Source organism: Eupeodes corollae, chromosome 1 (assembly GCF_945859685.1).
Source record: "Eupeodes corollae chromosome 1, idEupCoro1.1, whole genome shotgun sequence".
Lineage (NCBI taxonomy): Eukaryota > Metazoa > Arthropoda > Insecta > Diptera > Syrphidae > Eupeodes > Eupeodes corollae.
The window spans coordinates 22,799,381-22,871,469 of NC_079147.1; the positions used below are offsets into that span (position 1 = coordinate 22,799,381).

The 72,089-nt window shown below is 36.7% G+C and overlaps 3 protein-coding genes across 3 annotated transcripts; 2 read left to right on the forward strand and 1 right to left on the reverse strand.

Annotated features, from left to right (window-relative positions):
• Positions 1 to 14,950: 14,950 nt before the first annotated feature.
• LOC129952391 (uncharacterized) lies at positions 14,951 to 36,829 on the forward strand. Its single transcript, XM_056064985.1, has 5 exons — positions 14,951 to 15,136; positions 22,280 to 22,467; positions 25,401 to 25,583; positions 30,766 to 31,113; positions 31,156 to 36,829. The coding sequence occupies exons 1-5, from the start codon at positions 14,951 to 14,953 to the stop codon at positions 36,827 to 36,829; spliced, it is 6,579 nt and encodes a 2,192-aa protein (XP_055920960.1).
• A 2,407-nt stretch (positions 36,830 to 39,236) lies between these two features.
• On the reverse strand, positions 39,237 to 48,965 carry LOC129952471 (probable cytochrome P450 12d1 proximal, mitochondrial). The gene is made up of 6 exons (XM_056065099.1): positions 48,957 to 48,965; positions 40,880 to 40,997; positions 40,573 to 40,819; positions 40,391 to 40,507; positions 39,888 to 40,335; positions 39,237 to 39,830 (listed from the first exon to the last, which is right to left on the reverse strand). Exons 1-6 carry the CDS (start codon positions 48,963 to 48,965, stop codon positions 39,237 to 39,239), a joined length of 1,533 nt encoding a protein of 510 aa, XP_055921074.1.
• A 16,412-nt stretch (positions 48,966 to 65,377) lies between these two features.
• LOC129954177 (cytochrome P450 CYP12A2-like) lies at positions 65,378 to 67,387 on the forward strand. Its single transcript, XM_056067909.1, has 6 exons — positions 65,378 to 65,493; positions 65,572 to 65,695; positions 65,769 to 66,015; positions 66,084 to 66,200; positions 66,270 to 66,714; positions 66,769 to 67,387. Exons 1-6 carry the CDS (start codon positions 65,395 to 65,397, stop codon positions 67,360 to 67,362), a joined length of 1,626 nt encoding a protein of 541 aa, XP_055923884.1. The 5' UTR covers positions 65,378 to 65,394; the 3' UTR covers positions 67,363 to 67,387.
• The last annotated feature ends 4,702 nt before the right edge of the window (positions 67,388 to 72,089 follow it).

The window sequence follows — 72,089 nt, forward strand, 5'->3', positions numbered from 1 at the left end:
GGGAATATTTGAGTGACATGAAATGTTTTGATTTTGATACCTTAGCCTAAAATACCAATAAGAGGTTTTATTGTGAAAGCCTTCTATATGGTTGTCATTGTTGAAGTTTTTTTGATATTTGACCGTTTTTATAAAAGTATTGCCGGTCATTCACAAGTTTAAGGAGACATTTTTACTTAAGGTGGTACTACAGTCCTGTGTGAACTAGGGTCTCACCCAGCAAACTTCTCTTGCTCGGTCTTTAGCTTCGAGCTCCAAGTTGAGTGAGGTCACTTTCCACCTGCGCGTGCCACCTTATCCGCGGTCTTCCTCTACTGCGTTGTCCTGTGGGTGTGGATTCGAAGACTTTCTGGGCCGGAGCATTGGTTTCCATACGCTCTACGTGACCCAGCCATCTAAGTCGTTGGACTTTTACCCTTCTGGCTAAGTCTACTTCGCTTTACAGCTAGTCGTAAAATCTTCTACTTCAATCTCACACTAAGAACTTTCACTCGCTTTTGTCATAGTCCATGCTTCTGCACCGTATAGCATAACGGGGATGCTGAGGGTCTTTTATAGCGACACCAACCACAGCATGTACTTTGATTTGCCTTCATTAACCGTTAAACATATTTTTTCCGCCTGTGCCTCAGCACTCACAAAAGGCCCATTGACATCACGCTGAGTTCTTACGATTATGTCAATGTAATAAGCATATCCCAGTAGTTCGACATGACTTTTGAAAGATAGTGCCTCCGGTGTTGACGTGGGAGCTCTGGAATATTCTTTAAAAGATCAGTTTAGTTCTTTCCAACGTTTATGGAGCAAAATCTCCATGGTCTTCCTTCAAAAACGGACGACATTGACATGACTCTATACAGCTCGTCCCTGTAGATGATGTCATTGCTGTTACATGAGGCCTTGAAATCGATGAGAAGATGGTGGTTATCGATTTCATGTTCTTTGTTTTTTTTCCAGGATCTGCCGTAATGTGAATATTCGATCGACTGTAGACTTTCCTGGTCTGAAACCACACTGATAAGGACCTATCAGGTTGTTGACAATGGGTTTTAAACGTTCACAAATTACGCCAGAGAAGATCTTTTAAGCGATGTTAAGTAGACTAATTCCTCTTTAGTTGGTGCAGTTTAAACGGTCTCCTTATTTCTTAAGCTGATAATTAATCAGCGTTTCTATGGTGCTAAAAAGAAGGAACCTTCGTGGTATCGGTCGATAATGTAAAGGAAGATAGAAAAGCAGGGGTTTCGCTGAAGGACGTTGGGGGAGGTGGGGTTTGATACTACCGACAAAGGTTGAATTGGCGTTAAAGTGCCTTGCAAAAGGCTTGTCGTTGATAGTAAACTTAAATACCAAAGAACTGGAAGAATTATTCAAGTTTATTACGAAAAACCATAAACTCTTTCTGTCTATAGGCTAAAATGAAATAAATTATGTTGCGCTACAGTCTGTTTAGAACTAGGGCCTAGTGACTTACAACTCTTAACCATTCCTTTGTGAAAGTAATGTTGTTGCCGTGAAAAGAACTTATAGTTTTAAGCCCAATCAGAACGACTTATTAGAGAAAGCACTTTCCTGACAAAAATTACTCTTGGAGGATTTGTCAATTGTAGTACCCGTGGCATGATGGATGGCCCCTACCTACGACACCTTAAGTTTTTTTTCATGGGTACTGACTCTTGCGAGTAATTGACAAATTCTCCAAGAGTAATTCTTGTCATGAAAAGTGCTTTCTCAAACTTGCCGTTCGGATTCGGCTTAAAACTGTAGCTCCCCAATTTATTTCTATTTAGGCAGGGATTGAACCTAGCATGAAAGTGCTACGCAATTACCATCAAGCTAAGGGTAAATCACTATCTTTGGGATACTGCAATATTTTGTGACCTAATATAAGATCGTGCAAAAATTTGGTCCTTCAATTGTGGGATTTGCAGGTTTTTCTGTTTCATTATATTCTGGTTTTCCTGAGTTGGGCTGTCTCTTAAATATTCTTTTTCTAACTGGATTTATTTCACACAAGAAGCTAACAGATTGAGGCAAATGGCGCTTTTTGCTTTTAGTCGGCGATTTAGAAGTAGTCTTTAAGACGTCCGCAACAGAAATGGTGCATCCACAAAATAGGAATGCCTCAAATCACCATTCAATGGCTGCTGATCATAAGAATTCAAAAAGGAGAAATAATTAAACACTCGAATGCCCAAGGCCAATACAGATAGACTTGAAGATTCTTCAGTTAGCTATAACTTAAAGATCAACTTTCACATGAATAAACGAAATCAGAAGAATTGAGAAAACTTTTTGTTTTTAAAAATGCTTGCAAGGAAAAAGTATTGCTTGGCTTTTTAATAAAATTTTGGGTGAAGAACATAACAACTAAAAGCGCGAATCATAACAGGGAGAAACGAGGTAGAGTCTATAGCACCGTAGCATGTGGCATAATAAGTGTAACTACATCAGCGCAATGCCTACAGAAGCAGAAAAACTAACGAGGAAAGAAAAAGCTATACAGAATAACTAGAGAGCTTACAGGTGTCCAGAACTCTAAACAACACATTGTAAGCGACACAAACGGATAACTATTTACTAGTTTTGGTTGCGGACCTTCTTAGAAGATGGAAGGAACACTTTATTGCGATGAAATAAACCCTATTTTCGATAAATATTCCAGAGTAACAATCTCCCGACTACGGACCCTATCCCTATAGTAAATAAAAAATAATGACCGCCATCAAAGTACCGAAGAGCTATTAAGCAATTGGACTTAATAGTATTAACGCAGAGCTATTACTCAGTCATTAAGAGAGCTCTGGAAACAAAGCTTCAATGAAGACTGGAAAAAAGGTATGATTATAAAGCTCCCAAAAAAAAAATCTGGAAAGTACCGGCCTAGAAGTTCTTGGCAATTAACGGTTGAATATGAATCTGCAGGTAAAAGTTAGAAAAAGCTGAGTTATACCTCCAGAAATTGTAAACGAGGGAGCTTAGAAGTAGTGGATGCCTTTTACCTACTCAATAAGGGGAACTTCCTGCAGTATGCTAGATAACATAGTACAAACATAGTACTGGAGCAAATAAAAGACCACCTCGAAGACAAACTTGAAGCTCATAAAGCAGGATTCCACACTAGATCTTACTGTGTGGACTACATCTTTACTACCTTGTGGAATATCATCGAAGAATTGCCCTCGATTTCGAGAATTAGTTAGACAGTGTCAATAGAAAATGTATTTGGCTTCTTTTTCGCCATTCCGGATAAACTCAATTCTTTTATTAAGGCATCCAAATATCACGTTCTGTATAAGGAAAGGTTGTCAGAAAGATTTTGTAATTTTAAATGGAAACTGGGTTCTTTCGCCAATACTGTTCCTGCTTGTGATATTGATACACCAAGCTTTCTTAAATAGAAATGAGATAATTCAATGGACTCCGCAATCGCACCTCACACATCTAGACCACGTCACTGATGTAGGCTTGATCTCTCATAGAATGATGCATCTCCATCAAACGTCAACGAGGATGGAGAAAGAAGCAGATATAATAGGAATCTATCAACTCGACAAAAACTAAAGGTTTGAGCCCTCGACATTTTTCAGTAAGAGTTAAAATTTATGGATTACCGTCAGAGATGGTAGAAGATTTCCAATATCATGAAAGCATTGTCTTAAAAATCGGTCTTAAAAAAAGAAAAAAAGATTGGAATTTTGGCTTAAGGATCAAGCTACGACTAATCCGCTTCGATGTTGAATCCCTGTTGCTTTCTGGATGTAGCTTTTGAAAAGTTACAGACACAATCACAAGAAAGCTTCAAAAGTTTTTATTAGTTGTCTTAGTAACATCTTAAAAAGTATTTGGTCAACCGAATCTCCAATGTGGAGCTTCATACAATAACGTAAGACGAAAGTGGAGATAGGCTTCAAAAAGGACAGGCGGTGCATTGCGGGCCAAGATGCAAGGAACCCCTCACAGGAGTGCAGAGCACTTGCTTTCAGCCAAGAAATACTTAGTGAAGCACTGTCGAGTAGGAATATGTATGATACGCTATATTTTTTAAAGGTTCTTTTGCTTTTAGCATCATGTTTCAAAATTGTTTTCCGAACTTGGACCCTTAACTTTCTCTTCATTTGACGCTATAAACTTCAAATTTCAAAACAGCCGTTTTACGAAACTGTATTAATGGACTTATTGGTTCTTAAGCAACATGACACTTAAATCTTCTATAAGTCCAATCTTTTAATTACATTTGTGTGAATTTTTAAAATGTATCCTTAAGAATTTTATAAATGATTTTAATTTGTTTTCCATTTTAACCAAAAACTACAACATCGCCATGCTTATCCTTCCCTGTTTTTTGATATAGGAATAGCAACAACACCACAAGAGAGTGCAAAATACCCTATTGATGCGGTTACTTTTCAAAAGTTGATACAACAACGCGCAGCATTTGGTGCAAAGTTCTGTGGTTTTCATTGATCGTCGAACTGAGCTGTTGGCTATAGGTATGTATTATGAAGCTCTAGAACAGTATGGGGGTACCCCAATTTGAAAAAGTGGGGATATGTTGTTTCGATGTGCGTCTAGGGTTTCACCACCACCGCATAGAAATTCAGCACCAACCAATATTCAGGCAGCTGCTGCAGCTGGTTCTCTGTTCTGGCTCTGGAGCTGTTCTCTGTGTGTATACTTCATGTCGCTATTGCTGCCGAAGGCGTTATCCACAAATGGATAATGCCAGCATCTGTGGCAGAAGCTAAAGCTGAAGCTGAAGCCGAAGCGGTAGCTGGAACAGGAGCAGTAGCAGTAGTAAGAGCAACAGCAATGGCCAATCTTTCGAAATAGCAAACAATTCCTTTTTCATTTTTGAGGGCATGGGCGAAGGATGCTAGAGTAGATACTGAGGTATGGGTATCGGTAAACCCTTCTCAATTTGTTCCAACGGACGAACAACAACGACGAGCGACGATTACGATAGGACGAGGACGACGATGGTCGGGTGGCAAAAGTGTGCTGTGTCCTGTGTGTACAGCATCAGTGGTTGTGTAAATGTTTTCAAGCCATTAATCACCCCATTTCAGGAATACATCAGAGCCCGAAAAAGATATACAGTCTTCTATGGCCCGTCGTCATCGCCTCAGTTTCAGTATCGTTTTTAAGGGGAGCTCTCTGTATACACATCCAATCCATATATAGGTTGTGTGCGGGTGAGACAGTGCATTAATGACTTGCAACCCCTTTCATTTACGACGACGACGATACGACTTCGACGACGATACCATTCACAGGATGAGATATACTCAGGGAGGTTCACAAAATTCGGATCGGTTTCAAAATCGCCCTAAGCCATATTTGGATTCCTATCCATCCCAGCCCGGGCGCCATTGCTATATCCAATCCAAATTGTTGCGATATTGTTTGGCTTTCGGTTTTTGGGTTTGAGTTTGAATTAGAATTCAAGTTTGGGTTTGGGTTTTTGTCTCTCAGGGTTGGTTGAGTCGACTTTATTCTACTACTGCCGTTATGCAATACCGAGATACTGGGATCCAGTTTGCTTCTTTTGTTCCGATGTGAAAACTGAAAAGCCTTGGATTCATATCGTCGGTGGATGATTATTTTTAACTGGTTAAATGAGCGTAGTGTTTTTTTTTTGTTCTTTGGGTTTTGCTGTTGCGAAGATATCCTCAGCCATTATCCTTCCATTAAGGATTGTGATGTGCGTCTGTTGCTTAGGTATACACACAGACATACTCTCAAAAATATACTTCGAAATGCCTTCCTTGAATACGGAACTGATATTTTCTGTTTATGAATTGACTTTGGGGGTTTTCCCTGAGCTGAGTCGAAGATAAGGATTTTATGCACACACGCGTTATTCGATGTCAGATTATTATAATGACAAATTACTGGAAATTATTCATTGGCTTCTGACGTTAAAGATTTGGCGTCATATACATGTGATGAGAACGAAATAACTTTATTTCATTGGAAAAGTGTTTTAGAATAGGTATTTGATCCAATGAGTTAGTATTTGGTATAGATATGAGATATATAGCTTATAGAGCTGAAACAATGGTGTTTATTAAGTTCAGTAAAAATGTGAACGTTAAGAACATTGTAGTGGTTGAAATATGTAGAGATATATAATTCAGTCGAATTAGTAGCTCAAAGAAGCAAATTTGTTTGAACTAGTTTTAATACAAAGAGTGGTATAAAGCGTGGATTCACAAGAGCTGTCAACATATTGGGCATACTCTAATGTTGGCAACACAACACAGCTGCTGACGTAATTTAACGTTTGCATTATACTTCACTTTTGACGATTAAGTATAGGATTTCCGTTCGACAATTTTTTAACAATTTTTTAACAATTTTTCTTTTTATTTGTTTTTCTTATTGAACTTATAATAGAGCACTGAGCAAAGTCTGAGCAGAGCACGCCGAGTTTAATCAGAACTCTTCAATTTATTTATGAAACACAATTGAAACCTGAACTGTAAAAATGTTCGAATTTGCCACCTAGTACTGTCTTTTTTATACCACACTATACAAAGCGAGTTCAGCCATGATCAGCTATAGCTGAGCTGAAAATAAAAACACAACTAGAGCGTTCTGATATTTCTGATCTAAAAAAAGATTTGGGGAACTGCACCTTTTTAGTTTGTGTTAATATTTCTATTAGGTTTGACCAGTAGCAATAATTTTTAAGCAACTTCTTCGGTGTCTGGAACAGGCGCATTAGGTAAATCATTATTATATTGAAATTAGAAAATAAAACAAGGAAACCGATCATCTATCATAAAAGTTTATTTCTTTGTTACCATTGTGGTTCCATCGGAAATATTAGCCAATTGCCCTACTGGGATATTATTGTCACCGGCATATCAACAAGTTTTGTTTCTTTATTGATTTTCTTTTCTAAAGCATTTTCTTTTCACAGTAAAATACAAAGTTCTTAGATAGGAATGGGTTTAAGAACCCATTTTTAGTGCACTAAAACTTTCATAAAAATGTATTCCTTAAATTGATAAATAATTAGCATTTTTGCTAAAAGAGGTTCAAGAAAACTATTTTCAAAAATTCTTGAATTATGAACTGACCCTGGTCATTCGCAATTAACACTTGAAACCATTCTCTGGCATTACATGTCGCTTAAATATTGATGGAGGAATATCCTTTACGGTTAATATACTCCTCTGAGTGTAAGTGAGCTTCTTTTTTTCGACATGGGTATGTAGTCTAACGCTCAGTCATACATGATGGAAGGTCAATCCTTTTTAGCATCTAATTGGTGGGGGTAATCCGAATGATACTTAATACAATGAAAAGATGTATCAACTTTATGTTTTGCTACTTAGTGTAGAGTTTACCAAACAGTACTCTGGTGAAGACACGGGCGTCTACCCCATCGCCACCTTGAAAGTCTGGATCTCCAACATATCTCAAGAAAATTCTTATCTTTTCTTCAGCGGACGGTGCTCCTCTCCTTCCTTCAGATTGAGAACCTTTAAATTTATTATTGTGAAAGGGATACATAAATTAATTAGCTTCAATTAAAATATCTTACCCATAAAATATTCGCTTATCCACTCAACGTTATCTTATTATTATTATTACCGGGCGTTCTTTGCTCTTTATAACTTTTTATGATCTAGCATTGAAAAAAGTTGACATATTTATACTCGTAATAAATGCTCTGCAAAACCGATTGTTTTGAAAGGAAAGTTACATCTGTTGATATTGACATATAACATGAGAAAGTTTTACTAGTAAATCTTCAAGTGGGTATTTAGAAACTTGAGAAATGTTCTCTTATTGTATCTTTTTCTTTTAGTAAATTTACTAGTAAAAGCATTTCCTACCGTTTATGTATACGGCTCGATGGGTTGTGCTGCTACACGGCAAATGAACGGTTTAAAAAAAGTTTAAATATTGACTCTCTGCCTTAGAAGCCTGGATTCACTGTGAGGAAATGATCTTGCACATTTCATACAACCTGCCTTTACAAACAGGATCAACCTCAAGTCAAAAAATAAGCGGTTCAACCTAGAGAAAAAAACATTGACTCAAAAAGTCTTTTGGGAACAGCTTGGATTAATTATTTATAGACAAACATAGACAAATAAGTAGTAATACCAATGATGGTATTTCTGAAAGATACCAATGATGGTATTCCTTAAAAAGAGTTTTTTTAAAACTATTGGATTAATTGATTTCCCGACTTTTCAAGGTCCCTAGAGTCGAAATAAGAGATTTTTAGGAAGATGTCTGTGCGTTTGTACGTACTTTCGTACGTCCGTACGTTCGCGACGTTTTTAGAAGAGATATCGACTTGAATTAATTTTGTTGTGCAGTTAAGAATGCAGAAAGATGCAGAAAGGGCTCTGAAGAAAATAGTGTGGGTGTTTTTTTTTATAAAGTAGTTTAAAAAAAATCAAAATTTTTGTTAACCCTAAACATCTCACGAACCAATAACGCTCAAGACTTGAATTAAATTTTATATTATATATTGTATTGTTATACAAAACAAATATAGTTTTAGTGAAAAATCCAATTAACATTTTTTTATAAAACAAAAAAAAATGAAAAAAATATTTGTCACCTTGAAAATTTTACGAATAAAAAATGCTTTTATCTCCAAAACGATTTTGTGCAACGAAATATAACGTCTTCAACATTTGGTAAAATTTTTAGAAAAATCGAATTGACAGTTTATTTATAAAAAAGTAAGAACTTAAAAAAACAGTACTCAAAGTTGGTAAAAATTTAATTTCGACTCAAATATCTTTCCAAAAACTTGAGATATTGGGTTCAAATTATTTTTTTTTCTGTAAAAATATTGTTTTCAACATTCAGTCAAATTTTGAGAACAAATCGAATTGACAGTTTAAAAAAAAAAAAACCTAAATGAAAACCTTGGTAAACATTTTTTTTCGACTTAAATGTCTTTTCAAAAATTTAATATATTTGCTTCAAACTAATTTTATTTCACAGAAAATATTGTTTTCGATATTCAGTTTTACGAAAATCCAACATGAACGACTCGTAATTTTCTGTCCCGAAATGTTATATTCTATGCTCTAGTTTATTGCGTCATAACCCTCTTCTGAGGGCGTTTCGGACATAGCTTGTCTTCGCTAGAAAAACACCGATTATCTCCTGACTTGTTGTCAGCCCTTAGCCCTTTATTATCTTAGTTATGGGAATCTAACGATAACGATTTCAAGAAAATAAAATTGTACACAAATCAAATTTTGAAAACTATGAACTCAATAGTTGTGTTTTTTTTGGGGTGAACCCTGGATATGCAGACAAGTCTACCTTAGACCCGTAAAAAGAAGCATCACACCATTAACCTCCATTTCCTCAAGTTTTAAAAACACATTGGTTACTAAACAAAACTAAAACAAACTACTTTCTACAAAATGCAAATAAAATTATTCAAGAGAAAAATTAAGAGGCCGAACTGGATTAGGCAGGGTTTTTTTTAACTAGGAAGCTCTTTTGACATTTCTCTTCAGTAAGGTTTGCCATTTCATGATGGAAAGAAAGAAAGTACGAGCCAACAACAAATCGAAATTATTAAAATTTACTACCGAAATTAGGAGTCAGTGGCCTTAATGTCAAGAGCGCTACATCCAAGCAGATCAACAATTAAGCTTTGAGCGTCTAGTAAAAAAGAAATTAGAATCCTCTCCTCATGCACAGTACAAAATGTTTCTGTACCAGTGAGACAAAGAAGTGTCCGTAGTGTCGATATAATTGCATGCCGCTGAGGCTTCAGCTGCAGAAAGCACAAATGTGTCTCTTACACGTCGTTCTCAAGTGTTGGGCATCTCTGTGACGTCGTTGTGGAGAGTTTTGCGAAAAGATGTTGGCTTTTATCCTTACAAGATAAAACTGATGCAAGAACTGAAGTCGCTTGAGCGTCGTATGGTCGTGAAATAAGCTGAGCAACAACTTGAAAATGATTCGGATTTTCATCGAAAAATCATCTTCAGCAATAAGGCTCATTTCTGGCTGAATGGCTTCGTCGATAAACAAAATATGCGGTATTGGTCAGGCAGTAATCCACACGTACTCCATCAGTCATAATTGCATCTCAAAAAATTAAGGTTAGTGTGGTTTGTGGGCGGCCGTCATTGGGCCGTACTTCTTCCCTGATGATCAAGACCGGCACGTTACTGTGAAAGGGGATTGCTATCGAACGTGAAATTGCAGCGGTATCAGCCGATTTATTTTTAAAAAGTGTCGATAATTAGGTTCAGCGTCTGCAATTCAGCAATCATGCCCGTAATAGCCATGCAAAAGAAATCGAACTCCATACATGTTGGCATCGACCGAACTTTCACAGTAATAAAGAATTTCAATGATATCCAAAACCGTTTTTGTTTTATTAAAAAAAAAAAACAACTTTTGAGCGCTCTAATTGAATAGCCCGATATATGAAAATAGAAATTAGAGGTATTTCCAAGAAAAGACAAATATTTCTCGATGTTTACAATGCCTAGACGAGACTAGCTTTAGTCTTATCTTGCGACAAGCCACAATTATTATCATCAAAAAGATCAAAAAGAAGTCAATCTGCTTTAAACTACAGAAACTAGTTAACTTATATAATTGCATAGATTTTGAGTTGGACTTAAAATAAATTAAATTGCTTTTGAGACTTAAACCTCGATCCTCGATCATGGTATTGAATTTCTATATTTTCTCTAAGAGAATGGACTTTGGTAACTCAGCTCACTAAAACTATGTTCAACAATTATTCCAACCTTCCGCAGCGCTCAATTTGTTGAAACACTAACATTTTCAATTTCAAAAACCGATGTACACAAAGAAAAACACATAAAAACATTAAAATGCCATTCTAAATATATATTCGCCCTTCAAACTCTCGACAATCTTGAACAATCACCCTAACTGACATACTCCATTTTCTAAATTTTATGTCGCCCGCCGTGCGTCGTCGCGTCGGTCGCTCTAAAAATATGGAAAACTATAATGTAGAAACACCAAACTCAAACTTGAATACAAAACCCAAACCATATCCTGCTTTATACTCTCTCTACAACCAAAACAAACCATAAAGGACCCTGAGCTGTGTTCGTTAAGAGCCATATAGTTGGGTTGGTTTTGGTTGGGGTTGGCATAGTAGAAGAACCAGCACATTCAATTACACTGTAATTTACTTTATGGACTTATCTCCTGAAAACAGCAATTTCGGCAACATTAAGCATAATTTTATGACATCACTTTTTGTTTGATGGCTCCTTCGGTCTGTTATACTTTTGCTCTGCTTTGCCCTACCCTACCAAAGCCAAAGCTAAAGCCGATGGCGAGCCCGTTCAGTGATGTTCAGGCAGGGGTTGTTTTAATATTTACCATAACCACTCACCCTGCCTTATGCGACTATCTTAACCATAACATCGCACTATACTTCTATATATCTGTTACTTCAGACTCCAGGCAGGACCAGGACCAAGACCAGGAGCGCGTATCCTGACAGTTAAACACCCAACCACTATACAACTGGTGTATCTGTCAATGTCTCAACCCCAATCAGCAGCGAGGATAAAGACGAACAGGCAAGAAAAGTACAGCACAAAAAAAAGGAAACAAACAAAAATAAGGACCAAGTATAGTGATAGCATCCCTTTTTTTTGCACCACTAAAAATCATCACACAAGATGCTCTTCTGTGGTTGTCACTAAAAGGAGATACAAAAGTGTACAGCTTCGACCTTTTTATGCTCCTTAGAAGCTCAAAACGGCATCATCATCAGAGTCAGGACCCAACTAAGAAGAAAACCAGGATGGTTGTGAATTTTAATGGACACTTTTGGAGTCGCGTGGGGTTTTTCTTATATAAAAATTATTTTATTTTGTTTCATTCTTTCTTTCTTACCTCCCTCTCTTTCCTTTGGTTAACTATATCGTGTCGCTATATAAAGTGATGGTCGGTCTTGCGGTTTAATAGTTTGGGTCTGCCAGACGAATTTTATGGCTTCCGACAAAAGATTTAATTTGATTTAATCTTCGAAAATTGTTTTAGACGTCTGTGTTGGTTCCGTTCGAGTTTTGAATGGCAACGGAAAGGTGAGGTACCTTTAAATTTTGTTTTAAAGTGAGAAGTAAAGTTGCAAGAAAACTGCCAATAGTTGAAAAATGGGGCCTTCAGGTTGAAGGTTGTACAAATATTTAGAGGCGTAGTACCAACAAGGCTCCGATACAGACGGATTAACTGTTAACGAATCAATCAAAGGAAAAGAAGACAACAAACTTTGGAATTGTACGTGGAATGTAGGATCCCTTAAGAGTTAATGTGTAACCGAATAACTAGCGGAAGTCTTTAACTGATGGAAGCAGAAGTACGATGGGATGGGTTGGATAAATGCAAATTAAAATAATGCATTATATAGTACGCCTACTGTGTGGGTGTGGATGTGTTGTTGGAATTATACGCAAGCAAAAAGTCTTGAGTTTCACCAGTGTGAGCAAACGTCTCACGATAATCCGCATCAAGGCAGAGAGACAGAGGAAAAAGATGACAACACCAAAGACATATTTTTTCAAGTCCTGGGTAATAGATATTGGCTATGACATTAAAGTAGTCCTAGAGATATTAACACCAGACTAAGTAAAGAAGATATATTTGGTTCGGGAGATACAGCTTTCACGATACTTCTTCCAACAACAGATTTAGGCTGATCAATTTTGCTAAGGGGCTACGCGTTCGGGTAGCTAATACACAGTTCACAAATCTCGATATCCAAAAGAGGATATGGAAATCTCCTGATCAATCTCAACTGTCAACCAGATTGACCACATTGAGATACACTCACGATACTTCTCCAGTACATAGGATGTCCGAATATTCAGAGGGCGAACATTGATTTGGACCACAACTAATATCCCGATCCAAGTCAAAATGAGGAAGTATTGTGATAAGATTCGACGCAAGACGGATCAAATCGCAAGAGATTCTCATGACCTTTTTAGATCGGGTTTCTAGAAACCTATTAAGAAGACCTATGCTGCCTAAATTAAGCACTAAAAACCAGTGGCAACATTGTCTTCAAACCCCTCACTAATATGGTTAAAAGGATGTAGAGTTCAGGAACATCAAAGCTTCAACTCAGAGGGTCTTCAAATCCAATCCCGAAGAACGGCGCAGTGTAGCTGAATGAAAAAAAAAGGTTAAGCCACATCGCACAAGTAAATTTTTGAAGAATGGGAAAAAACTCCAAAAATACATCGAAAAGACGTCGTATTGTCAACAACAATGGAAAGATACGGTCTTCAAGACATATCAGTAAAAGTTAAAACAAATCATAAGGCAAATATTAATACTATTTGCTTGATGCTAAGCGAAAAATTGGAAAAAGGGGGAAGGCATCGCAACCGTTTCTTGACATCAAATGCAGTTTGGCTAGAAGTCTTACCTCAAAGCGTAAAACCTCACAATCTTGATAAAGCTGGAAGAAAACTAAAAATTTTTAATGACTGTTCTGAAAATAAAAAAAAATGAAGATTCAAAGTCTTTTAGATTCAACTGATGCTCAAGAAATTGTTAAGGCTAGTGAGATAGTGCTTCGAAAAAGGGGAAAGCCAGATTCAGCCAAGCTTTTAAAAGATTTGTCGGGTTCGGAATTGAAAAAACGTTGTCAATGATACAGTTCTGAGTATGTACCTTCAGTGGGCTCTTCTGCTGATGAAGCATTATCTTTAATGTTTTGATGCTAATTTGTCGAAATATCAATTTGATGTTATTCGACAAAAAGCCAACGCAAAATGCAAAGGTCTTTTTCCCTCATAAACAAACATTCAAAAAGCTAAGAAAACTGTTATCCAGCTGAGTTAACAATCACTCAGGTATATGCAAAAAGTTTACTGCAGTCATTAGTAAATCATACTATTGAGAAGCTTTGCTTGGCTCAACTGGAGGTTTTATTAGCAATAGATCAATTGAAAGGTTAGTGCGTTGGACTGTCATGCAAGGGGTCTTGGGTTCAATCCCTGCCTGTGCCACCTTAATTTAAAAAAAAAAAAAAATTAATATGCGCGGGTACTGCCTCTTGCGAGGAATTGAGAAATCCTTCAAGAGTAAATCTTGTCATGAAAAAAGTGCTTTCTCAAAAAATTAGCCGTTGGGATTCGGCATATAAACTGTAGGTCCCCTCCATTCCTGACAACATTACTAGCACACAGGAATGGTTGAGAGTTGTAAGTCACTAGGTCCTGGTTCAAAACGGACTGTTGCGCCACCCAATAGTATAGATCAATTGAAAACTGGCGAAAATCGCATTATTATTTGTATAGGTTGGGGATGAGACGCGGCTCGCAAAAGCAGTATTAACAGAAATTTGTTTTGGAGGAGGGCCATACGAATGAAAGTTTATTTAGTATTTTAATGGTGCCTATTTAAATGAATTTTAGTTCTTCAAAATAAAAAATAATTGGTTGGCAAAATCCAGCTCCTTCATTTACAAGATATTTCCGTCCAATCAAATTTGTTTTTGCCAAAGAGTCCACAGAATTAATTTCTCAAGAAGTTTATTCAATCCAGCAAGAAATAATAGATTTGTCTCCAGTTCTTATCCAAAATGGCGAAGAAAATTTTTTTGTCGACTCTACGTTTATGCTTGGTAGAAGGTAAAATATTTACTGCATTTTCATCTCTGACTTCGTCTTCTCAAACTTGCTTCTTGTGTGGAGCGAAACCAAGTGAGTTAAATAAGCCTCCCGTGATATTAAATAAAACTGTCGTCGATCAAAGATATGTAACCTTTGGAATGTCTCCTCTACATTCATGGAGTGTTATGGAGTGCTTATTACATATAGCGTATAAGCTGCCTATTCTGATCTGGCAAGCTCGAGGACCGGAACATAAGGCCAAAGTGGCTTACGTAAAAAAAATTATTCCACAGAGGCTTAGAAGTGAGTTGGGGTTGCTTGTAGACATGACAACGCAACAAGCAGATAATGCGAATGATGGTAATTCTGCAAGACGGTTTTTTCGAGCAGCTGAAAAGAGTTCAGAAATAACAGGTGTAAACAAAGAATTAATTGAACGATATCACATTAATTTGGAAGCTTTAGGAGGTGCTTTTCCAATAAACGAAGATGCTTTTGAAGGTTTCATTATTGTAACAAGAACCTTATATTTAAATGAATACCCTTGGTATATAATGCCTGTTAGCGTCCACAACACTTTTTCATGGAAAAGATATAGTAAGGTCTTGTATTCTTCAGGACAGCTGTTAGAAGAGGCTCAAGAAGCCAGAAATAAGGAAACAAAGAAATTAAGATAGCTATTTACTAGAAAAACGTCGAAAGTAAATACAAATACAGATCTTTTCAATCGTCTTTTAATTTCATCTGATCCATTAATTAAAAGCTTACGGTACAATCCTATTCGAGTTCGAGGTATAATAACAAAAGAAGTTTTTTTACTATTAACTGTTGATGCTCTTGAGGAGGGAGAATCTTTTTACGACGGATATGAAAGTGACTGGAGAGTGGAATGAAGTCTATTCTATAAGCGTATTTATGTATTATTATCTGTGTCAATAACGAAATAAAGTAAAAACAAGCAAATAAAAACAATTATTATACAATTTTTAACGGATGCTCTACTGTAACAATAGCAACGATGACCTCCGACTTTTTTCGTAAAAATTAACTTGATAATTGTATATATCATGAATCTTTGTAATATTTAACCTAAATACAAGTATATAAAACTATAAATAATCTCAGAATGATGAATTTAAGGGACCAAATTTGTTTGTCTTAAAAATGTCTGTTTTCCTGCCGGTAAGACTTTTAAGTTTTGGTCTGTTTTTATTAAAAAAAAATAGTTAAACAAAAATATTGTTTTTTAGAATCATTAATGTAAAAAGCAGAAGAGAAAGGCGACAACACCAAAGATATGTTCTTCGAGCTCTTAGACAAAACATATGAGCAGTCCCTATCTACGGTATTCAAATAGTATTGGGCGATTTTAATTACAAGCTAGGAAGGGAAGACATCTTTGGTGGAATAATCGGGAAGAACAGCCTGCACGACAACACTTCTGACAAGAGATTCAAACTCATAAATTTTGCTGCGGGGCGAAACGTCATGGTACTCAGTACGCGTTTTCCACACCTCAACATCCACAAAATAACTTGGACTTCTCCAGATCAATCTACCGTCAACCAGATTGACCATATTGCGAACGACGCCAGACACGCTTCCAGCATCATGGATGTACGAACTTTCCGAGGAGCTAACATCGACTCGGATCACTTACTCGTTGTAACCAAGGTAGCACTTCGGATTTCCAGACCCAAGACAAAACAGGAAGGCGCTGGGAGAAGGTACAACGTCGAACGGCTACAATCGCCAGAGATCGCCAAATCCTTCTACGAGTTACAAGTAACCGGTCTCGAAGTTCTCTGCCGCCAACACAATGTATCGAAAACCAGTGGCTACATTGTCAAAATGCAATCAGAGAAACCGCCTCTGATGTGCTGGGTTTCAAACAGCCACCAACAAAAAACGCCTGGTTTGATGAGGAATGTCGGCAGGCAAATGCAGCCAAACATAAGGCACGCAAAGTTTTATGAACACGTGAAACGAAATTCCGTGGCATGATGGTTAGTGCGTTGGACTGTCATGCAAGGGGTCTTAGGTTCAATCCCAATGATTTGAAACAAAATTCACTGCTACCTACATAAACGTAGAACCGAAGGCTGCAAAGACGAAAGTGGAACCGCAGTCAATGCTGAGGATGTGGAAGGACCACTTCTGCAGACTGTATAACGGTGACGACGAACTGAATTCCGCTGTCAGGCAGGATGATCCATTCAACATAGACGACGAAAGCCAACAATCCCGTCCTCCCGACTTAGACGAAGTAAAAATTGCCATCTCTTATCTGAAGTCTAATAAAGACGTTGGAGCGAATGGCTTGAATTCCGAGCTCTTTAAGGAAGCTGGAGATAAGTTGGTTTGGAGCATGCACCAACTTCTCTGTAAGATATGTTCGGAAGAAAGCATGCCCGATGAATGGAACCTCAGTATTGTTTGCTCGATCCTGAAAAAAGGAGACCCTCTAAACTGCACTAACTATAGAGGAATCAGTCTACTTAACATCGCCTATAAAATCTTCTCTGCCGTAATATATATATATTTAGACAAGGAAAGTCCACAGTTGATATAATATTCACATTACCGCAGATCCTGGAAAAAACCCAAGAACACCAAATCGACACCCACCATCTTTTCATCGATTTCAAGGCCGCATATGAAAGCATCTACAGGGACGAGCTGTATAGAGCCATGTCTAGTTTTGGCATCCCTGCCAAACTCGTCCGTTTGTGCAGGATGACCATGGAGAATTCACGCTGCTCCATAAAGGTTGGAAACAACTTAACAGAACCTTTCGATGTCAAAAAAGGTTTTAGACAAGGTGATGCGCTGTCATGTGATTTTTTTAACATCGTGTTTGAAGGAATAGGGCAGAGCTCCCACGTCAACACTAGAGGCACTATCTTTCGAAAGTCTGTCCAATTACTGGCATATGCTGATGACATTGAAATAATCGGAATAATTTAGCGTGCTGTCAATGGGGCTTTTGTGAGTATTGCGGGAGATGCGGCAAAAATGAGTTTAACGGTTAATGAGGGCAAAACAAAGTTTATGTTGTCTTCAAGACGACGTCTTGGTCAGAACGTCACCATTGACAAACGTAACTTTGAGGTAGTCAAGGACTTCGTCTACCTAGGCTCCGCTGTAAACGCAGAAAACAACACTAACGCTAAAATCAAACGCAGAATAAAACTTGCTAACCGCTGTTAATTTGGGCTAAGAAAGCAATTGAGTTGTAAAGTCCTCTCTCGAGGGACCAAAGTGTCGCTATATAAGACCATCATCATCCCCGTCCTGCTATACGGTGCAGAAGCATGGCCTATAACAAAAGCGGATGAAAGCACCTTGGGTCGGTTCGAGAGAAAAGTTCTTCGTGTGATCTATGGTCCCGTATGCATCGATGGGGAGGCCAACGACTAAGATAGCTGCGCGTCACTTAGAGCGCATGGAAACCAATGTTCCGGCACGGAAAGTCTTCGAATCCACACCCACAGGACAGGGCAGTAGTGAAAGACCGCGGATCAGGTGGCGCGCACTAGTGGAAAGTGACCTCACCCAACTTGTAGCTCGAATCTGGAGACATCTACCTAGAGACCGACCTAGATGGAGAAGTTTGTTGGGTGAGGCCCTAGTTCAGATAGGACTGTAACGCCACCTTAAGTAAGTAAGTAATATAATTGAAATCATTTTGTATGACAAAAATTAGCAGAAAGTAAAACCAACGCGATTTATTACTTTTGTCCGTCTAAATTTGTGATCCACCACACTGCACGGAGTTGAGAGAAGACCACAACCAACTAGGCGTGCGAAACTGGAGGCAGCTAGCAGACGCATGTTGGTTCAGACCCGTTCCGGAATGTTGTTCCGCCTTTAGTAAGTCAGTATTTAAAGAAGACAAACGTATGTAACATTTTTAAATGTTAAAATAAAAGAACTATTTGTTAACAGAGTTCTTGGACACATTGCAGTTTTTGGTGTCATTTTATGGCGTTTTTCAAGGAAAGAGGTTTGTAAAGAAGGTACAAATTTCTTTCATAGGATTTGGGATAGAGTTATGAAAGAATGAAAACTTTTCTAAACTATTTTAACATTTATTTCAATTACAAAATAATAGTAATTGATCTTTTTCAAACTACAAACTTCAAAAATATAAAACTTAATCAATGGAAACTGAAAAAATGCAATCACTCTTTACATACATACCTACACATGAAAATTGTAAAGGGTTTGTTTAAGTTCATGACGGAAAGCACTTTTAAGTGATACCAAAGGTAATTGATTTATCGAGTGTAATTTATTATATAATTTAATAATTTTAAACCCACCGTAATATTACAAAAGGCCAGCCGATTTTTTATCTTTAAGATTGAAGCAGTTTATTTTGGGTACTTGGCAACTCTTAATTTATATGTATTTAAAAACATGTATTTATTATTTTAAAATGAAACTTCCGTTTTTATAGTTTTTCATGGGAAATAAATATGAAGCCATGCACGTTTTACACATTTAATTTGACCTTCAACGAGGGCGCAAGTCAGTAAAAGTAATTGTTATTGTTTCAACAATAATTTTTGAGTGAATGTTTAATATTTGATTGAATTTAAAAAGCCTTTTGATGGCTTTTTGATAATGCCGTGAGGAAAGTTTATAACGTCGACGAAGAAAAAGAAGAAAAAAAAAGAAAAGAAATCAAGGTTTACCATGAGATAGGCCTGTCCAATCGACAATTTCATCAATAAAGTTCAGGATTATGGGGCAAAATATGATCAGGAAGTACGCCGCTCGTCAACAATCGTGCCAAAAGAGAGATATAAAGACTCCTTATTAGTGACAAATTTGTGTTCTACAAAAGTAATGGCAAAAATGAACTTAGGAATAGGAATCCGACGAAGCTTTTTTTTAAAGCTTTCCTACAAAACTAAATGTGCCAAACCTGCGCTCTTACCACGAGACGCAAACTAGCGCAGCTTGAATTTTCTAAAAAACACCACTTGTGAAAGACGAGAATTTTTTTTTAATTGAATGGTCCAGACGGGGATCACAAATATTGGTGCTCTAAAAACGACCCCAAAATAGTGCGCAAATGGCAGAAGAATCCCTTATGCTTTGGGAGGGTATAAGGCACAATGGATTTTCTCCCATTTACTTCGTGAGCACTAGAATAAATTCAGTTTATGGCATTCAACTACACGATAAAAAGGAAAAAGCTGCAATTTACCGATCAGAGCAACAAAGAAATTTCCTGGAGTTCGACCCGATTGAAAACCTTTAATCACTTTTGTCATCAAAAGTTTTCCATCACGGCCGCCAGTTTAAAGGAATTGAAACAACAATCCAAGAGGAATAGAAAAACATTGGTAGTTCTTATGTTCAATCCCTAATTAACTCAAGGCCTTGACTACCGTGGTAATCAATAAGACAACTGCGGTAGTGAAAAACAAAACGGCGATTATCAATATGACAGCTGTGGTAGTCAATATGACAATTTCATATTCGATAGTCAATTTGTTAGATAATATGACAACCAAATTGTCATACTGACTACCGAAGTTGTGGTATTGACTACATTTGTTGCCATATTGGCTACACGAAATTGACAATCGAAAATTGTTCTATTGACTATTAGATATTCAATTTTTGACTATTTTTAAAGTCAATGCGACAATTTGTTAAAATTTCAAGTTGACTTTCCACGATTGTCAATAAAACAACTTTTTTTATGTGTATACACGAGTTCCTCAACAAAATTAAGTTTTGTTGAGGAACTCGTTTTCGAAGTGCATATTTAATAGTCCTGGAATTCCAGATTTGTAACAAACAGTGCATTTATTATTTCTTTTTAATTTCTTGAAGCATTGTTTTTATTTTTGATTTGTTTTGAAATTTACTTTACCAAAATAACAAATTAAAATCCATATAACTTATTATGAAACGCTCTCTGCAGGATACCTTCATATTTAGGTTTAAGGCCCCATGTGTGCAGTGAACTTTTGTGAGTTTCTTGAAAATTTATAAAATTATTATACAAACTTTTAAGAAATTTAAAAATTCATTTTGACAGGCATTTCTGCATCTTGATGGTTTCAACTTTATGACAAGGAAGAAGACTTTTCAAAAACAAAAAATCTTAAAACAAAAATAAAACTTTTTTAACTAAGGAAACATACCTACTTCTTTTAATTATTATTTTGCACCAACATATCCTGACATGCTATCTATTCCTTAGAAGGAACTTCATATCTAGGATACGAGTATCCTTTTTTCTAGGTACAGAATATGCTATCTTTTCTCATACCGCCGCCCGGTCTCACCCCATCATGGCAATGGCGAATGAAAGCGAATGAAACAAAACTTCTTTTTGTAAACTCTGACACATCTCTGCCGCCGAAGACGATTAAATGCATGAGAAATAAGAAACTTTTCATACACTTCGGATAAAACTTTTTCTGCACCAGGGTTATATGTACTGTACCTACATAACAGACATAAGACTATATAAGGTACGAGTATAGAAGAAGTTTGGAGTACATGAAGGCAAAATGTTACAAAACTTAATTTTGCTAAAATTTTCTTTTAAAAAAAAAAAGAATCTTATACATTGTGCAACTTAAGTAAGGGCTTATTCTTATACAAAATTCCCTATTCGCTATTTCAAAACCATAGAAAGTGATGGAAACCAAAATACTTATATATACTTTACCCTTGCAACCTTATAACATCCCTAAAGATGAAACTTAAATAAGTTTTGCTGTAATTGTTACAAAACTGCAGAAAAAAAATAGCAAAAACTTTTGAACTTCATTATACTTTGGTATTTTTCTTTATTTTTGAAAACAAAATAATAATTTTTGCATTAAATAATCTTGTTAAAATAAATTTTTTGACTTAAATATGTAAAGGGTGTTTTTTTAAACGTGGAGTTCTAATGCAAAAAATGAAGCGCAAATAATTTTAAAGTTAACGCAAAGAATAGAGCTTTCTGACATAGATAAACGTTTGCCATAATTTTTAAAAATGATTTCAGGCAAGTGGCCGCTGCAGTTTCCTTCAATACATTTCAGGCGAGAAGCCGAATTTTCCACATTTTGGAGCAATTGGGTATGTATGTCGGCAATAACGAGACGAATATTCTCATCCAAGGTGTTTATCGTCTCAAACTTATCTGCGTAGACAAGTGGTTTCACAAAAAATGGTTCAGCAGTGTTGTACACACTATCTTGGTATCTTGGAGGCCACGACACAGGCCCACGAACGACGCTAGATTAAGGACCTACCAAAAGCTGGCTTCAATTAAATTATTGTTTTTTTGCTTCGAACGAACTAAATCATTATTTTGATAACGTTGTTCAAGAGTAAGTCTATTCCAAATTGAGCATAAATAAACTGACAACTGTCAAAACGACCAACTCCGAAAGAAGTATTGCCAGAGTGGAAACTACATAGGAGGACGAGAGCTGCTTACGAGCAAAAGAGGCGAAAGAAACACCGACTTCTCAGAAGGGACAAGAGCGAGAATGAGAAGTGTGCAGTCGAAGACGTGGAGAGGTTAAAAAACAAAAACGAATTTCAAAAGTATTAAAATCAACAACCCACCACCGAGTAATACAAACGAAAATTCCATGATCTAGCCGGCTATCCATGTAATTCGAAATCAGCTGGAAGAATTATCAGCCAGCTTGGCTAGACGAGTATCAGATTTGGAAAGCACAGCACACAATGTGACAGCTTTTGTGAATCGTGTCTTTGCTGATTATGGCATCCAGACATCTGTGCTTTTAATTGAAAATACGTCAACTCAGAATCTAGGTCCATTTTCGCAAGATCCAACTATGCAACCAACCAGGCAAGGATCGAGTGAAAACTTCAGTACATCGATCTCTCCGGGCCAGGTTTCAGTAGATAATCCTTCACGTATAAGCACGTGAACCAGCTACGGTGAAACAGAGCAACCTAGAAGAGCGTGTTTCTACTTTTCCACAATCAACAGTCGGCAGTATTTCGAAACGCCTAATGGAAAATCTTCGTGTGAGATTACGAGACTGATTAACGCATGGTCTCCAAAACGAGTGAATGGTCCAACTGCAATCTACAGTTTTTCTTTCTGCAAGTCTAAGAGCATCAGCCCTATCTTATGTGGGGGCTTTAGAAAGTGAAACTCTGATGAACTAGTCACTTCTGACCACAGCACTTCGGAAACGTTTTGAGGTCGCAATGCAGTCTTCGAATGCATTCGCTATATACCGAACCCGATATCAAAAGAACGGTGAAAAACTTGTTGAACTCGCAAACGATATCCAACTATTGGCTCGATTAGTTTAACCGTCTTTGAAAAGAAATTTCCGCGACAGTTTATGCTAAATCACTCCAAGATGCCTTGGAGATTGCCCTTAAAATTGAATCGAGTCGTATTGCCACCAAAGCCGCACGACGATATGCAAATATTTTACCTGCCCAATTTGAAGAAGGAGAAAGTTCGGGAACCGGGAATTCGTCAGCTTAAATGTGCGACCGCTGACGAAACACACTTATTTGGTTCTGAACGCGAAAAGCCGCTCGGTCGAAAAAACAAACACCTGTGAAATGAACCTTCCTCCGGATCCAACACGCTATTCGGGCAAAGTCAATTGATATAGCTTCGTAAAAAAAGTATGGCTTCATCGATTGTCCTTCATTAAAAAGAAAAGCCGGTATTGAATTCGAAATAATCGCTGCCTCTTCAAATTTGGTAGGCAATTAAAATCCGCAGGGCTCATGACTACAAACGACCGGTCCTTAAAACCATTCAGAATCATCCACAGACAGAAAATTTAAACTGCAGCTCGCTGGCTCCGAGGGAAGAAACAGATGTGTTTGTGTCAGAAACGGACCCTAGTAATTTTGAATGTGGGACTGTGCTTTCGAAGATGGTTGATGGAATTAAGCAGCCTAAAGAATTTTTCAGCAAGACCTTTTCAAAACCACAGACAAACTATTGCGTGAAGAGAAAAGAACTCCTTGCAGTAATAAAAGCCGTAAAACCGTATTTGTTGGGACGTCACTTTACTGTTACGCATAGACCCGGAAATAACCACGGAAATAACCACGGAAACGCTGATGCTTTGTCTAGGAGGCCTTGTCTCCAACAATAATGTCGACATTGGGACGGTAAGGACCACGTGAATTTGCTATAGTCGCCAATGGGGCCGTCGATGACATTTTATTTTTTTGCATCGGCTGCTCAGAAGATGTGCGAATATGGAATAAGTTTTGCAAGGTTCGTTAAGCAAGAAAAAAAAAAACAGTTGAACAATGTCGGCGCTCCTTTCGAACACATTGCAGTGGCTGGAAATAGGTACATAATGTTTTGCATGGACTACTTTTCAAAGTAGCCTGAATGATTTGCGATTGCTGATCAAACAAGTGAAACTATAGTGAACCACTTAATAAATGGCGTCATTTTCCCGTCATTTTTTTTTTCTTTTTTTATAATAAACGGGCACTCAAGGGGTTATTAATACCCTTAACATGTTTAAAGTTTAAACACAGTGCGAGCGTTATTAAAATAGGGAAGGATTAAGGAGGAGATACCGATGCACATTGGTCTTAAAGTTTTGAATATCAAAATGATAGTACGTACGAAATTGAGCTCAACGTTAAACTGATGTGCAATACGAGTATTACAGCTGAATTGTTTTAGGGGGGGGGATGCAACTGGCTAATTCGATAGAACACTGTTTATAAAAATATCGTTAGAACAACGAAAGGCATGAAACATTGCGGCTGTGTTCAAGTGACGTAATTGTTTCGGTTATAGTTCTATCGGCTATCATTTTCAAGGTTCTTTTTTGGATAATGTCCACGATACTTAAACTTATATGAGGGGCACCTGCCCAAATATGCGACTTTTATTCAAGTTTTGGACGAATGAAGGCTTTATAAATTACAGCCAGATCAGAAGAGGTGAAAAATTTCTTGCACCGTTGGAGAAATCCTAAGCACCTACCAGCATTTATTGCAATATCAAATATGTGATCATTACATAAGAGGTGATCTGTGATATTCATCTGTGATGTCATATTCATCATAGGAGGCAGCATTCAGTTTTGGAAGCATTAAATTTTACACGGTTTTCGATTCCCCATTTTACAATGCTGTCGAGATCAGAATTTAATGAGCTTATCATACACTGCCGTTGAAGTTCCACATCCGAAGGACAATGATGAGAATCTAAAAACGAATATGAAAAGCTGAGAGTACTGTCATCAGCGAAAAAAATTAGTGGCTTAGAAGTTTCAGACAAAAGATCATTTATTAAAATAAGGAAGAGCGTTGGAGACAAAACGGAGCCCTGGGGCACACCAGTGTTTATTTTGTTAATATCAGATTTAAACCCGTCCAACACTACTTGAATTGAACGGTCCGAAAGGTAATTTCTAACCCAACGAAGAAGTGATTCTTCTATACCAAAAGCACGCATTTTCGATAAGAGAGCTTGGTGCCAAACTCTATCAAATGCTTTTGTATTATCAAGTGCAAAAATCTTACTTTCGCCATACTGCCGGTCATTAAGAAGCTTCCGTTCTTCAAGATATTTCTTAAGCTGATAATTAATCAGCGTTTCCACGACTTTGGAACAAGGGGGAGTGAGTGCTATTGGACGATAGTTAGAGGGGGAAGATGATTCGCCTTTTTTAGGGACAGGCTGGACAAATGCAGTTCAACCGAACTATACTAGAGTACCTAACGAAGTTCTGTGAACAACATCAACTTGACTGGCATCAACATTTACCACTTTAGATGCTGGCCTATCGAAGCAGTTCTTGATGTTACTGGTAAAATACCTGCTATGCTGATTAATGGAAATGAGCTTCGTCTCCCTGCGGGACATCGTTTGGCACCATATCATCAGGATAACGAGAATACCAACGAGTTCTTGAAAAAGATTCGCGAACGGCTTGAAGAAACACACAACATCATTCGGTATAGACTAAAATTGGCAGCAGACAAATGAAGCATCGCTACGACTTACGTAGCTCTAAGCGATTTTTTAACCCAGGGGGCCACATTAGTTTTGCTTTATAATCCCACAAGAAAAAAGTTAAAATTCCGAAGTTACAATCCGATTGGGATGGTTCACGACCATATGAGATCCTTCAAAGGTTTTCTGACGTTGTCTACCGCATACAGAAAGGAAGAACACAGAAAATTGTTCATTTTAATCGCTTCAAGCAGTTTTACCAGCTTAATTCGCAACCTTAAGCGAAAGAAGGTGATAATGTGACGAAAAGCGATACTACAAACAAACAGGTCTAATCGTCAGCATCCTCTTGTCAGCGTCTACTCGTCAGTACCTATACTTGTCAGCCCGACTGACAGCGAAAGAGAGACGTCATTCTCGTTTTGGATAGCAGGCAGCGTGGTTCGCTTTAGGTTAAGTAAATTTTTGTAATTAAGAATTAATAAAGTTTTTGATTAATTTGCAACAATATTTTAATCGTCATAATGACCAAAATAAATGTCACAAAGCCCAACCTCTATGGTATAAAACTCAAATTCCAAATTCTTTTGGGCAAAACAATTTGGACAATTTTTTTTTTAAATTTATTTGGGCCACTTTTTTGGGTTTTGCGGCTTATTTTGGGCTGTATTACATTTTAGTAGTTGGTGGTTATGGTTTTGGGTAAAAAAACCCTTGGCTCTTCAGCCACCCTATCGAACTGTTTAAACACGCACTGTCCTACAGACTCGTTTTGCTCAAATTCTTGCAGGAGTTTTCAGATTGTACGCACATTTTAACGATCACATTTTCCAAAAATATAACGAAGTCCACGGTTTGCATTTTGATTTGAACGCCTGATTTCTTAAGAAGCCTGAATAACCTAATGGTTTAAATTGTGTTTGTCTGAAATGAAGAAATGTCAAATAAAAAGCAGACAAACACTCAAGCGTGGTTTACATTCCACATCGGCCCTTAAAATTTAACCATCCTTTTAGAAGGCACTTGATTATTTTTCTCTGTTCTGTTATTTATATTGAATAAAATATATAAAAATAATAATATAATATATTGAAACAAAAATTTTATTATTTTACCCTAACAAAACCAATTACTGAAGTCCTTGCAAAATGTGTAGAATTAAAGTATAAGCTTAAATATTATGCATAACTCCTAAACCAACCCCAAAACTTTAATCCGATTAGAATAAGCTACACATAAGAATAGTTTTCTAAGACAAACTTCTCATTTCTCTATCGAAAATTCCTGGAATTCCCCCAACAACAACAACAACACAAAAAATACTACAAAATTCCTTATTTTTTGCTTTGCATTTTACCAAGATTATCCTTAATTCATCTAATAAATGAAATTCCATGTATTACAATATTCCTTGAAGGAAAAAAACGACAACAACAACGACAAGAATATTCGAAATTACTTTGTTAGGAAACATTAATATAAATATTGCTGTCCAAGAAGAAGAAAAAAGAAAGTCCTTATACTCGCAAGGACACAAACTACATGACACCATCCAATTGGCTAACTTTTATGCGCGTGCAGGACTCCGGACTATACTTTGACTTCGGTTTAGGAGAGGTATTGTTTGTCCTTATTATTTTTCTGTTCGACGTATAAATCTCTCATCCCTTATATAGAGCCTTATAATTTCCAAAAAGGACGAGAACCGTGATGGTGCGGGTGGCTACAACGTCTATTTATACAATATACAACCCTATACATATAATGGTTGTAAACGTGGCAAAATAAAATTGACGCCAATTATCGCGCTTCGAATCGCTTTTCTTGTGGAATTTTTTAATCTTCCCCATAGCCAAGCCTGTATTCTGTATAGCTAGCTATACGATTCCCTTCTTTGGCAGTAACCCCAGCAAAAGCAGCCCTAAGTAAACATGAGTCCTTGCGTTTGAAATTGGAATTAGAATACACCTACTTGAAGCTTAGTGATAATATCCACCTTTTTCGAGGCTAATATTTTAAAAAGCGAACATCGCTGATTACGGAGGATGGGTGGTAGTTGAAACTTGAAAATTCTATGGCATCAACTTTAGCCTGATGGTAATGTTTGACTTTGAGGTTGTTAAAGGATATTTTTCGTTTCTCTTACTATCAACAACGCACCAGTTTCAGCTCCAACTCCAGCACAACTCTGGAGGATTTATTCCCAAATGAAAGACAACACTAGGAGAGTATTCTACGAGTATATGCGCGAAGCAAGGTGGTGCGAAATTTCGCGGTTATCAGAGCCTATTTCGGAAGGATTAATTTCGTCCCTTGAGATGTTTCATAGATAAGAAAACTCGCGCTCGTCCTGAATGGGAATTCTGTAATATAATTTTAATGAATAATGAGTTAATTAAGAAAAGAGGTAAAATATACACAACAGAAAAGGGAGAGAAGGGAGAGAGAGATAATATTGGATTGGATGGACGTGGACCCTTAAAAAACAATGAGACTTTAGATTCGCGAAATGTTAAAAGATAACAATTAAGGTGAGTTAAGGCGCATTAAATTAAAGTATAACTGCTCTTTGGAATATCCGTTTCGAATTGAAGATTATATTACTAGAGTATTTCAATGCTCGAAATCCGGAAGGAAATTAAGGATGGAGGTGTACTGTATTCGAATATATTTTGAGTGGATAATGGTAATGGCAAAATAAGAGGTGTTTGGTTCATTCCTAAAGCTTATAGTTTTAAATTGCTTTTTCTATTTGAGGTAAACTTTTATTACAAAATACCTTCATATAGATAAGAAGACGTTTGATTTGAATTTTGTATTAAAAGTATCTAATTAATGTGATAACTTTTAGGGAATCGATAAGGAATTACAAGAATTTTACTGAATTAAAAGCAATACATTTGCCTCAAGGAAAACTGACAAAACAATGCAGTAAAGTAAGTAACTTAGAAGTAACAACCCTTTGCCCCATTCTTTAGCCAATTGTACAATAATCATCTTGAAGAACCTTGCTCGAATTTTGTTTGATAACTTAGATCGAAATATGTGATGCTGATGATATTGTTGACAAAAAATCAAAGTCTACTTCAAGATGATTTCTCTCCTTGTCCAGATGGTTTTAGCGCAACAGTTTATTAAGAACTAGGGCCTAGTGACTTACAACTCTCAAGCATTCCTGTTTGCTAATACTTTTGTCATCGATGGAGGGAACCTTAAGTTTTAAGCTGAATCCAAACGGCTAATTTGAGAAAATACTTTTCATTAAAAGAATTACTCTTGGAGAATTTATCAATTCGTCGTAAGAGGCAGTACCAGTGAAAAAAAAAAACTTTAAATAGCACAGGTAAGGATTGAACCCAAGACAGAAGCCAAGGGTAATACGCCGAAACGAATTAAATAAAAGAAATAAATTTGACGTTATCTTTGCTTTTCTACCCTTTTTCAATTAATGGCTAAGTTTGTACCTAGAGATCAGCCGATAAAGAGTTGTTTTCAGGTTCTCAATCTCTCAATCAGGAGTTCCTCTAGGGAGCCACGTTGGTCCTTGTTATTTTTTTTTAACTACAAACGATGTTATTAATGTCAAATAATATTTCTACTTTAACTGATTTTGTCTCACTCTTAAATGATCTTGACTTATTTCAGACTTGGTGCGACATTGTCTAGACGATGGTAACATTCATTTTTTCTGTTCTATTTGCGACTTAGAAATAACATCTAAGTCGCAAATAGAACAGATCAATCTGGTCTTCCCATCAGAACTCTCACTGTACAAAGAATTGAATCTGTACAGCTTACTTCTTCGTTTTGCACTCCGTGGTCTTCCTTGGAAGATCGTTTAAAACTTTTTTATCCGCAAAACTTTCAAAATAGCCCCAAAGTCGCTAATGTTCTTTCTTTAAACCAGCATAGACTCTATCTACCTATCTCTAATAATCTAAGGAACGTCGACAATACTTGCTTACTTAGGTCCTCAGACCTGTTAAGTCCGTTGGGAACCCTTAAGGGGTATAAGGCCTCTACTACGTCTACGCGCCATCGTGTACGGTTTCCGGAGATGTGTTTCAGCGGTTTGGCCAGAAAATCCTTAGGATGTTAGGAAGACATCTATTCATGAATGTATGCAGCTTTCTCGTTGTGGCTGAAGTAACTTTCCAAGTTGTGCACCCATAAAGAAGCACAGATTCGACATTTGTGCGAAACAGTCGCAGCTTTGTTCTTAAACTGAGTTATTCCTACAAATTTTTGACAGCATACCAAACGCCGATTTTGCTTTGCGACGTCTTGTTCGGTTCCACCTTCAATAGAAACAATGCTTCCAAGGTATTGAAAGCTCTCCACTTTTTTCACCGCTTGCGAGCAAATATTTATTTGAGATGCTGGTCGGGTTCCGAGACTGATCATTTTTGTTTTGCTGGAATTGATTTTCAGCCACACAACTTCTGCTTCTCTCTCCACACTTGTTGTTATTTGATGGAGGTGCATGATCCTATGAGAGAGCAAGCAAACATCGTCCGAGTAATCCAAGTGCTTTAAATAGGATGTCAAAGTCTATTGGATCCCTCCGTTACCTGACAAAGGTGCGCGGTACATCGGTTATCACCAACAAAAACAATATTGGCGACATAATACAGCCCTGTCTGACTCCGCTTAGGGTTTCAAAATCATCTGACAACCTACCACCGTGCAGACTGTGACACTTGAATCCATTATATGCCGCTTTAATAATAGCTTTAACCAGATATACTCCCTGTTAACGCTATAAAAGGTCTTCTCTAAGTGTTAAGCGAACTTGGAACCACCTTGCATGGCAGTATTGTTTCTTGAATTCCAAGAAAAGGCGCAATATACTAAGTCAATATCTATCTCTTTCTTAAAGAATTAATTTTACTATTGAACACCGGAAATTTAGCTTTTTTGGCATTAAATCAACCATTTTGAGAAGAAACAGAGTGAAGTGCATAAGCTTGATAGTTAAAACAAAAAAATCAGAAAAAATAAGAAAATTGCTTAAGGCAATTACTAAAATATAAAATATATTAAGATATAAGCTGGAAACTAAAGTAAGGAAATATAATTGTATATGAATTATTGCTACTATGTAATTTACTTTTTTTTTAGCGAAATTAAAGTTGTTCTTCTTTCAAATTGGATTACTTTAATTTTGGAAAATTTTCCATAAAGTTGGCTGAACCAACAAAATTCTTTAATTTCGTTTAAAACAAACAACAACACCATCACGTGGTCATCATCAATTGACCTGGCCATAGTCAATTCAACATCATCACGTGGTCATCATCAATTGACCTGGTCACAGCTCAACGTACTCATCGTCTTCATCATCAGCTCAACGTACTCATCGTCTTCATCATCAGCTCATCGATCCATCATTAGAACAACGTCTTCATCATCGTCATCCTCAGCTTCAGATCCTCATCATCGTCGCCGTCATCGCAGTCGTCGCCGTCATCGCAGTCGTCGCCGTTGTGGTCGTGAACTCAACTCTATCTCCTTGCAATCAATTGGTACAAGGTAAGTCGTTATGCCTCAAAATTATGGTAATTATAGACGTAGGTCAAAGACTCACAATGCTCAGACATCTCCGGCATCAAATGCCCAAAATTGTAGGAAATGTACTGAGCCTGATAGTATGGCGCCAATGGTAGAATGTGGCACCTGTTTTAATTGGTTTCATTTCCCATGCGTGGGGGTTACAGAAGAGGTAGAAAGCATAGATTGGCACTGCGGCGAATGTGTTAGTAAGCTTCAAGCAATACAGGATTCAACCTCAAAGGAGAAATCCACAACTAATGCTGCCGCTTCAGGCGTCGAAGTTCAACCATCCTCGCAGGATGATTCCGTAGATGATCATACTCCAGTGAAGGGTCTATGTAAGCCGGTCGAAAAAGCTAAGCACAACAAAAAAGCAACAAGGAGCAATGGTTCAATTGCAACAAAAGCATCAAGTGCAAATAGAATCAAGTTACAACTTCAGAAACTGGAAGAAGAGCGAAAACTTCAAGCAAAGCGTGATAAGGAATACATTGACAAAAAATATGCAATTCTTGAACAATGTTCCATAGATGACGAAAAAGATTCAGTTGTGAGTGCACATTCCGTCAGTGATCGCGTTTATGAGTGGGTAATGAAATCGAATTTGCAGGAAGTGACAGGTGAAAATAAGAAAAATACGCAGAACAATTTCCATGATGGCAAGTTGGACAACGGGCGAGGTGAAAAGGAAAAATATACCGAGTTAGATGTGACAACTAGTCCAGCACCAGAATTAAACAAAGCTCAAATCGCAGCAAGACAGTTCATGTCAAAAGAACAAGTTCAGTTCTCTGGGCGACCTGAAGAGTGGCCTCTTTTCATTAGTTGGTGGAATAATTCATCAAAGGTGTGTGGATTCAGCAACAATGAGAATATGCTAAGGCTACAACGGTGTTTGAAAGGAAAGGCTCTTGAAGCAGTACAATTCAGACTTCTTCATCCAGATCAGGTCGAGGGGGTGATAAAAACATTGAAAATGCTATTTGGTAGGCCCGAGATAATTATTCAGTCGCTTTTGCAGAAGGTAAGAAATGAACCTGCACCTAAACATGACAAGTTAGAAACTATAATACACTTCTCACTCGAGGTAGATAATATGTGTCGCATGATGGAGGTTACAGGTCTTTCTGCTCATCTCAACAATCCTTGTTTACTTCAGGAACTGGTAGAGAAGCTGCCAGCACAAATAAAACTTAATTGGGGTATGTTTAAACAGACTATTTCTTGTGCCGATTTGTCGGTGTTCAACGATTGGATCGCGAAGTATGCAGCAGCTGCGTCAGAGGTTACGGTGACAGTTCCTTACTCATTCGAACAGAAAACAAATAAAAGGACAAAAGCTATTATCAACATTCATCAAGAAGAAAAGCCTCAAGATGATAATAAGTGTCCTGCATGCAAGGGTGATTGTAAATCGCTATCTTCATGCCAAAAATTTGTGCAGATGACTTTGCAAGATAAATGGAAGTTGATTAAAACTGGTTACATCTGTCGAATATGCTTACGCAAACATGGCAATCGTCGTTGCATGTCATCACAGCTTTGCGGTGTTAATGGATGCACCTATCGACATAATTCGCTTCTTCATAACAGCGAAGTTCAACTGAAAGTCAAAAACAACGGTGATGTGCGAACAAACCATCCAACCTCAAACAACAATGGCGTTCAGAACACCCACTACAGTGGTACAATCATTCGTCCAAGTGCTTCTCTTACTCTTTTCAAGATCGTTCCGGTGAAGTTACACTACAACAACAAATCTTTAGATACGTTCGCCTTCATAGATGATGGATCGTCAGTAACTCTCGTTGATGAAGAATTAGCATTCGCACTCGGTGCCAATGGTGAAACAGAACCTTTGTGCTTAAGGTGGACTGCAAACACCCATCGCCGGGAGGACTCATCCATGAAGATTACTTTTGAAATATCAGCCCAAGACAGCAATCATAAATACTTGCTCCCAAGTGCACATACAGTCAAATCATTAGATCTTCCAAGACAGACACTGGACATAAGCAGCCTGATGCAACAGTACGCACACCTGAAGGGATTACCAATAAAATCATATTGGAACGCGAAGCCTCAAATCCTGCTCGGTCTTCAACACTGGCGATTGGGAATGCCTCTGAAAAATAGGGAGGGTGATGAATCTCAGCCGGCAGCAATAAAAACAAGGTTAGGGTGGACTCTTTTTGGTGTTTCATCGGTTGGTACTGAACTAAATAAAGAAGTTGAAGCAAAAATTAACATTCATCTTTGTGAATGTCAAAATGAGATGGATTCACAGATGCATGAAACAGTAAAGCAATATTTCGCATTAGAGAGTATAGGCACTAGGCCTACTAAGCGAAGACTCTCGGACGAAGATTATAAAGCAATGCAACTACTGGAAGAAAAAACTATTTTCTTGGGTGATAGTTATGCCGTTCCGCTGTTGTGGAAATATGAGAACATCCAGTTGCCGGACTCGAAGCCCATGGCAGAAAAAAGATTACGCTGTCTCGAAAGACGTCTTCTTCACCAACCTCAACTCGTTGAACGGGTCAATAAGCAAATCGAAGAATATCTGAAGAAAGGATACGCAAGGAAGCTAAATGATTATGAGGTGAATAATTCAAAGACACGATCCTGGTATTTACCTATATTTCCGGTCCTGAATCCAAATAAGCCTGATAAGTTGAGGATTGTCTGGGATGCGGCGGCGAAAGTCGAAGGGGTATCTTTGAACTCGTGTTTAATAACAGGACCAGATGATGTACCATCGCTGCCATCCGTCTTATTTCGATTTCGTGAAAAGAAGATCGCTATAACAGGTGACATACGCGAGATGTTCCATCAAGTGAAGATTCTTGAGGATGATAAAAACGCTCAAAGGTTCTTGTGGCGTAATATTGAAGACGGAAATATTGAGGTGTATCAGATGCAGGTTATGACATTTGGGTCTACTTGTTCACCTTTTTGCGCCCAATACATAAAAAATAAAAACGCAAAAAAATTTGAGATGCAGTTTCCAAGGGCAACAAAGGCGATCATTGAAAACCACTATGTGGACGATTTGTTAGACAGCGTAGACACCGAAGAAGAGGCAATAGCCTTGGTAAAAGACGTGATACACATCCACAAGCATGCGGGGTTTGAAATCAGAAATTTCGTTTCCAACTCTTCAAACGTTTTAAACGCTCTACAGTCCAAAGCTTCAAATGCTAACAAATCCTTTACAAATTACGCTCAAAATGACTTTGAAAAGCTCCTAGGTATGTGGTGGTCTCCAAGCACAGATATGTTCGTTTACACATTCAAGTCAAGCAAAATGCAGAATGACGTTATGAACGGCACACAAATTCCAACGAAACGAGAGGTACTAAGAGCCCTCATGTGCGTCTTTGACCCTCTTGGTCTTATTGCAAACTTCACAATTCAGCTAAAAATCATCCTGCAAGAAATTTGGCGGTCAGGAATAGGGTGGGACGAGAAGATAAAAGATCGGCAGTTCCAAAAATGGAAAATATGGTTGAGCCTGATTCCTAAAATAAAAGACGTATCAATTAACAGAAGATATCTCACAAATGTACATTTTGGAACTGGAAGTCGTGTTGAGTTACATATATTCGTGGACGCGGGTGAAGAAGCTATTGCCGCGGTAGCCTATATCAGAGTTTCCACTCAAAGCGATGTTGAATGTTCACTTATCAGCGCCAAAACGAAGGTAGCTCCAATAAAGACACTCTCAATACCTCGGCTAGAGCTAGAAGCGGCCGTGTTAGGAGTACGACTCTCTAAAATTATCAAAAATGGTCACACAGTTCAATTTGAAAGTTTAACCTTTTGGACAGATTCCCAAGTCGTTCTCAGTTGGATAAAATCCAGCAAAAAATACAAAAGTTTCGTAGCCGTCCGTATCGGAGAGATACTCGAAAGTTCAGATGCAAGTGATTGGAATTGGGTTTCCAGCAAAGACAACGTCGCCGACGATGCCTCAAAATATAAAAGCAACTATGATTTCAGCTCTTCAGGCAGATGGTTTACGGCACCGGAGTTCCTGTACCAAAACCCATTTCCTCTATCAGAAAAATTCTCTGAAGACCTTACATCTGAAAAAGGCAATGAAGAGGTTAAGGAATGTTTTCTTCACTTCGAAAAGCCATCTGCATCAGTATTAGACTTCAACCGTTTTTCGAGATGGAAAAGCCTTCTAAAGACACAAATATTTATCTATCGATATGTCAAACTATTTGTCCTTAAATGGCGAAAACCTTGCAGACCATCAGTATTCCAACTAGACGAGAAGGAAGCAGCTAAGATTCTCCTCTACAAACAAGCTCAGAAAGACAGCTTTCCAATCGAGTATGAAGCCCTAGCTATCGCAACAAGTTCCGGGAATGAGGTCAACATTGGCAAAACCAGTCCGCTCTATACTCTCTCTCCATACTTAGACGAAAATGGACTTATTCGTATTGCGGGAAGAATCGATGCGATAAAAAATGTACCATCGGAAACTAAAAGACCGATCATTCTACCGAAGGATCATCAAGTCACCTACCTGATCGTAAACGAATTTCATATAAAATTTTGTCATCTTTTTAACGAAACCGTGGTGAACGAGCTTAGACAGTATTACTTCATTCCCAGCTTGAGACGTGTTCTAAAAAAAGTTCAAAGAGGTTGCCAGCACTGCAAAAACAACAGAGCCGCGCCGCAGCCCCCACGCATGGCAGAACTACCACCCGCTCGACTTCAACCATTCCAAAGACCATTCTCATACACAGGAGTGGATTACTTCGGGCCACTCTTTGTTAAAATCGGAAGGCGCCTAGACAAGAGATGGGGTATGTTACTTACTTGCCTAACTCTACGAGCAATCCACATCGAGATTGTCCACAGCCTTTCCAGTGATTCTTGCATATTGGCTTTTAAGCGGTTTATCTCAAGAAGAGGTATGCCAAAAGAAGTATACTCCGACAATGGAACAAATTTTCGAGGTGCCAGTAAAGAGTTGCAGCAGGCCATAAAAGACTTAAACAAACATGCAGTAGCCAAAGAATTTGAATTGGATCTGAAGTGGAACTTCATTCCGCCAGCAGCACCCCACATGGGTGGGTGTTGGGAACGCATGGTTAGATCTGTTAAACAAACCCTTACTGAAATATCGCCAACTCGCAATCCTTGCGACGAACTATTAGTGAGTATGATGGCGGAGGTAGAGAGCATTGTGAATTCGCGACCCCTTACCTATGTACCAATTGATTTTGAAAGTAGTGAAGCACTTACCCCCAATCATTTATTGATCGGTTGTTCTAATCAAGAACGACTCCACGCAGAGCCAATACGTGACGGAGCAGCTATCAGAAGAAATTGGATAGCCGCTGAAAAGTACGCACAATCATTTTGGCAAAGATGGCTTCGCGAATACTTACCCGATTTGACCCGACGGACAAAATGGTTTAAACCACAGAGGCAGTTGCAAGAAGGAGATATTGTAGTTATCGTAGACTACAACAGTCCAAGAAAAACCTGGCCAAAGGGTAAGATTCTTAAAGTGATACCTGGAAAAGATGATACTGTTCGGAGCGCAATTGTACAAACCCAAACAGGGATTTATACTCGCCCAGCTGTTAAGCTTGCAGTCCTTGAGGTTCACCAGTTCGATGGAAGTGGTAAGCTGGATCCTAACCCAGTTACCGGGGGGAAGTGTTAAGCGAACTTGGAACCACCTTGCATGGCAGTATTGTTTCTTGAATTCCAAGAAAAGGCGCAATATACTAAGTCAATATCTATCTCTTTCTTAAAGAATTAATTTTACTATTGAACACCGGAAATTTAGCTTTTTTGGCATTAAATCAACCATTTTGAGAAGAAACAGAGTGAAGTGCATAAGCTTGATAGTTAAAACAAAAAAATCAGAAAAAATAAGAAAATTGCTTAAGGCAATTACTAAAATATAAAATATATTAAGATATAAGCTGGAAACTAAAGTAAGGAAATATAATTGTATATGAATTATTGCTACTATGTAATTTACTTTTTTTTTAGCGAAATTAAAGTTGTTCTTCTTTCAAATTGGATTACTTTAATTTTGGAAAATTTTCCATAAAGTTGGCTGAACCAACACTAAGTCCATGAACAGCAGGTGTAGTGGTGATCGATATTCAATGCACTGTTCAATAATGATCCGCAGGTTGTTGATATTATTAATACAGGAGGATCCAGCGTGGAATCTTGCTTGTTCGGCATCGGATGTGGCCTCAAGGTGTTCTCTGATGCGTTCCCGTATGACTTTTGCTACTATTTTGGCAACGGCAGGTAGAACGCAAATTCCTCGCCAGTTTATGCGCTTTGTAAGATCTCCTTTTATCGGGGGCTTGACAATAATTCCCTTCTTCTACTCATGGGGGAAGTTTTCGGTAGCCCAAGCTTCTTTAGTGAGCGGATGAAGTAGCTCGCTGCTTGTAAAAGCTTTACGGGAATTCCATCAAGTCCTATCGCTTTGTTGTTCTTAAGTGCTTTAATTGCGGCAACGATCTCATCTTTACTGGGAGGTGCGGTGCGGATTCGAGGGTTAGTTTCTTCAAGCGCTTCAGAAAGTATCGGCTGCACGTTGTTTGCAAACACTGACTTGCTCATTCACCGAGCTTTTCACAGTACCGTCTACTTGTTTTACCAGGTGTTGCTTTGGGCTGTGTTCACCGGTAAACTCTTTTGTTATTATGTAAGCGGTCCTGCTGTCGCACCTGTTCATGTGGTTACGCTTGTCAGGGCGCACACTGTGACGAACCTTTCTCTTTTTCATACGACCTATGACTTCCTTATCAGTCCTTTCTCTCTTAGAAACAGGCTCCACAACTCTTTAAATTTTTAAGTTTTTTGTTCATTAAGAAGTAATGTGTGAGCCTTCGGGTCCAGTCCTAAAAATAAAATAAAACACCATCGTCTGCGGCTGCCAGCGATGTATTCGAGTTCCCTGCAGCTCTTTTCGACGATTCCTCCTCGACTTTTCTTCTCCACGTGATTCTCAATTTCAAAACTCTTCCGCGTACAATATAGTCATCAGTTTTCGAAGCGGTTATCCAATTTATTGCCTATTGTGCCTTCGTTCAATAATGTCAATGAGTTCCTGATCCGTTCTCCTATATATAGTTTTAAGTTGGAGATGCGATAAGTCCACAAAAACTTGTTAAAAGTTTCGAATAGTGAAGATTTGCAACTTTCTAGTAATCGTTGCATTTATTTTAAAAGTGATGCAAACGTAAACAATACTGATTCGACCTTTAATTTGATAGGAACGGTCGTAGCTATGGGTTCAAGCTCAGAGAATTGTTAATCTAAACATTGGATATCATACCAAATGTAGCCTTTGATTTCCGGGTTCCGCCTTCAGTAGTAACTATTGTCTCTAAATACTGGAAGTTCTCTTCTTTTTGTACTAGTTAATCAAAGGTGATAACTGAGAAATTCCGAAACTAGCTGAACATCTTAGTATTTCAAGTAATGAGTTTTAGCCAAACGATTTCTGCTGCTATCTTTACCCTTGTTGTGAATTGAGAGCAAGCATGCATTGTCTGCATTGTCTAGAAGTTTGAGATATGTTGTGAGATTCCATCTTTTTGCTCCGTTTCAGTCATGGCTGCTCTAAGCACATAAATTTACACCAATAAAAACAGAAGAGGTGACGCAATGCAGTCCTGTCTGATCATACTTTAAACTTCAAATTCTTTTGATAACTTAATTCCGTATAAGATGTTTACTGATAAATTCGCTGTTCATGCAACCAAATGCATTTCTTGAAATTGTATCGGAAAATTATCGGTTATGAAAAGTTCTCTGAAAAAAATTTCCTTTGAAACAATAACTTATTGTTGCAAGTATTTTTAGCTGAGTTAATTAAATACTTAACTTCGTAAATGTATCAATTTAAGGTTTGACTTATGAAGAATTGACTTTCAAAAATTAAACAGTATTGAAAAAAAAAACAAACAATTTTCGAAAACCAATTTTAATTAGTACAAAATTTTTGAATATAAACTTAAATCTTAAAAACATAGTTTCTGGATACAGAAGCAAGATCGTTTAGTTATTTTTATTTTTCAAGCCCTTATTAAATAAGCTTACTCATTTAAATCAGTGAACTTAAAACTCAGAGGAATAGCTGGAACATTTACAAAATATTGCTTAAAAGCTTTTTCCACCGGATAATTATATTCAATTTTAAAATTCCGAATAAGCTTCGTAAGACAAACTTCGAGTTCAATTTCAACTATTCGTTTACCAACACAAATTCTGGGTCCAAATCCAAAAGGAAGAAATCTAAACGGGTGACTTTTTTCCTTACTAAAGCCATTTCCGTGTAAACCATTATTTGTACGAAGCCATCTTTCTGGTAGAAATTCATCCGGTGGGACGTAATATTTTTCATCCAAAAACATCAAAAAATTATTTAATATGGCGTTTGTTCCCTTGGGAACTTGATAGCCTCCTAAGACGATATCACAACCAGCACTTCGAAAACTTCCCGAACCAACCGGATAGAAACGCATCGATTCTTTGATGCACGCTCGTAGATATGGCATGTCCATCATTGATTCCACAGTTAGTGGAGATTTTTTATTTGGCATGATTTTCAAGACTTCTTTTCGAAGAATTTCTTGTTTTGCTGGATTTTTAGCAATGGCTAGAAGCATTCCAGCCAAAACTGAGCTTGTCTAAAAAGAAAGAAACAATGTTCAATTTTGTTTCATTTGTAAACGGAAGACTTATACCGTGTGAATTCCTGCAAGCAGCATATCCATAGTCATAGCAATAGCAAGCTTCTTGTCAATCTTCAATAACTTCTCAAGAACACTTGGTTCTTGATATTTCTCGTTTGTATTGGCAGCCTCTTTATTCTCCAAACCAATTATGGCATCCAATACAAATTTACTTGTGGACTCGAAAATCTCTTCTTGACATCTCATCATTTTGTTAAACATCGGAGTTCGAATAGTTTTCCACATTGATGGTTTCATTTCAAGTTCGAAAATATAGATGAAAAAATCCCGAAGATTTTTAAATAATCGGAGTGCCTCAGGGTTTTCTTTATGACGTCGAATAAGACCGAAATTTCGATCTAGGGCAATCGATGTTATAGACTCAAAAGTCAGTCGATTGAGGTCTTCTTCGAAATTAGATGGAACTTCGTTTGTACTGGGATCTCTTACGTCACGGATTCTATTTGAAGAAATTGCAATATTATGATGCGAAATTTTGAATTATCGTTTAATACCTTACAACAAGTTCATCATTTAAATCGATCAAAGAATTAATGTAGAGTTTAACATTTTTTGAGTTCATAATAATGGGATTTACAGCACTTCTCTGTCTTGCCCAAATCTCTCCTTGTCTTAGAACAAAATCAGGTCAAAAAATTAAATGTTTTTAAAATTACGGACAAATATTTTAACTTACGTTGCTATAAGACCAGAAGTTTCTCCAAAAAAGTCTTTTTTAATGACATTTCGAAAATAACCAACTGTTTCGAAACCATCTCGAATAGGCCATATTCCCTCGAACCGATACATTTTTTCAATGTGCTCAGGATTGAGAACCATTAAAATATCAGATCTTCCAAAAATCCCAGGCATCACAAAAAGATCACCGAGTTCTTTTTGAAGAATCAATGCAGTCTCTGTGCTTGATGTATTTTCAAATCTTCCTATAAAAATGTAAAGCATTTTAGTATTTAGAGTATTTTAAGTTTTTCGATTTATTGTACCTCCAGGTAAATACGAACGAATGAAATCAAATTTCGATTGTCTGGGAATGTCTTTGTACGGTCGTGCATCAAACCATTCTGATTTCTGTGCAGAATTTGAAGCTTTTTTACTTGTGGTCTGTAAAAAATGAATAATTTATTTGGAATTCTGCTTATTAACGAACGCAGACTCCATGTAAAAATGGGCTATCAGATATACGATACGATAGGACAATGTTGATAAGCTTGAGTTCTAATGTTTACTGAACTTTGAAAGCCTTTAGACCTGAGTCTTTATGCAAAATACGGTGTAATTTCGTTTGTGGCATACGTCATTCCATAAATTGGCAAGAAATTGACAGGCTTAGGGTTTTGACAATACTACAGGGTACAAATTCAATACTCTCACTTGTTCTTGAGTCACGCTTATGGTTTCGACTTGTTACATCAACAAATTATCCCAGCTTAAATTTTTTACGAGGTATGCTATTACTGACCAAGAGGGAGCTTGACTAATTTATATATTTATAATGTTCACTAAAATGTATAAACAGCGCCGTGTTTACTTTTCAAATGTCAAACGATGACAGATTAAAATACGGCAGCTGTCAAAATAGTGGACTATTTGACATTAAGCTCCTCATTAGAAAACCATTTTTATAAGTTTACCGACATGTCATCTGGATTTGATGTCAAAAGCATTGAACTTTATACCAAAACCTTCATAGTTTTATTGAGGTGTTAACCAAGAGATTCACATAAGAGGGCTGATATTTCTGTTCGACACATATTTAATGATAATAAAAAGCATTATAAGTTTGCACTTCTCTGACCTTAAGATCTTGCTGCATTGCAAGTGATCTTGAAACACAAAATATCCGATCTGGAATTCGAACAAGTATTTTAGGTTTTCTTAAACAAAACATTTTAGATTTTCACGATCGATTTTGGAGTAAATCAACTAAGTTCTAAATTTAAGAAACAACTGAACAATTTATTGTTATGAATTTGATTTCATTGTTTTTATTTTTTTTGTGTATTTTTGTTTTATTTAAATTAATAAGATAAGCTATTTCATTCATCAAGACCTTTGATGAACCCCAAAAAATCTATTTAGGGGAAGTGTGGGCATTCTTAGAACACAAACTCCACAGAAAAAAATGTATTTCTACTTTCAAATAAAATATGTCAAGACGTTTTTTTAAAAAACGCCTTATTACGGTTATTTTGTTCACTTTTCCTGATTTCATTTTAATTGTTTTCTAATGTGTGTTATGCTTAAAAGATGAAAGATATTCAACCTATTTACATTTGCAAACAATCATCTCTTTTATTCAAGACGGAAGTTGATTTTTGACGTAATAATTTCTTGCTATTATTGGTTTAAAAAAAATAAAAAACGCCTTAAGCTTATCTAATGAAAACCTTTAGTTCCAAGTTAAAACTCAATAGACTAAATGATTAAGGCTGTTGTTCTGAGAACAGACCGAACGACGACGGGCAGAAGTGTCGGAGACAATTTTACTGTTAAGCACTGCTAAGCTAACACTGATCAGATTACTTCCTAGAATTGTTTAGTCTTTTTCTTCAACTTACTACAGTCTGGGACGAGTACCTGTGTCTCAACTAACATGCGTCTACAGGTCACTCGGCCTTTAATAGCTGTCTTCAGTTTCGCATTCCAAGTTGGATTATGTCCTCTCCTAAGTAGGAGTTTCCTCTACTGCGTCGTCCCCGAGATTGGATTTGAAGACCTTTCGTGTGCTAGAGCGTTGGTAGATATCATCTTTGAACCAGCCTCTAAGTCGTTGGACATTTTCTTTTCACCAGATCAGTGTCGCTGTACGAGTTCTTCATTGTATCTTCATTTCCATTCTCCATCTATGTAGATGAAACCAAAAATTACCAGAAGAATTTTTTTTTTGGAGGATCCTAAAACGTTATCATCATTTGTTTTGGAACGTGAGAGAGGAGGAACATTCGACGCTGAACAAGCAGGATTCATCGTCATCGAACAGTGCATCGAATATCGATCACCTCTAAACTTAGTGTTCATCGACTTTGAGAAGGCTTTTAACAGCGTCAATAGGAAGTTTATCTTGCTTGCTTTGTTGAGGAGGGCCACCCCAGATAAGCTCATCTGTATTCTGTATTATAGGGGTGACATATAATTAATGTCCTAATGTCACTTCTTACAAGGACGAATGTAGTTTTTCGGAGGATTTTGAAGTCGAAAGTGGAGTCAAGCAGGGTTGCATACTGTCACCAATTATTTTCTAATTGGTGACTAGTAATCTGCTGAGGGGGATATTGACAAGAAACGAATTAGCACACCTACAACATCTTGTATATGCAAACTGGATAGAGAAGCAGAAATCGTAGGGCTGAAAATAAATACGGAAAACTAAGATGCTCAGCTTTCGAACAGAAAATCTAAGGCTGCGAACGGAATGGTGTCCAATGTTGGAGGAACAACGCTCTCAGCTTGAAGACAAAGCTATGATTGTTCACCTCAAACGTCAAATCAGTACTAATAAACGGTTGCAGCACCTGGAAAATAACAGAAACGATTGCCTGGAAACTACAAACCTTCAATATTGGGAGTCATCTTTCGAATTTTCTGACCCGATGGTATATCCAATGCAGATATACGACAACGGGCCGGGAACCCATTGACACTATTAGACGAAGTCGCAAATGGCAGTGCATTGAACACACGATTCGAAAATGTAATGACTACATTGCAGGAGAGGAAATGCAGTGGAATCTTCTCACTCAAGAAGGCAGAAGAGTAGTAAGCCGAGAAAAGAACAGTCGAGGAGGAACCGTCGAGATTGGGGAAAAGCTGTGCCAATAGGGAACACCCACGGATTTTATAGGCCTGAGGACCTAAATAATTGAATTTAAGCCTTCTTAAAACTTACTAAAGAGTCGAATAATGAGAAATAAGTACGATCTTAAATGATTAAAAATATACCTAAAGGGTTTTCCATCAAAGCTGTTCGATTTTAAAATAGTATAAAACAAGTTGTATGATATCAAAAAGGTTTCATCTTTAATTGCCACCGCGACTTTGCATTGGGTCCAGTTTCCGATGACTTTGGCTTATTCGCAAAGACGACTGCTAAAGATTAAAAAAAGTGTAAAGGGGTCAAATCAGTTGCTAAATCACGACGACGGACGCCTTGGTGCAAGTGCCATGAAACCGCTCGCGCAGCTTATCAATTATGACTTGAGGTGTTTGGCACGTAGCGCCATTCTGACGAAGCCACATATCTTCGGTGAATGTCTGGCCAGCATCAATTTCAAGGAAGTACGGACCAATGACGCCTCCAGCCCGAAATCCACACCAAATAGTAAGTTTAATTCGATGCATTGTCTCGTGTAGGTTGGTGTCCAAAATTCGGCAATTTTGCTGATTCACGTACTCATTAAAATTGAACCTCAATTTTAAAGATGATTTTTCGACCAAAGTTTGTATCATTGGTATTTGTATGGGTTCAGTCCCAAACCACTCTGCAAAATTCGACATGTTGTAGTCTGCGACAGGCCAAGTTCCGATTTCGTTGTATACTTTCACGAACAGCATGCGCGTTGTTTCCGTACGGGTTTAGTGAACCAGTGAATATATTTGATTTGATGATATTTTCACAGAAAAAAAATAGCTGATATGAGCTGTCAAAAACATCCAGTCCCTATTGAAAAAACCTTTTAGAAGACCAAGCTTTGTTTTTTATCTTGATAGATAGATCTAGATAGAAAAATAGTATGAGGTGAGATTCGAATAACAGGACAACTTAATCCATTCAAAAAGCAAAAAGTATTGTTTTTTTAATTTTACCGAGAAATAAAACTTTATTTTGTCGACCGGGTTTCTTTGATACTGCATTTAAGTTTGAAATGCAAGCTTTAAAAGAAAAAGGAATTAAATAGATTATTTTTAAGGGAAAACACTTCATTTTTCCATTCAAAATAGGATTCATCCTTAACGATTTTATAAAAAATTGGCTTTAAAGAACGATTAGCATTTTCAGATAGTGCTTGTTAGATACAATATCCAGCTTTAGTTAATTTAACTAATCGACTTTCCATTTTTGAGCGGTATGTTTCGAACTGAAGCTTTATAATTAAAGTTCCTTTTCCAAATCCGTTGAAACAAAAATAAGAATAATTGTAGTTCTATCGTAGAGGTTGACTTTATTTGCTCAAGAGAGGACCTTACTACTTAATTGTCTTCTAAGTCCAAAGAAGCAGCGATTTTGTAGAATTATTCTCCGTTTGATTTCGACGTTGGTGACGTTATCTGAACTTATACGGGTGCCTAGGTAGGCAAAGTCTTTAGATAACTCAAAGCCATAGATGTAAATGATGCCGTTTTTTCCAGGACGTCGTAGTTCAATGTTCTTCCTGGATGGTAGAAGATATCTTGCCCTCGTTAACCATCTTAACCCATCTTCTCTTCTTCCGTAGCAATGCTCAAAAATGAGCCACAGAAATCAGTCTTTCATCTTAAATATAATGATTCCATTAATTGAATTCTCCTTATGATTTGGACTTAAAATTTTGTAATCTCCAATTGCTTGGCTGTAGTAAAATTTCTCTTAAAAATTCAAAGACTTCAAGTGAATGCATGAAGCAAGTCTCAAATGATTTCAATAATCAATCATCAATTACTTATTAACTTAGGTCCTCAGACCTGTTAAGTCAGTTGGGAACCCCTTAAGGGGCATAGGGCCTCTACTGCGCCTACCCGCCATCGGGTCCGGTTTCCGAAGTTGTGTTTCAGCTCCCTCCATATCTTGAATAGTGACGTTGATTCCGCCTTTACTGCCCTGCGCCATGTGCTTCACGGTAGTCAAGCTCTTCTTCCTTCTTGTGTGAGCTGGGCCTACAATGCAGTGGTCGAAGCGTATGTCCAATCCATTGCCTCTTATGCCTTCGTATAATAGAGTCTATAGATTCCTGCCTTGTCCTTCTATGAAGGACCTCATTTGATATACGGTTTGGCCGGAAAATCTTTAGGCTCTCATGACGCAAGGGTCTGTCCAGGCAATGAGTGGCGAGCGACTGAGCGCCCGAGCGAGAAATCGTATGGGGGTGGCCAGATAAGCCGTGAGTGAAAGAGCGATTTTTTAAGCGAAAAAGCGACGTCGCTCTGCAATAAAATTTGTTTTAATTTTTCAGATCGTTGAGCCACGTAGAAAAAAAAAGTGTACAAAAAAACTGAAAGTTTAATTTCAGCTGTCCAAAGGCGCCCAGTGCTATAGCAGGACACCAACAAAGATGAGAAAAATTAAAATGTCACCGATAAAGAGTGGGAAAAAGTTGGACAAATTTGTAATTTTTCTGACAAGATTTAATTATTTCATCTTTAATTACAAAGAGTGTTTTTATCCAATGCCCGAATTACCAAAAGTATTGCACAAGTTCATTTCTTATATTCAACGCATTGCTTGAGCTTCTAAAAAACCGTAAAAACCGCCATTTCTTGCTTAATAAGCCAAATGTACAATCAATGCATTTTCTTGCGATTGAAAGTTTTGAAGTTTTAAGTTTCTCCTTGGATTAGTAAATAATTTTTCAGGGTTTAAGCCTCATTTCCGATTAATACATTTGAAAGATCAATGTTTGATTCTGGTAATGCTTGTGCAGATGGAACGTTAAATTTATCCGTTTCAAGTAATTTGAACAAAGTAGATCAGTAGATCCCACCCACCTCTATTGTTAGAAATTTTTTGTCAGCATCAGCTTGCAGTACAATAGAAAAATAATGCAGGTAGTTAAAACAATGAAACCTAGAATTTTATGGACACTGAATTTGGCAATGTCTATCATCAATACTGCCAAAACCGTTAGGAAATTTCAGGCGCCGGTAGTAATCGTTAATAACATTTCGAAGGTGGTCAGTTGTTGGTATAGGCATTTATTCTTCTACAAATTGTTCCCATATGATAACGCTAGTTTCCAAGACAATGTTAATTACTGTGCTTTCTGCCCATTCGAAAAGAAAAAGCTAAATCTCGAAACGAATGACCTGTTGCGAGAAATCTGAAAACATTGAGGATACAAAAATTGTAAATAGTATACGAAGCTGCACCAACAAAACCGAGATGGCCATTTTATGAAATGATGACCTTTATGAGGCAGACAAGTGATCCAGATCCAACTGAGGGAAATTCAATGTCTCAAATTTTTTTTTTCTTTCAAACAATATCAAAATTACTGGAAGAAGAAGATGTAATCCTTTCAAGAGTCAATACGCTTACAAAAAGTACTCCTTCCACGAGCACCAGCTGCCCCAAAAATGTGCGAAAAAATACAAATTTGAGAGCGTAAACACAATTTGGACTCAGAATTTCTCGAGTTAAAAGAAGAAAGACTCCAAATTTTATAGTAAAAAAGAACAGGATAGTGATGACCTTCCTGTGGCCATTTATGGCACAATTTAACAATTTCGAAAAACTTGAGATAAGAACTGACATTCAAAATATTATATTTGAAAAACTTAAGAATACAAATAAATATTGAAATATAAAAAAAACTAACCTTGAACACAAAACCAGCAGTTGTTCTGGAATTAGTCTTTCTTTTGTCTTGTTAATTTTGGTCGAACTTTTTTCAACAGCAAATCAAACGATGGTACTGACATACAACAATATTGCCAAAATCGATCTGCAAATCTGCGAAGATTTAGATTTATGAGGTTTAAAATAAATCTACGGATTCTCGATCTTATTACAGATCTATAAATATAAACGCTACTTTTAACTATAGTAAGCTATGACGAACCGCATTTAATTATGGCAATTTCCAACGAATCGCTCAATAAAGTGTCGTTTAGTTAATAGCCGCCCATCGCTCAGAATGGTCGCTCAGCAAATCGTCACTCGGTCGCTCAGTCGCTCGTCGCGCAATGCGTGTCCAAATCTTTAGGATGTTACGAAGACATCTATTCACGAAAGTTTGCAGCTTTCTTGTAATGGCTGAAGTAACCTTCCAAGTGCTGCAACCAAAAAGAAGCACAGATTCGACAATTGAGCGAAACAGTCGTAGCTTTGTTCTTAAGCTGATAGAGTTATTCCTCCAAATTTGCGACAGCATACCAAACTCCGCTTTTGCTTTGCCGATGCGGCAAATGACGACTTGTTCGGTTCCGCCTTTGATGGAGATGATACTTCCAAGGTATTAAAAGCTCTCCACTTTTTCCATCGGTTGCGAAGAAATATTTATCTGATAAATTTTGTTTCTTCTGCTTCTCTCTCCACACTTTCTGTCATTTGATGGAGATCCATGGTCCTATGAGAGAGTAAGCAAACATTGTCCGCGTAATTCAAGTGCTTTAAATAGTATGTCAAAGTCCATTGGATCCCTCCGTTACTTGACAAAAGCTGAGCGCAGTTGTGGGAAACGATTTTATATTTATTTACAAACAACAGAACAGCAACGGTCACAGTTTTAGGAACTCTTTCTATCAATTGGCATACGAACAAACTGGAATCAAACAATGTTCATTTGATAAAAGAATTGTGGAATACCGTGGGTGATTTTGATGGTGGAAGAGAAATTGGTGTGGTAGATCGTGGATACATGATGCACAGAGATTAATTTCTAACATAAATTAATACTCCCAATTCCCAAATTGCTATTCACTTGCTGGACCCGAAAGAGAAATTTAAGAGAAAATGTAAAAGAAGAAACCAGTAAACATATATGGCTCGTTTTTTTTCATGTCACAAATACAATCAAAAATGTTAATGATGGCCGCCTTTCAGGGAATGTTTTCTGGCTGGTTTTTGACTACGGAAGTATTTTTTGGTCACACCTATTTTTCAAAAATTCTAAAATGAATTTAGAGATCAAAATCGTAGTTCTGTGGTTAAAAACTCGGTCAGAAGCAACATCTCCGGAAATGCTCACGTGCCATATTCGGAATTTTTAACTTCGAAAATGATTGGTGAGCGGGTGTGATGTTCGATGGGCTATAAAAGGGAAATTCTGTCAGTTTGAGGCTCTCTTTATGTGTTGAAAATTTTCGACTGGTGCGTTCGGGGCGAAAGGTCTGATTTAACTTCGGGCTAAGACTTTTTCAAACACTTACTTGAATCATCTTAAATCCGATAAAATAAAAAGTTAAATTTAAAAATCGTGGTTTAAAAGTATTTATTTCGATCAGCTTTAAATGAAAATTAAGTACTTCGGTTATCGGAAAAAAAGGTATAAACGTGCCTAAATTAGATATCGTCGGATTCATCATAAGATATCTCCTTTTATGACCTAAATCGTAATCTCAAAAGTGGTAACAAGGGTGCTGATTTTACTCCCAGAAAAAGTAAAAATCCCGATACAAAATAGCCAAAAAAAAAACCTGATAAAAAAAAGTAACTCTAAGTCCGATTTAAAACGTTCAGAAAAACTCTACATAAAAAAGGAGAAAAACACCTAAGACGCGCCGTAAAAAGAAAAAAAAACAGACACCCACATGCACAAACCATAAAGCTAAAATTAAATTAATCACAAAAAAAAACCCTTAAACATAACTACCCAGTGTATCCCCCTCGCACTGAATTTTCCAATTGGTACAAAAACAAAAACATCTCGCAAATTGTGGGTCGGTAATATAGTGTTTAAAGTATCATTCAACTATTTTCCCTTAAAAAAAAAATCTAGATTTGCAATATCCTCTTGAGCGGTGCACCACCACAAGGAATTTTGATGGTCTAATAATTGATTGAAAATAAATTTTGCATGAAAAAAACATTTGAATTGAAATTGTATCACTGAGTATAATGAATGCATAACAACAGATCGGTATATCTTAAATTTATTATTATATATTACTTATGAGGTGTATTGGTGATAAAAGAAATTATGTGAATTATAACTAATGCAATTGCAATAGAAAATTAGTATTTGGGAAAAATAAGAGATGAAAGTTACACTGAGAAAAATTTAGAACTACACATATTATTACACAATATTATTGTATCACATTTCGTAGGTATTTTAAGGTCTAGGTTTATTTTTTTTTTTTTCTTGAATAAATTTAAATTTTGTGAATTTGCAAATGGAATATTTGGGTGTTATTTTGTTTTTTTTTTTCTCTAATTCGTCTTCTACCCGTCGAATTCTTTTGGGAAGATTGGTGATGGATATTTATCAATTAAGGATTGAGATGCGACGACAAAACATGATTAAGGACTAGGCAAAATTCTAATTGGTGGATGTGGCAATCATGAAGAAAGATGACGACCGAAAGGATGATTATAAGTTAGTAAGTATGTCAATCCTTTTTTTGAAATCTGAGTATAGGATAAAATTTATTCTGTTCCGGGTTAAGACAAAGTTTTTTTTTGCAAATGCCTTGTGATGACATGAGTATTTTGTTTTGACCGTTTAGTATAGAATTTAGATCGAAGACGATGAACCTTTAAATTTGGAGAAATACTAGCTAGGGGCTATTATAAGCAGTTGAGTGAAATAATAGCAAGGCCGTGTCATCTACGACTCTCCTCACGGGGGAAATTGGGAAATTATCAATCAAAGGCGAATTCGGGCTTCATATTTTATGAACCCTATAATTTTTGTATCTAACTATGGCATGAAAATCGTAACAATCGTTCAGAGCTACAACAGCAAGAACCCCCCCATCCGACGAGCTAGGTTGTGCATTATGCAAGCATGCCAGCTGTTGTACCTGAACAACCTTTTCTTCCTCTGCCAGGGTCAACCAACGATAGCTGTAAATAGTGGGATGTAATGGCGGTTAATGGAAGGAAAGGTTAAAGGACTTCTCGATCAGACTTGTTGACAAAGTGCTGTCGTGGTTTTGATTAAGAGTTTTAGCACCTCTGCTGTTGAAGAGAATTACAACCAGTTGTAGAGAGTTCTTGCCGAGAAGCGGTTCCGTTACACAGTACATCGCTTATCACCAACAAAAACAATATTAGCGACAGAATACAGCCTCGTCTAACTCCGCTACGGCTTTCCAAATCATCTGAAAACCTACTGTTGTGCAGAACGTGACTTTTGGATCCATCAAATGTTGCTTTAGTTGCTTTCAATTAGTTTTTTTTTTCAATTTCAGTCAATTGATTGCAATCTAATGATTATGGATTCCAGTCTTTTTAAGGTCAAATGATTAGTGATTTCAAAATTTGAAGTCCAAATATTTAGTTGAATTTAAAGAATGCAATCGTTTATGTTGAATCCAATAAATGATTTATAATGATTGCATTCGCATAAGATTGCATTCTTTTACGAAGCCTGGCTACAATATTGAAATTTGGGAAATTTTCAATCAGTTGAGGGTGCACCTTGGTATGTACATTATTATTAACTCCATCGTTAGTTGTTTTATGGAGATTAGATTTCTTCAAATTGACGAATTAAAACGCTGTAAAGCTTGCAAATAATTTGCAGAGCAAATTCTTTAACTAGTAACGGAAGACATAACTTGTGTCCAAGAGACAAGGCTAAAAAATAACTGCGATTTGAATGTTTGGAGGACTAAAAGCTACATGACTTAATGGATAGGATTGTAGGGTTCCCAGAATGATGTAAGAAAGCAGTCTTGTTGAAATTAAAATTGTTTTTCTAATTCAAAGATTGTTAGGGAAAACGGTTGCTGTTATCCTTTCTGTCTTCATCTTAAAATCGGAGAGGCGCCCTTAAGAGAAATTAGATGTAATTGAGAAAGTTTAAGGACACACGAATAATGAATTGCAATTAACAAGACCTCAAACATATTTTCTCCGGGTCGTTAATTTATAAGAAAATGCGGAACCAACCCTTCCCCATGTCTGCATCTAACCCAAACCTATATGCAACTAGAATTATAAACAGGGACAATTTAATAACCATTCCATGCACTAGTCTCTCTATATCAAGTCATAATCCTGACAAAATCAGCCCTGTCAATAACGCAAATACCACTGATTAATCGATTACAAACTTCGTCGCGTTCCAAATATGTGTTCGTTCCTAAATAGGTATCGGTTCTGAACATCATCATCACATCACTTTACCCCTGTCAGTTCTTATTTAAACGTAGTTATAGAAAGGTATAGGTACAAATACCTACATAAGCTCTTAGAAATATAAAACTCAGTAATTTGACCTTGTCCCGTCACTGACACTTTCCATTCATTGTCTGATGCTTGACATTTTGTCATAAAAAAAAATAACATAATTTTTCTTCCCTTCACAAAGCCCAAAAGTTGCTTTGTCATGACGTCATTTAACGATCAGCCAAAGAATAACTGACCTACAATACTATAACGCTCAGGCTGAATGGCTGATGGCTGGATGGCTATAATACCCGACAAGGGCAACCCCAATGAGGAAGCAAAAACCGACAGCAGTATAAAAAGCATAAACTTTTACGACTTTTCATGCAGGAATCTCTGCTTCGTCATCGTCATCGCCATCGTCATCAGACAACCTCAGAGTCAGAGCCGAGCCCCGGACAAATTGTTTCAAACATTTCACCTATATCCTGGGCGAGCATAATAAATGTCTGAATGTCAGGGTGACAGGCACACACAGCGGCACTCACCCCCGCCGCCCTAAAAGCATACATAATATGTACAACCCTCCTTTCGCCCACGAGCTTCGCGACCTACGACCCACGACCCACATAGACATGTAGAAGTAAGACTGACAAGCGAACGAGTGGAGTGTGTATCCGAATGACGGAGCGTATGGCGGTGACATAAATTTTATTTTTATTAACAAACTGTCGCTAATAACAATAAAAATGTCCGCCGGTTGTAACGGAGCGTATGAAAATTTTCAAGGACATCGATTTTTTTCCAAAGTAGCTCAAGTTTTGTTTGTTGCTCCCAGATTTTGTGATCCTTTGTTGTTGTTTTTTTTTTTATTTTAAGGACGAACAAGGATGATTGTGCGAGATGCGGAGAAAGAGTTCTGTTTTTACTTTTTCTGCAAATCTGATGCCATAAATCCACCCCTGCAGAGGATGCCATAAAATGAACGCTGAGCCACATAAAAAGGGGATTCCTTTGAGTGGGAAGTCTGTAGTACCTATGGTTATGGAATAGAGGTACATTTCGAACAATGGAGACCTGATATGGCATTAGATAGCTCTGAATAAGGTGAAAAGTCCAATCATCGTGGTCCTTTCAAATGAAGATGGAGAGGCTGAGCTTACAAGTAGTAGTAGTAGATAGCGATGGTGCCTTTTTGCCTTGGTTTTTGTGAAGGTTTAGGAGTAGAGAATTGAGCGCATTCAATAAGGAGGAAGGATGAATGGCCTGCGTGTGACGTCAAATCATTTTAGCATTTTTTGTTTTTGATTTCCTTTTTATTTCAACCCTCTTGGATAAAGATGCAGAGAGAGGTAAATGGTGGAGTTTTCATCAATAAGAAGAAGAAAAGAGATGCAAACAAAATATGTTGTTGTCGATTTGAGTGACATTTGAGCGATTGTTGGTTGGTTGCTGGTTTGAAGCTTCTAGCCGGAAGACAGTAATGATGATTATGCGCGTTTACTATTAATAAAATATTTCAGAGCAGAGCAAAATGTAGGAAAATAAGGATAGACAGGTTTCTACTACTTACATCTATAAAGAGATGCAAAATTTAAGACTTAGAAAATGGTTACTTTGTTCTCCTTTCTTTCTCTTGTTTTACTCAAGCTGATAGCAGTTTAACTTCTGAGATGAAAAAGGGTTAGAAATTGTCAATCTTTGGTTTTCGCCATTGATTATGAATGCCTTGCCAATGCACGTGAAGTGTTCGTTTTTTTAACTTCAAATAGGAAGTTATAATAATGGGTCCGATTTGTCAAATTGAAAATTTTGACATTTCTTGACGTTTCAAGGTCCATAGAGTTGAAATAAAAGATTTTTAGAAAGATGCCTGTGCGTGCGTATGTACGTTCGCGACGTTTTTTTTTGTCTTCCATAGCTCGAAAACCAGAAGAGATATCGATTTTAAATAAATTTTGTTATACAGATAATAATGCAGAAAGATGCAAAAAGGGCTCTCAAGAAAATTGTGTGGGTGGTTTTCTTACCATAGCAGTTTAAAAAAAAGGTGAACATTTAAGTTAACCCTAAATACCTTACGAAGCAAAAACGCTAGAGACTTGAATTAAATTTGTGATATCAAAAAAGTAAATTTTTTTGTTTACGGTTTTTTTTTATAAATCAAAAAAAAACTGAAAAAAATTTGTTGTCTACAAAATTTTACGACTAAAGTATGATTCCAACTCCAAAACAAAGCAACGAAGAATAATGTTTTTGACATCTTATAAAATTTTGAGAAAAATCGAAACATTACTCAAAGTTGGTAAAAATTGAATATCGATTCAAATATCATTTCAAAAACTTTCAATTTAGGCTTTAAACTTGTTTTATCTTACAAGAAATATTATTTTCAACATTCTGAAAAATGTTGAGAAAAATCGAATTGACAGTTTTTTTTACAAAAAATTAAAAACCGAAAAAAATTAACAAAAGTTGGTATCTTTACAAACATTGTAGATATTGGCTTTAAACTACTTTACCTTTCAGTATAATTTTAAAAAAATCGAATTGACAGTTTTTGAACAAAAAATTAAAAACCTAAACAAAATTTAACAAAAATATAGGTACAAATTGATTTTCGACTCAAATATCTTTTCACAAACTTGAAATTTAGGCTTTAAACTTATTTTATTTTATAAGAAATATTGTTTTCAACGTTCGATAAAATTTAAAAAAAAATTCGAATTGAAAGTTTTGTTTACAAAAAATAAAACTCAATACTAAAACTTGGTAAAAATTTGTTTTCGATATTTAGTAATTTTTATATAAAAATCCAACAGTCAGTTTTTTTATAAAAAATAAAATCTACAAAAAATAGTACATAAATTTGGTAAGAATTTATACGAGTACAAGGCAGTTCACCGATAATTCCACCTTACCAGATAGTATCATGACTCCCCCAGTTCTTCAACGCGTAAATGATTCTATGGGACCAATCTGTTTTCGTACTCGAACTGTTGCGAGAGCTCTTTAAGATCTCAAAATCCCCGCTATTATTCTGAAGAGGTGTTCTTCCAAGCTAGCAAAACCACTGCGTATGCTTTTCCATCTATCCTATTCTTCTGGGCTCGTTCCGAGTAGTTGGAAAACTGCATTTGTTCAGCCAATCCCAAAAAAATGCGAATCTTCTTCTCCCACAAATTACTGACCGATAGCACTAACGTCCCTTCTCTCTAAGGTCATGAAAACGCTGATCAATTTTGAGCTTTAGAAATATATTGAAGAAAGAAAGCTTCTTAATGACCGGCAGTATGGCTTTCGTAGCAATAGGTCCACTGGTGATCTCATTGTTCATCTCACGGAACAGTGGAACGTATATCGTTTTGGAGAAAGTAGGATTATTGCACTTGATATTTCAAAGGCATTTGATAAAGTCTGGCATCTTGCTCTCTTATCGAAAATGCGTGCTTTCGGTATCGACGAATCTTTTCTTCATTGGATTAAAAATTTTCTTTCGAGCCGTTCAATACAAGTTGTTTTGGACGGATTCAAGTCTGAAACTCATAAAATAAACGCTGGTGTGCCCCAAGGCTCCGTTTTGTCTCCGACCCTCTTTCTCATTTTTATAAATGATCTCCTGTCTGCTACTTCTAAACCAATACATTGTTTCGCTGACGATAGCACTCTTAGCTTTTCATATTCGTTTCCAGACTCACAACCCTCCTCTTCGGATGTCGAACTGCAACGGCAAATATGATTAGCTCATTAAATTCCTACCTACACTCCATTGTACAATGGGGAATAAAAAATCGTGTATAATATAATGCTTTAAAACGCAATGCTGTCTTGCATCGTTAAAGCGAGATAAACCCTCTTTGCCACTATCTATGAGTGGCACTTGCATCAACAAAACGGAAAATGTTGACATTCTTGGAATGTGCATCAGCAACCACCTTTTGTGGAGCGATCACATACGCGATGTTGCCAAAAATGCCGCAAGATGGCTAGGTTTTTTCAAACGTTGAAAGAAATTTTTCTCTCCGTCTAAATCTGGCTACAATCTACAAAACCTATATACGTCCGAAACTTGAATATAACTGTCATCTCTGGGCTGGTGCTCCAGTATCTTATTTAAGCCTCTTGGACAGTATTCAAAAAAGAGCTTTTAAAATTATTGGTGACATTAAAATCATCAACTCGTTTACATCACTCGAACATCGACGCAAGGTTTCTTGCCTCACCCTTTTTCACCGTTATTTTAACGGACTATGCTGTAGTGAAATAGCCAGTTGCATTCCTCCCCTTAGACAATTTAACCGTAATACCCGAGCTCCTAGGAATGCCCATCAGTTTACCCTTGTGTCCAAGTTCGGCCGTACTATGAAGTACAGAGATTCTTTTTTTTAGCCGTACTACGCGAATGTGGAACGTCTTGATACGCCCTATCTTTCCCTGTCATTGCAATGTTTAGAAATTTAAAACAAATGCACACCGACAGCTATTATCCAACCCTTCCCTCTTTTAATAATGCTCACACTGTGTCTTTGGCATATTAAAGGTATTAAAAACCCTTTTAGTGTTTGCTAATTATAAAAAAACAAAAATTATAGACAAACTTTTAATCAAGACAAATCGATTGACGGTATGGGAAGTTATCAGTGTGGGTCTCATCACAGCCTCTTTTTTATATAAAGAAATAGTTTAGTTTCAAGATCTAGTTTTGTTGAATAGATTTTTAGTCGAAAACAAATTTGTACCAATTTTAGTAATATTTCTTAAATTTCAAAAAATTGGATGAACGTAATTAATTTGAAAGATATCAAGAACCGAACATCAATTTTTATTAAATTTTGCTACTTTTTATTTTTTTTAGATTTTAGTTTTTTTTATGAAAAAACGGACTGTTGATTTTTTAGAAGAAAATTACTGAATATCAAATTTTCTATGAAAAAAAAAGTTTGGTATCACTTTACAATATATATTAAGAAATTTAATTCAAGTTTCTAGCGCCATTGGTTCATAAGATATTTAGGGTAAACCGAAATGTTAAACTGCTATGGTAAAAAAACCAACCACGCAATTTTCTTGAGAGCCCTTTCTGCATTATTATCTGTATAATAAAATCTATTTGAAGTCGATATCTTTACCGGTTCTTGAGCTACGTAGGTACACTCGCACGCACAGAAATCTTTCTAAAAATCTTTTATTTCGACTCTAGGGACCTTGAAACGTCGAGAAATTACAATTATTTCCTATGGGAAGTTAATAAAATAAAGTAAAATCCTTTGTTTGTTTTACGATCGTATATTGTGACATTGTCATGCCTAAAGTAATGGGACACAACGTTTTGTAATGAATTGGGTAAGTCACTATCTGGGTATGTTTAAGGTATTGTGGGAACTACCATCAAAGTTATTTTCTGTCTCTTTCAAACCAGTTTTCACCCAATTTGGAAGACTGTAAATGAACATTGTCTTAGATACCCTTATTATTTCTCCACCCCCAAAAAATTTAGTATTAATTTTCTATCATCGCTTAAAAAGGGCTGCATTTGATCTTTGAATTGATTGACTATTTCAGCAGTTGCATCTTGGCCTTAACTCACGTTCATATTTGTGAGCTCCACGATGTCATTGCTTTTCGACAGACTCTTAAAACCCCTATAAGATAATCCTTTTTGTCTATTAAGATGTTTCTTTTTCTGTAAGCATTTGTTTGGACTAGTCTTATTTTTTTTGGCTGTCATGCTGAATGTCATTTGTATCACCATTATCCTCAAGAAATTGGAAAGATTCTGGAATTTTTGTTTCAACATTTGCATCCCCTTTGTATATATGTTCTGATTCAACTACTGGTTCCGAGATGATATTATCCTTTAGCAAGAATCAGATTTAAATGATCTCGTTATTTGAAAATAAAAATAGAAACAGATGCCGGAATTGAAGTTAGTGTTTCCATTTTATTGAAAATCCATTGATTACAGCAGTAGTGTTTTTTGCAGTAATGAAAAAACTTTCGCTTGGACATACCTATTGTTTCTTTTAATAAAAGTAATTTCCTTATCAATCCCAGATTAGCTCTTCCACGCGTTCTACATAAGGCATGTAAAAATTCATCTAAAGTTACAGGATAGTTGTTGGAAAATTGTGTTCTTTTAAGAAACTTGACATGAAAGTGACATTTTACATAAATCCATAAAATGTCTTAACTTCCTTCTTAAAGATGTATTTCTTGTTGTAGCAAATAAATTCTTTCAACTTCAAAAATCTACATTAACCTTGAATTCGATATTCAAAATAAATTCTAGACGCGCCTCAAAAATTGAATAAAAATCGTTTAAACCACAACAATATGCCATCAATTTTCATTTCAAATGAGTCTTTTCACCCTCGCTAGTCTCGTCGACGTCAATATGGAAGTGTCATTTCATTGTTGTGCCCCTCTGCCTTCTTCATGATGCCCAACTAACAACAAACCCCTTTTCTGTTCTTCAATTTGTGTCTCCGTCATAGTATAATTCGCAAAACTTTATTATATCTTTGATGTCACTTCAAATCAATTCCAATCAATTCCGAGTCCCTGAATTCCTGGTTATCGATTTTTCTTCTTCTATTTTTTACTACAATATTGGTTCGTTGTTCATTCCGGTTTGTTGATACCCAAAGCGGAAATAAAAAGGATGTTGGAAAACATAATGTTAAATTTAAAAAAAAGGAAGTGTGACGAAGGACAATAAAATGGGCAGAAAAACTGCTTCTATGGTTTGGATTGGTTTTCCTATGTTGGCAACAATTTTGGCTGAAGTGAGGAAGAAAGGATTAGGATATGGAGGTATTTTAATACTGCTTCCATTTTTTAGAGACCGTCAGTCGCCACCAACCGGGTGAATTTTGAAAATTTGGGTTTCTTGTTGTTGCTGAATGTTGTATCAACAATAAAAAAATAGGTCCCCATTTCGTGCGCAGTGTTTCGTAATCGGTCGTAATGGTGTGTATACTTTCCATTCATATATCCTTTTGATGCGCTCTATAAAAGAAGGAGGTGCTGCTTTTTGGTTTATAAATTGCAAGAAAATAGAATCTGACATTTATTATGACATTGGCATTGAATTTTGCTCACGAATTCAGGCCGAATTCTAAAAACAAACAGTTTTTTTATGATACGAATTTACCGATTTGAAATAATTTCAGCACATGGAAAGTCTGATTGGGGTGTTATAGTGAGAGAGAATGCAAGTTTAACCCTGAGAATACTTCATTTTAATAGATGGAGAGACTAATTTCTTATAATTTTGTCCCTGTCATTATAAGATATATATTATATTATTAAAAGGAATAATGCATCTGAGACTCTTATAAATCGAAGAGTGGTTTCATACAAAAGTATGGCAATATTGCCTGCAGCAAACAAAAAGTGCCTTGGATAATTTCTGAGCTCATCCAGTTAAGAACTTGATTTTAAAAAAAGTTTGTAAATAGTGCTTCGTTAAACTGAGAACTTGATCAAGAACCAAGGGAAGATCCTTGGGATTCATATGAACCAAAAAGCTTATACCTAAAATTTAGTTGCATAAGCAAAGATTTTAGGTTTGGTTAACATCTTTTTAATCGAAATATTTTCAAGAGTTTCCTTTAAAATAAAATTTGTTTTCTTACATCAGCTCCAATCTATGAAAGATTGGAAGATTTCTTGACGTTTCAGAGTCTTTAAAATCTAAATCAAAGATTTTTGGAAAGAAACGCAGATTTTTCAAAAGGAAAATTATTGAATTGAAAATTGTTCATCTTTGCAAGATAGGTTTTTTTTTGTGCAAAGTCAAAAGTTTTGTCATTTTGCAGGGTATTTACTATTTTTGTTTCACCATTTTTTCTTTTGAATTTTGAATAGCTTTTCAGTAGTGTTCAAAGTGAAATTTTCATTCATTTGCAAATAAGAGATGGTTTTTAAAACTTGCCGTAGAACAATAAGAAAGTATATGAACCGCTTTGAAAATGAAGAAAAGAAGAAAAAGGCAATACCGAGTAACATGAAGTTTGAATTTTGGGGTTAACGGGTTGATTCATATCAATTTCAAAAATGTCTAATCTAGTAGTATCATCAAAAGGTATCATTTATGAAGTTTGACAGTTTATAGCAAACAAATGTTTCTTTTCACAAGCTGTTGTAAAATAATTTATTCAAAAATAAACCGTTTTGAAGAATATTTCGGTATTTGTTAATAATATTGACCAAATAGAAGTGAAACTAGGAATTAACTTTGATATCAGAAAAGAGTTTTCTTTTACCGAAAAATACCATATGTATGTAGATCTTTCAAAAAATAAGAACCTAGACAAATTGTAAAAATTGATTTTCGACTCGAATATCTTGGCAAAAAATAAATATGTTGGCTTCAAAATAGTTATATTTTATAAAAGATACTGGGGCATATTCCTACACAAGACCTTTTTTAAGAAATAAATATAAATAATAAATAAATTTTAAACACTTGGGGGGAGACACCTTGAAAATTTACTCCTTTTTTTATTTTTTTGTTGAGACCTTTGTCCTTTTTTACATTACTTACTTACCTTCTTAAGGTAGCGCTACAGTCCGGTGTGGACCTGGGCCTCAACCAACATGCGTCTCCAGCCTGTTCGGTCGCTAGCTAGTTGTCTCCAGTTTCCCACGCCAAGTTGGTTGAGGTCCTCACCCACCTGGGTGCTCCACCTGAGTCGCGGTCTTCCTCTACTGCGCCGTCCCTCGGGATTGGATTTGAAGACCTTCCGCGCTGGAGCGTTGATGTCCATCCGCTCTACATGACCTAGCCATCTAAGCCGTTGGACTTTAATTCTGCTAACTAGTGTCGCTGTACAGCCCGTACAGGTCGTCGTTATATCTTCTCCTCCATTCTCCATCTATGCCTACGGGACCAAAAATCACCCGAAGAATTTTTATTTCGAAGCATCCTAAGACGCTCTCATCTTTCTTTGACAGGGTCCAGGCCTCAGCGCCATAAATGAGAACCGGGATGATGAGTGTCTTATAGATGGTGATTTTACATGCTCGAGAGAGGACTTTACTTCTTAATTGCCTTCTAAGTTCAAAGAAGCAGCGATTTGCAAGAGTTATTCTTCGTTTGATTTCAGCGCTGGTGTCGTTGTCTGTGTTAATAGCGGTGCCTTGGTAGACAAAGTCCTTAACTGCCTCAAAGTTATAGCTGTCCATTGTGACGTTTTGTCCAAGAAGACCTTGATAGAGCAGCGTGCATTCTCCATCATCATTCTGCACAAACGTATAAGTTTGACAGGGATGCCAAAACTAGACATTGCTCGGTAGAGCTCTTCCCTATAGATGCTATCATACGCGGCCTTAAAATTGATAAAGAGATAGTGGGTATCGATTTAAATTCCTGGGTTTTTTCCAAGATCTGCCGTAGTGTGAATATTTGGTCGATATTGGACATTCCTGGTCTGAAGCCACACTGATAAGGACCAATCAGGTTGTTGAAGAATTGCTTCAGACGTTCACATAATACGGCAGAGAGGATCTTATTAGCAATGTTAAGGAGACTGATGCCTCTGTAGTTGGCGCAGTTAAGAGTCTCCTTTCTTATGTATCGGGCACACTATGCTGAGATTCCACTCATCGGGCATGCTTTCTTCCGACCATATCTTACAGTTAAGTTGATGCATGCTCCTAACCAACTAATCTCCAGCTGCTTAAAAGAGCTCGGTATTCAAGCCATCCGCTCCAGCGGCTTTATTATAGACTTTAGCTTAGATATGGCAATCTTTTCTCTCTATATTGAATGGATCATCATCCTGCCTGACAGTGAAATTCGGTTCGTCGGTCATCGCCATTATAAATTCTGCAGAAGTGGTCCTTCCATATCCTCAGCATTATTCCACTATGATGTTTTCACTTTCTTCTTTGCAGCCTTCGGTTCTAGGTTTATGTACCTGTGAATTTCGTTTCACCTATTCATAAATCTTTCGAACTTCATTCCTGCTTTTAAACATCTCAACATCTTCGACCGCACGCTTCTCATGCCCTCTCTTATTCTTTCTGAGAAGTCGGCCTTCCTCTCGCCTCTTCTGCTCATTTTGCTCATGAGCAGCTCTCGGCTTTTAAGCAGCGCCGCTTTGCGTGACTAATGTTTGGCTGCATTTATGCCTGCCGACATTCCTCATCAAAGCAGGCGTTTCTTGTTGGTGCCTGCTTGAAACCCAGCACATTAGAGGCGGCTTCTCTGATTGCATCTTCTCAATGTTGCCACTGGTTTTCGATACATTGTGTTGGCGGCAGAGAACTTCGAGAAAGGTAACTTGTAACTCGGTCGGAAAAGAATTTGGTGATCTCTGGCGATTGCAGCCGTTCGACGTTGTTCCTTCTCCCAGCACCTCCCTGTTTTGCCTTGGGTCTGGAAATCCGAGGTGCTACCTTGGCTACAACGAGGTAGTGGTCCAAGTCAATGTTACCTCCTCGGAAATTCCGGACATCCATAATGCTGGAAGCGTGTCGGGCGTCGATCGCAATATGGTCAATCTGGTTGACGGTAGATTGATCTGGAGAAGTCCAAGTTCCTTTGCGGATGTTGAGGTGTGGAAAACGTGTACTGGCTACCATATCGTTTCGCCCCGCAGCAAAATCTATGAGCCTGAATCCATTGTCGGAAGTGTTGTCGTGCAGGCTATTCTTCCCGATTATTCCACCAAAGATGTCTTCCCTTCCTAGCTTGGTGATATCTGCTTTATATCGGTCTGGGGCCTCCGCTAATTCTTCGGTCGCACGTGGTCTGTTAAAGGACCTAACATTTCACGTGCATATCCGAAGTTCGTTGTCCTTTATTCGTTTGCGTTGGTTGTCAACAGTGAATCCATCCGTATCCGAGGCTTGTTGGTGCTTCGCAACTATGAAAGCTTTTAGTGGACAGGAAGTCACTCCGACGCACAACCCCCAACCTGGAGGGCCAGTTCCTAAGTATAACTCCAAGGATGGGGAGCCGGATAAAACCGCTCCTTACAGGCCTGGGCTCCGAATAAGTCGAAGAAGCCCTATAAGGTGTTCACTAAGTAGTTCAACCTTACTGGAACTGTAGACGCCACCGTTGATTCCATCTCGGGAATTCCTCCGCTGTTGTCAGAAGCTTCAGAAACATTACAAAAAATCATTTCAGAAACATTTGTTAAATCTTTTTGAGCTGGTCAATAGCGAAATGTTTATGATATGTTTCTCTGTTTCCCATTCAGAATGAGAACATTTCAGAAATGTTTCTCAATGCGTCCACACCAAAGAACAAATCAGAAACATTTTTGAAATGTTTCCATACAATATCCTTGTTCTGTTGGAAAATCTATCAATAGTATAGTAGGTTTTTGCATGAATAAAAAAAAAACAATATATTGAATATGATTGAATTTTATTTCGATGGCTGTGTTCGTTAAGTAGCTGTGCGTTTGGAATAATGTGTTTTCCATTGGCAAAAAAAAATCAATCTGTTGCTGTTGATATTATTTAGTTTTGTTAATAAAAATGGACTAACTGGGCTTATTTCGCAAGAGAAAACAATTCAAAAAAGAGCCTGGGATGCGACCCACGCTGATAACTTCCCATCCCCTCTGTCGATTTGTCTTGCTTAAAAGTTTGTCTATATGTACTTGTATTAAGTTTTACCAAATTTGCGTACCATTTTTTATAGATTTTATTTTTTATGAAAAAACGAAGTGTTCGATTTTTATATAAAAATTGCTGAATATCGAAAACAATATTTGCTGTGAAATAAAATAAGTTTGAAGCAATATTTTTCATTTTCGAAAAGCTATTTGAGTCGAAAGTAAATTTTTATCAAGTTTTAATATTGTTTTTTTAGAGTTTTATTTTTTGTAATAAAAACTTTCAATTCGATTTTTTTTCAAAATTATACTGAATGTTAATAACAGTATTTTTTTAAAAGAAAAAATTAATTTAAAGCCAATGTCTACAATTTTTTAAAAGATATTTGATTCGAAAAACAATTTTTCCAAACTTTTATAATTTTTTTTTTACATTTTTGTTTTTTGTAAGAAAACTGTCAATTCCGTTTTTTCAAAATGTTACCGAATGTTGAAAACAATATATCTTATAAGATTAAATTAGCTTGAAGCCAATTTTTTACACTTTTGAAAAGATATTTGCGTTGAAAATCAATTTTTAGCAACTTTTATACATTTTTTTTTAGGTTTTGAGTTTTTGTAAAAAAAACTGTCGATTCGATTTTTCTCAAAATTTGTCCTTACGTTGAAAACAATACTTATTATAAGTAAAAATTATTTAGAAGATATTATCTTAAATTGTTGAAAAGATATTTGAGTCGAAAATCAATTTTTAGCAACTTTTGTTAAATTTTTTTTCGGTTTTTAATTTTTTTAAAAAGCACTATATCATGAATGTTTCGTCTCGATTCCAAGGACTTAATTCCTAGCAATATGCATCTGGCTTTATAATCGGGGAAAAAACTCCATTTCATTTTGAAAAAAAATGAATTTTGTGAAACCCCTTTGGACTTTTTCGATGCGATTAGAAAAGGTCTAAAGGTCTACACCATTAATCCACCCGATTTATATCGGACTGAACACGATAGCAGTCATCAACACCTTTTATCTCAACAAAATAATTTTAGATCATCGGCATATAGGAGACACTGATGATGACATTGATAAAAATATTAAAAAGAAGAGGACCCAAATGACTGCCCTGCGGAACACCAGAAGTACATTCTATAGACCTTGATAGGAAGTTATCAATGACAACTTTTTGAGATCTACCTATGAGGTATGACGGAATCCAACTGAGAAACTTAGAGTGGAATCCAAATATCTCAAGTTAACGTAGGAGTGTGTGATGGCTAACAGAATCAAAAGCTTTGCTAAAATCTGTGTATACAGCATCTACCTGACTCAATGCCTCAATAGTACCTGAAATATTAAATGTACTTGTTTTGAAGTCCAATACTTTTCTTATGACTTCGTGGCTCGTTTAAAAAAGTGCAATTAATTTTTGTACTCAAAGCTTTTCAGGAAATTACTGAAGAATAAAAAAACATGTTTTTAGCATGGTCTTCCGGAAGAATCGCTTAAGAGAGATTTCACTGTGTACCAAAATAATAATATTTGAATTCCAAAATTATACATTCGTTGAAGTCTTCATCAATATTTAACAAAATTTTTGAAGGTCATGAGTTTTTTTTTTTGGAAAGATCCACAGTCAATAAGTCTAACGATAACCTATTGACTTGCGGAGCAATGTTTTGTGTGATGTATATCGTGATGAGTTGTTGTATACCTTCTAATTGGGGATGTTCGTTCAATGACTTCTATTTATGACTTCAATGCATGGGGTCTAGAGTATTTGTATCTAGTTTGTTTTTCGACTGAACTACTGAATTTTTATTTTTGTGACGACGCAGGGAAGGTAGCGCCACCAAGTTATCTTAACAAAATACCATTTGTTTTCTTTTGAAACCCTCTATCTTCGTGTAAATAATTCGATATTCAGTGCCGATCATGCAGTTTAATTTTGAACGTCAATATGGGTACACGTTTATTAAAAACGCTCCGCAGAGCGCGATCAGCAACATCTTCCGATTGTCCAATCATAGGCGCTCAGTCGGTCTCAACACACATTGAGGTATTAATATCGTGGAAAAAGTTTTTTTTTTTTTTTTAAAGAAATGTTTATATTTTATTTCAACTTGACCAAAATAAGACGTCGACAACTGTGAAAAAGTGTGAATCTACTTCTGAATCCGAAGAGTGGCTCAATGCCCGACCATTTGAATCCATACCCGGGCCATCAAAGTTCGCATTGTTGAAAGCATTTATGCCTGGAGGTAAACAATATTATTTACATTTCAATTTCTTGACTCTGTGATAACATTGATCGAAATTGTAATCCTCCTTCAGGTCGGTATTACAAAAAGCCACTTCCGGAAGTCAATCGAATATATCGCAAAGACTATGGGGAAATATTCATGCTCCCTGGTTTATTTGGCAAACGAAATGTTGTATTCTCATTCGATCCGGAAGATTATCAGAAAGTTTTTCGCACCGAAGGCATTTGGCCAGTTCGGAGAGGTCTTGATATTGTTCATTATTATAGGAAAATTCTGCGGGCAGATGTATTTAAACATGCTGCGGGACTGGTAGCTGAGTGAGTTTGAAAAAAAAAATGCCTTGACCACTATTTGAACAGAATTAATAAGTTTTTTTTTTTTAAAGACAAGGTGAAAATTGGGCACATTTTCGAAAAATCACCAATCCTGTTATGATGAATCCAAAAACAACAAAATTCTATGTCCCACGGATGGATAATGTGATGAAAGAATTTATTGAAAGGTTTGTAGTGAAAATACTGAATGCTACTTTTTGAAAAAAAATTATCGTTTTTCCTATTATTTTTTAAAGAATCAAATCAATAAGAGATCCGAACACTTTTGAAGTGCCAGCCGATTTTGAAAATGACCTCAACCATTGGGCAATGGAATCAGCATGTTTAGTTGCCTTGGACACTGAGCTTGGTTTGATAAATCATGCCGAAAGGAACCCCGAAGCCAAAGAAGTCATTGACGGCTCAAAGTGTACCTTTGAACTTATGTACGAATTGGACTTTGAACCTTCACTTTGGAAATTGATTCCCACACCAAAGTACAAGAAGATTATTGAGAATTTCGACAAAGTCACAGAACTCACAATTAAGTACATTGATGCGGCAATAGAACGACTCAAAAATGCTGATCCAAATGCCTCGAAACCGGATTCGGAGAAGAGTGTGCTTGAAAGGCTTTTGAATATCGATCGGGAAGTTGCTATTGTTATGGCCATGGATATCCTTCTGGCAGGAGTTGATACAGTAAGTCGAATGAGATTGTTATGTTATGGTTTCTTATAAGAATCTAGTTTTTAGACCTCTTCGGCATTGACTGGATGCCTGATAACCCTGTCTCAAAATCCAGACAAGCAGGATATATTGCGATCGGAAATTATAAATGTCCTCCCAGAAAAGAATACTTCTCTGAATGCAGATAAAATGAAAAACCTGCCTTACCTTCGAGCGTGCATCAAAGAAGCTTTTAGACTTTATCCCGTGTCGGTTGGCCAATTCCGTTCGACTGGATGTGACTTGGTTTTGAATGGTTATCGTATCCCGAAGGACACAGACATTGCTATGCCCTCACAAATTTTGATGCGCGATGAGAAATTCTACCCCAAACCAAATGATTTTATACCCGAAAGATGGTTAAGGGATATCGATATCAATCAAGACGAATGCCCAAAGGCGAAAAATGTCAATCCTTTTGTGTTTCTCCCCTTTGGATTTGGACCGAGAACGTGTATTGGAAGAAGAATATCTGACTTGGAGTTGGAAACTGCACTTTGTAGACTAATTCGAAATTTTCATATTCGTTTTGATTATTCAAAGGAGATATCATTCAAAACAACAATTCTTAATTCACCTGATTTTCCATTGAGGTTTAAATTTGAAGATGTCAAGGAATGAAAATAAAACTACATATCAATTAAAATTTATCTGTATTAATTATTTATAATTATCATTTTGCGATCGTGAAAGAAAAAACCAGCTGACAGCTATGGCTGAATCACAAACACGCTTCAGCTTCGGCTTCACCTGACGTTTACGAGTTCAGCCATAGGAATTCAATGCATGCTATCACAATGGAGCTTCGACCTCACGTTCGTTTGACAATCGTAAGGAAAAGAACGTAATGTAACGTAATGTGACTCCAAACGGAAGCTCTGGTTCATTTATCTGAACATTTGCTTTGTCTGACAGCTCAACAGCTATAAAAATATGTCAACAAACAAAATATTTGCTCTTTGGAGGGATGAAATAATAGAAATGTCATTCAAAGCAACCTCGAAGCAGGCCACCGTAACGCAGACGAAGCCGAAGCTGAAGCGTGTTTATGATTCAGCCATTAAGGTTAAGGTAGGAATGAAAACCATCCGACAAAACAGTTTTGGCTGTCAAAAAAACCGTACAAATGATAAAAGTTTGTAGAGTACGCTTTAAACATTTCGTAGAATACATTGTTGGAATATTAATTGTTTAATACACAAGACGTCATATTTATTTCAGCTTAATTTTTGTTTACAAAGTTTTACAGTTCAAATAAAAGAACAGCTTAATTCATTCAGCCCACAATTACAAAATTATTAATAGACACCCAAGAATGAAGAAAACATATGTAAATAATTATAGAAACGTAAACAATAACAAAGTTGACCTTCTTTAAATTGAAACAAAAAACACGAAAGCTTAAGCTGAAGCTTTTAGTAAGATAGCAGACTGCCGGTAAACGGCGCGCGGCGCTAAATAGTTTATTGAAAACACGCGTCGTCCGGCTTTTCTTTTGTTTATTTTTCGACTGTAAACAAAATATGTATAATTTATTGCTCTTGATTTTTAAAAGCTCTATATAAAGTCTATAAAATCAAACCCTCTTGAGTGTAGGTTCTTGGCACACCAACGCTTTGAGAATAAAAAGCTTTCGTAATTACAAATTCATACAGAAATACATTAACGTGAAAAATATATTAATGAATTTATAGTTTCTACGTTGTGTTATAAATAAAATGATAAATAATACAAAAGTTATTAATGCAACGTCAGAAATTTACAAATTGTGTAAAATGATAAATAAACACAAAAGTTGCATGATCACGCAATTAATACATTTCATTAATTGAGTAGTTGCATCAGCTTTTTGGAAGGTTTCTTAACAACTTGTTCGAAAAATTAAAATACTTCACATTTACATGTTGCTTTAAAAACGAATTTATTACATGATCTTTTATTCAAACCTTTGTTTTAAAAGGAATATCTAAGACACTTCGTTTTGGAAAGCCCACTTTTCAGGCAGCTGTCACTTTTTAACCCTTTGCCGGCCGAATTATTATATTTTTTAATTTTACAAAATTTTTCTCATATCATCAGCATCAGGCTACTTGACAAATAGAGCAGCACTATTTTTGACGATGAGGCTGGGTTTTTGTAATGCAGTATGCACATCTTCTAGAAGAACCGTATATTGGCATGTGTGCGGATTGATCATATCGCACCTCGAAAGGAACATTGGTTTGAAGTGGTTTGTATTCAAAAATTCTGATAAGCGGCGGCGCCCTTTGCGGGATTTGTGTATAAGCTCCGGCAATTCCAATTTGCTATTGCGATTCGGAACTCTTCCAATGTCAATAACTAATCATTCTCAACTGATCTTTCTTTGAATATAATAAATGACTTCACAACAGAAACATCAAGAAAAACATCATAGTATGACTTCAACATATCGGCCTTTTTAACGTTCACATGTTTTTGTTGTTTACTGCTATCATTTCTTGACAATTGATGGATACAGAAGTACTATCTTTTTGCTAACGCATGGTTGTTGTATTTTTGGAAGGGTCCTAAAAGTTTCCTAAGATGTGGACAGCGTTTGTATCCTTCCACTTCGCAAAAGCAATTCCGTCTCTGGTGCCCCGCTAGTCATGTAGAAATTCTATTGAGTACAGGATGTTCGCAGTTGACTTAAAGCTTCAGGAAAACAAGTTAACTATATGACTATTAACATTTTTACAATGTTTAGCAAAAGACAAATTTTTAGTTAATGGATCAGCTAACATATCTTCGGTTGATAAGTATTTAAGAATAACTGTTCCATCTGATATGGCTTTACGGATGTAGTGGTATCTTATATGTAGATGCTTGGTTCATGAACGTCTTCCTTTAAAGTTCGCAATATATTGTGCACTTTGACTATCGGTGGATATAGTAATCGGTTCATATGCTACAATTGGCTTTCCAGTTCTGCAATAGCAAAGTTTTTTGTTAGGAGTACCTTTCAAATACCTAAGAACTGAAATAGCTGAACTCCAACGTTGAACTCTTGGATCTTGAATAAAATGTGAAAGAGTATTCACTGTATACGCTATATCTGGTCTACTGTACGTAGAAAGATGAAGTAAGCTGCCAATGAGTTCTTGATATGACTTTTGGTTCACAGGTTAAGTTTTTCCCTCAATTTCAGGTTCTTTTTGGAGTTTTGTTTTAGGTGGTAACGGTAATGTTTGTGATTTGCAGTTCGTGAGATCATAATTTGAAATTAAGCTCTTGATATAATTTGACTGGCTGATCGATAAATTTCCTTTCTTCCGATCACTTAAAATCTATAGTCCTATGATTAAGGTGAGTTCACCCATGTCCCGTTTTGTTTTTTGAAATAAATGGATTGGACATAGTTTGAATTTATATAGCCGATTTCTTGAAGTTTGCTATCAAGTTTCTTGTTCCATTGATGACCAGATTATTTTAATCCATAAATTGACTTTTAAAGCTTACAGACCTCGGATTTGTCACAAAACCTTTAGGCTGTTCCATGAAGATTTCCTCGTCCAAGTCTGCATATAAAAATGCCGTTGATACATCTTTGTGGTAAAGATCAAGGTCATGTTCCGTAGGAATAGCATAGAGCATACGGATAGAGCTTATCTCAGCAACTGGAGCAATTGTGTCAAAATAATCAACACCATACAGTTGAGAATAGCCTTTAGCTACTAACCTAGCTTTCCTTCTTTCGATGGTTCCATCCGACTTTCTCTTAGTCTTGAATACCCATCGGCATCCAATCACGATTTTATCCTTGGGACGATCTACAATCTTCCAGGTTTCGTTTTCATGTAAAAAATCTTTTTCGATTTTAATGGCTTCTTTCCATTCGTCAATATTTAAAGAATTTTCAATTTCTTTTAGGGTTTTAGGATCATCGTCTTTTGATTGGTCTGACAAATATGATTTCTCTTTATAGTTCTGAATAGGAACGTTGCGTATGGGTCTGGGGTTTGATGTAGTGGGCTTAAGTTCTTTCCCCCTTTTGGAGTTTGGAATTTCTTCAACATCGAATTTGTTTACATCTTGGTCATCTAGGGCTTCCTCAATGTTTTCATAGTCTGAAGTTTCTTCTTGCCTATCATTTGTTATTGGTACCTCGGTCGTTTTTTCATTTTCATTCTCTTCAGCTCCGTCGGTTCCTTCTTCATCAGTTCCACCATCATCATCAGGGAAATCTGACTCTTTCTCAGGCTTCTTGGCTTCTGTCGATCGTGGTTCTTCGTTTATCCATTCAAAATCAACGAATTTTGACAACTTTTTCTTTTCTTTGTTTTCGATAAAATCAACGTCTCTACTCATAATCACGGATCTTGTACCCCTTTTCCAAAGCCTATACGCTTTCGAATCGTGACAATATCAAAACAAATTCATCGCTTCTGGCATAGAATTTGCTTTGGTTTCCAGATTTATTTAAAAAGAATGCGCGAGAACCTATCTCTTTAAAGTAAGAAACATTGGGAATCTTTGATGACCATAACTCTTCTGGGGTTCTGTTGTGATTTGCTGTAGTTGGACAACTGATGCGAATTTGAGCTGAGGTTACAACTAGTTCAGCCCATAAAAAATCTGTCAAATTCGCTTTGATTTTAAAACACCCAGCCATTTCGACAAGTGTGCGGTTGGCACGTTCAGCAAAACAATTTAGTTGTGGTGTATACGGTCAACTAAGTTCTTGTTTAAAGCCATTCGATTCACAAAACTCTCTAAAAGCACGATTAGTGTATTCTGATCCATTATAAGATCTTATTCGCTTAATTTTTGAATTTAATTGATTTTCGACAAGTTTTTTAAATAAAATAAACTTGTCTATCATTTTGGACTTTTTTTGCAATTTATAAATAAATATTTTTCTAGAAAAATCATCTATGAAAGTTACGACATACAATGATTCTGTTTTCATTGGTCCGCAGATGTCCGAATGTATGAGTTCCAAACAAGATGATGTTGATTTTCCATATTTCTTATCATATGGTAGACGTGTTTGCTTACCTCTGATGCATGCTTCACAGTCGAGTTCATAGTTCGTAAATTCTTAGAGTTCTCTTACACGATTTTCATGTTGCATACGCTTCAAAGATGCTGCATTTAAATGTCCATCCTGTTGTGCCAGATTTTAAAATATCCTGCTGCCTTTACATTGCCATTCCCAGTTTTTGAACTTAAACAAGCTTCTTCTTTAGATGGATAGACAAAATAAAGTCCCTCTGACTTACTGACAAATAAGTTCGCGATATTATATCGATTATTGGTTGGAAAGCTTGTCGAAATTTGTACTCCCTCAGCTAGCTTGTTTGGTATTGTCATTCATTAAGTGAATG

What these genes read in the sequence shown, in the direction of transcription:
- LOC129952391 (XM_056064985.1), top strand. Translation starts at nt 14,951, where the DNA reads ATGACAACGCAACAAGCAGATAATGCGAATGATGGTAATTCTGCAAGA. An exon ending in CCAACTATGCAACCAACCAG is followed by an intron (nt 22,468 to 25,400) that starts GCAAGGATCGAG and finishes TTACCACTTTAG; the next exon opens with ATGCTGGCCTATCGAAGCAG. An exon ending in TTGCAATCAATTGGTACAAG is followed by an intron (nt 31,114 to 31,155) that starts GTAAGTCGTTAT and finishes TTATAGACGTAG; the next exon opens with GTCAAAGACTCACAATGCTC.
- LOC129952471 (XM_056065099.1), bottom strand. An exon ending in AATGATGAACTTGTTGTAAG is followed by an intron (nt 40,336 to 40,390) that starts GTATTAAACGAT and finishes TTCTTCAAATAG; the next exon opens with AATCCGTGACGTAAGAGATC. An exon ending in TGCTTGCAGGAATTCACACG is followed by an intron (nt 39,831 to 39,887) that starts GTATAAGTCTTC and finishes CTTTCTTTTTAG; the next exon opens with ACAAGCTCAGTTTTGGCTGG.
- LOC129954177 (XM_056067909.1), top strand. Translation starts at nt 65,395, where the DNA reads ATGGGTACACGTTTATTAAAAACGCTCCGCAGAGCGCGATCAGCAACA. An exon ending in CGGTCTCAACACACATTGAG is followed by an intron (nt 65,494 to 65,571) that starts GTATTAATATCG and finishes GACCAAAATAAG; the next exon opens with ACGTCGACAACTGTGAAAAA. An exon ending in GAAAGCATTTATGCCTGGAG is followed by an intron (nt 65,696 to 65,768) that starts GTAAACAATATT and finishes ATCCTCCTTCAG; the next exon opens with GTCGGTATTACAAAAAGCCA.